Source organism: Crotalus tigris, unplaced genomic scaffold (assembly GCF_016545835.1).
Source record: "Crotalus tigris isolate CLP2741 ecotype Arizona unplaced genomic scaffold, ASM1654583v1 scf7180000018830.229766, whole genome shotgun sequence".
NCBI classification, from domain to species: domain Eukaryota; kingdom Metazoa; phylum Chordata; class Lepidosauria; order Squamata; family Viperidae; genus Crotalus; species Crotalus tigris.
The window spans coordinates 118,264-190,352 of record NW_024097220.1 but is presented as its reverse complement, the minus strand read 5'-3'; the positions used below and the strand labels follow the sequence as shown (position 1 = coordinate 190,352).

Below are 72,089 nucleotides of genomic sequence, written 5' to 3'. Positions count from 1 at the left end.
GTTGGAAGAGACCTTTGAGATCTTTAGTCCAACCCTCTGCTCTAGCAGGGGACATATATCATTCCAGACAATGGAATATCCAATCTCTTCTTAAAAGCCTCCAGTGATGGAGTATCCACAACTTCTGAGGGCAAGCCTTTTCACTGGTTAGTTGTTTTCACAAGTCCTTAGTTCTAGGCTGGTTTTCTTCTTGATTAGTTTCCATCTATTATTGCCTTCTGATGCTTTGGAAAATAGGTTGACCCTTTCTTCTCTGTGGCAGTCCATCAAATATTAGAACACTGCTATCATGTCACCACCCCTAGTTCCTTTCACTAAGCTAGATATACTCAATTCCTACAAACACTTGTCATATGTTTTAGCCTCCAGCCTCCTAATCATCTTTGTTTATCGTCCATTTAGACAAGATGTTCCCTCTGGTTTGGTTTATAGAACAGTGGCCATGAGCAGAGCCTTCTCAGAGACAGCACCCCAATTATAAAACTTTCTCCCAAGGAAAATATGAACAGTGAATCCCTCACCCATTTAGAGGCAACTCCAAACACACTGTTCAGCCAGACATATGTAGAACAACACCATATTTTATGATCAAACAGCACTAAGTAAATTACTACTAATATTTTTCTTTCTTAAAATACACACTTTTAATATTGTTTTAAGTAGTGCTGGTGATGCTTTACAATAGCTGTCTTTGAGAGTTTTCTTGTAAACCACCCTGGATTTCTCAGAAATATTTAATTTTGAATTAGATTTAATAAATTAGGCAGAAGAAACAAATGTTTAAATACATCTAAATCCTACAGACCTACTGCCTCCTAGGCGCATACTGCAGAGAAAATAAGACATTACATTTCTAGCCAGCATAGCCACAGGATGATGGGAACTGTGGTCCATGACACCCATCCAGCCTTTGGGTAAGGCTGGATTATATTATAAAAGAGCAGATGAGAGGAAGTAGAAGCAAGAGATACTTTCCACATCTCTGACAAATTAATTGGAGGGGGGAGTTGACTCGGTCTTTTAATTATAACTCACACCAATTCCTTTTAACTTCCCATTCAATCCAAAGAGTTCTATTATTGCCTGGATTTTAGGGAGGGAAGGCAGCAAGAATAGACCACAAAGCCAATCTGCAAGTTTGCTCTCTTGCCTGCCTGCACACTGCCTCCCTGACGCAGCACGTGTGTGTGTGAGAGAGAGAGAGACAGAGAGAGAGATCCCCTTTTTGTAAGTTTGCTTACTCTGCAATGCTTCCCGTTCCCCACACTTTCACTTCCCTGCTGGCTCAATCTCTCTGTTTGTCTCTCTGTCTCTCTGTCTCTGTCTCTCTGTGTCTCTCTGTCTCTGTCTCTCTCTGTCTCTGTCTATCTCTCTCTCTCTCTCTCTCTCTCTCTCTCTCTCTCTCTCTCTCTCTCTCACGCACACACACACACACACACACACACAAATCCTTCCTGCTTTTTCCTCCTTCTCAACCTTTCTCTCCAGCCACCACAGAGGTTCACATGTTGCCGACTGCTGGCAGGTCCAGGCTGTGGCTCTGCACGAGTGCTGCATCCCCCTCTCCAGCCCTACCACATGTTGGAGAAAGCAACTGGGAGCCAGCCAATGCTCAGCTTGTGCCACCGTACGCTCCCATCTCTACGCCTTTCATCCCATAGGCTGGGCATGCCCTGGGGTGCTAGGCTTACAGAACACCATTGGGATCTTGGGGCATGGGATGAAATGCACCTGTCTAAAAAATAAGTCCTTTATGACCCAAATTACACTATTTCCAGCACTTTCAGGAAGCTCTACGATAAAATCCATAGAGAATTCTCTCCAGGGTGCTGACGGACTTGCTACTGGTTGAAGCAATCCTGGGGATTTTCCTTGTCGCTGTTTAGCCACTGCACACATGGGGCAGCTGGCTACATAGCTTTCTATGTCCTTTTTCAAAACAGGCCACCAAAATTGCCTTTTATTGAGATGCAAGGTTTTTACAAATTCAAAATGACCAGCAGTTTTTGAGTCATGCTCAGCTTACATTATTTTAAGTCTTAAAGCTGCTGGGACATAGTTTCTTCCCAATCAATGTTAGTCCATCTTTTAACACACACAGGTTATTGTGGTTTCGAAACCACTCATCTGTCTCTAACGCCAGATTCTTATGATCAGTCCATAGTGCTTCCAGATTAGGAGAGCCCATCAAATGGCATAGGCCTCCTTCTCCCATGCTGCCTATCTCTGCTCAGTCTCTGACAGTTTCCTAGAGATGTAAGCACAGGGTTGCAATTGTCTTTCCTTATTTCTCTGCAATAACACAGTCCCCATAGCCACATCACTAGCATCCACTTGAATTATAAACGGTTGATCTGGGTCAGGGTGTTTCAACACTGGCTCCATAGAGAAAAGTCTTTTAAGTTTCTCAAAAGCCACTTGATACTCCCCTGTCCATTTCAATAGTTGGCTGGGCTTTGGCTTGTTTTCCCCCTCTGCTTTTTAACAAGTTTGTGATTGGGAGGGCAATTTGTGCAAAAGTTGGAATTGATTGTCGGTAAAAGTTTGTAAATCCTAGGAAACTTAAGAGTTGTTTCCTGGTTTTTGGAGGGGCCCAGTCCAAGGCTACTCTCACTTTCTCTGGGTCCATCTCTATTCCCTCATTGGATATACAGTAGCCCAGGTAATCAATACAATCTTTATGGAACTCACATTTTGACAGCTTGACATACAGCTTAGCAGAGTGCAACTTTTTAGTACCGCATGAACCAGTTTAATATGTTCATCTTTGGTTTTGGTGTAAATAAGGATATTGTTCAGGTAAGCCAAAACCCCTTTGTAAAAGTGATCATGTAGAACCTCATTAATTAGTTGCATGAAAACTGCATGAGCCCCTTGTAATCCAAATGGGAGAACTTTAAATTGGAAGCAACCAAGAGGGCAATTGAAATCAGTTTTTTATCCATCCCCTTTCTTTATCCGTATTCGATAATAAGCTTCCCTCAATTTGGAAAAAAAAAATGTTCCTTTTGATAAGTGTCCTAACATGGTAGTGGATATGTTTTCCATACACACAGCATTGAGACTTACATAATCCACACAGAGATGAAGAGATCCCTCTTTCTTTTCTCTGAATAATACAGGGTCTTCTACCAGGTTCTAGCTGGCTCTATAAAACCCAATTCCAAGTTCTTTTTGAAGAACTTCCCCAGTTCGTCTAATTCCTTGGGAGTCATAGAGTACATTTTTGGCTTTGGTAGTTTCGCCCCTGGGATGATAGCTATAGCACAATCTGTGGATTGGTGGGGGGGGAGAGTTTGTCTGCCCTCTGCTCACTAAAAGCTTCAGCCAAATCTCAGTATTCCATTGGGAGGGCTTTCAAGTCTGACTCACTGAGGGCGGAGGCAAAATCATGATGTAATTCACATCTCCCGCCATTTCTTTCAGAAGCAGGCGGGGTTCCCCCTTGTGGGAATTTTAATTGCCTTTCCCTCCAGTTGACTGTGGGGTTCCACTTTTTGTAGCCAAGCCAAACCCAGGACTACCAGCCATTCCATCTCTAGGGCCACAATAAAAGCTAAAGTCTGAGAGCTTCCGGTACGGGGCGACAGCGATGGCGGCTACCTTGTAGCCTTCCAGCTGGGAAGGTGTCAGAATCGCGGAGCGCAGCGCGTATCAGCTGGCCCGCGGTTCGGAATTCCCTTCCCGGGCAAAGGGAAGGGATAGAGAACGCAGGAGTAGAGGTAGAACCCCTGAATCCCCTCTGGATTCATTTCTAGAGGGGGTGAAAGGAGTGTTCCCTCGGAGCTCCTGCTGATCTCCGCCTCCCAGCTGTTTTTGCTTCTTGGAAGCAAAAGAAACCGCCGCCTCTATCTCCGTGAATATAGCGTCCTGGTGAGTAATTTTTAAAACGGACAGAGCGGTTTAAAGGATTCTTTTGTATAGTTTAGGATTTTTTTTTATTTAGTTAGTTTTGGTTATCTCTCCTTTGTTCTTTTCTTTGTTGATACGGAGAGAGGAAATAAGATGGCGTTTTGAAAGTGTCGGAGTTTTTTTTTCCCTTTGTTTTTCTTTTGTTTTTAAAGAACTGGACTTTAAGGATTTTGCTTTTCGTTTTCTTTTTGTTTCTGGTACTGGATTTTTCTTTTGATTTTTTTTTTCTTTCTTTTTTTTTCTTGGATTTTTAAGGATTATAGTGCTTTTGCTGTCTTTTTGAAAAATTCTTTTTTTCTTCCCCCTCCCCTTTCATTGGGGAGAAGGGAAGCGAGAACTGTGTCATATAAAATGGCTTCAAAGAGACAGCCGCCTTCTATAACATCTAAGGCGGTCTCTTCTCCTATAACTCCTACTGCACAATCACAACAACAATCTAAACATGTACCACCGATTCAGCCACCACCCTCCCCTCCTTTGCCAGGTCTGTCAGCACAAGAGGTTAAAGGCATAATGGGAGATGCTGTGTCTCAAATGAGAGATGAAATGAAGCAATTTGTCATACAGATTAAATCTGAAATTAAAGAAGAGATAAGTGGGATAAAGAACTTATTAGAAGACAATAATACCATTTTGCGGCAAGATATAGTTGCAGCTGTATCAGGCTTGGCTACGGTGGTGGTGAAGCTGGATTCGAGACTAGAGGAAGTGGAAGATAAAGTTGATTCTTTTGATGTGAAATTTCAAGATGTGGAAAGGAAGGTGGAGACCTCACAAGAAGATATTCTTATGTTTCAGTACAGACAGATGGAGTATGCCTTGAGGATTAGAGGTCTTAAGGAAGACATGAATCAAGACCTGATGGAGATGGTGCTTACTGACTTAGCTATTGCTCTGAATATGGATAAAGGAGAATTACGCAGAGAAGTGGAAAAAATTTATAGAGTCAATTCTTGGATTGCGAAGCAGAAGAATTTGCCTAGAGATGTGGTGATTTATTTTACAAAGAAGTCTCTGCGTAATGAAATTGTACAAGCCTTTTATAATAAGAGATTCCAGATTGCTTCCCAAGATATTATTATTTTAAAGGAAATCCCATCCAAAATCTTAAGAAACAGGAAAGATTTTTCTTTTCTAGTTAATGAGCTTAAAGTCAGATCGATGCCATTTAGATGGGAGATCCCGATGGGTATTGTTCTGAGCCATGCGGGGACGCGTTATAGATTGAATACGGTTGATAAAGCTAGAGAGTTTTATAATACGGTCCTGGGTGCAGGCTCAATTTCATCTGTTCAGAAATCTTTGAGTGGTAAAGAGTTGGGGCAGCAATCTGAGGCATTAGGTCTGGTCTCTGTTGGGATGCTGCAAGCTGAATGGCAATGTCAAACGGAGGTTAAAGAGCAGAGAATGACCCGTGCAGCTTATAGACGTAAGGAGAAGGAGCAACGCAAGAAAGAGGCCAAAGAATCTTCTTCTGAAAGTGCTTCATCGCCGGTGGGAGGAGCAAGACCCAAGAGTTCTGCTACACATGCAGCAATGGCAGATCTTGAAGGAGTCTTCTCCGGGCTCCTGGCCAAGGGAGATGGCAAAGTTTCTGACCTGGAATGTTAATGGATTGAATTCTCCTCAGAAAAGGGAAAAAATCTTTTACTATTTGAAGCAACATAATAACGATGTTATTTGTTTACAGGAAACTCATATTTTACTTAAGGATCAGAAATATTTAGTTAATGCTCGTCTGGGATCTCATTTTGTATCTTCTGCTCCTGGGAAAAAGGGGGGAGTTGTTATCTATGTGAAGCAAAATTTACCAGCTTGTCTGGTAGAATCAGATCCCCAAGGAAGATATGTGATGATTGAACTTGGCTTATATGGTAAGAAAGTACTTATATGCACCAAATCAGCAACAGGAACAATTTTATAGGTTGTTACATCAAAAAATAACTTTGTTGGACTATAGATCCGTGATACTAATGGGTGATTGGAACGGTGTCTTAGACATACAAAGGGATAAGAAAGGTTCTTCTCCTTTTTTTAAACAGGCAAAATTACCTAAAGCCTTTTTTGACATGAAAGAGGACTGGGAACTAAGGGATTATTGGCGGGAATGTAATCAAGAGGAGAGAGATTTCACTTTTTTTTCAGATAGACACCAATCCTTCTCAAGAATTGACTTTTTTTTTATTACAACGGACTTATATAATAGAGTAAAGAATGTAAAGATTTTTCCTAGGTCGTTGACGGATCATAGTCCAGTTTGGATGGAGCTGATTCAAGAAAAAGAGGAAAGAAGATCCTGGAGGGTGAATGAAAACCTATTCAGACAAGAAAAGAATGTTCAAAAGTTAAAGGAGTGTTTAAAGGATTATTTTGCTTTAAATATGTATAAGGGGACTTCAATGTCAATGGTATGGGATGCAGGTAAAGCATTTATGCGTGGGATCTTGATAAAAATGAATAACTGTCATAAGCAAAAGCAGATTCAGAAACGTAAAGAATTGGAAGATGAAATTAAATTAAAAGAAAAGTCTTTGATTTTAAATCCTTCTGATGAAAGCATCAAAGAATCTGTAAAGTTGTTAAGAACACAATTTAATATGTTGTTAGCAGATCAAGCTACAACTAACTTATTGTTTATGAAACAAAATACATTTTGTAATGCTAATAAGCCAGGGAGATGGTTGGCTTATCAGTTAAGAAAGAAACAGAGACAGAGAATAATAGATGAAATAAATTATAAGGGTAAATTAGTCTCCCAGAAGGAATTGATTAAGAAATCTTTTTTGGACTATTACCAAAAATTATATAAATCTACCGATGTGCAAATTTTAGATATAAACAAATATTTAAGTGAGGCTAGTTTCCCCAAACTGACAGAGGATCAGAAACAGGAAATTAATGGCTTAATTACTAAGGAGGAGATTGCGTTAGCAATTCAACAATTGAAACCAGGGAAAGCACCGGGTACGGATGGGTTAACTGCTGTTTATTATAAAGCCCTAATGGAGGAGATGATTCAACCATTAGGTGATCTTTTTAATGATATTTTACAGGGTCTAGAGATCCCTCCTTCATGGCATAGTGCTTTTATATCATTGATTCCAAAGGAGGATCAAGATCTTACCTTACCAAAGAATTATAGGCCTATATCTCTTTTAAATGTGGATTATAAGATATTTGTAAAAATTTTAGTAAATAGGCTTATGAGGGTTGTGCATAAAGATCAATCTGGGTTTATAACTGGAAGGTATATGAAAAATAATGTTAGACAAATTATCAATTTATTAGAATATTTAGATAAGAACAACCAAGTTCCTGCAGGGCTGATATTTTTAGATGCTGAAAAAGCTTTTGATCAACTGAATTGGCATTTTATGTTAAGAGTAATGGAAGAGATGAATTTTGGTGAAAAGATAGTACAAGCCCTTACGGTAATATATCAAAAACAAACGGCACAACTTATTGTTAATGGAGGTTTGTCAGAGGTTTTTACAATAGAGAAAGGTACTAGGCAGGGATGTCCACTATCACCGTTGTTGTTTGTTTTAACATTGGAAATATTGTTGATCAAAATTCGAGAGTCGCAGGAAATTAAAGGAATAGAAGTTAACAAAAAAGAATATAAGTTAAGAGCTTTTGCGGATGACTTGGTGGTTACTTTGTCGCAACCTACTTATTCTGTAGTAAAGTTATTACAATTGATTCATTATTATGGTTTGGTTTCGGGTTTTAAGATTAATGTTAATAAGACTAAAATTTTACCTAAAAATATGACTAGTCAGGAGAAGCAGACTTTGGTTAATTTGACGGGTTTTGAAATTGTTAATAAGGTAAAATATTTGGGGGTGATGTTATCTGTTTCTAATGCAAAACTATTTAAAAATAACTATGAAAGGTTGTGGGTTAGGGTACAGAAAGACTTGAAGAATTGGGAGAAGTTGCAATTATCCCTCATGGGAAGAATTGCAGTGATAAAAATGAATATTCTACCCAAGTTTCTCTTTTTGTTTCAAATGTTACCGATTTTGAAGAATGAGATTAATCTAAGTGAATGGCAGAAAGGCCTTAATAAATTCATTTGGGCAGGGAAAAAGCCAAGGGTTAAGTTTAAAATTATGCAAGACTTCCGTGAGAGGGGTGGACTCAAGGTACCGAATTTGAAATTATACTATGATGCGGTGGTTCTAACACTAATTAGTGATTGGGTAAATTTGACAAATCCTGAGATACTCCATCTAGAGGGATGGGATTTACTTTTTGGGTGGCATGCCTATTTAATATTTAATAAAAAAATGGACTGGGTCTTTAAAGCTCATATTTTAAGAATTTCTTTACTTAGGATTTGGAGAAAATATTATAAAAGTGATTTTAAAGTACCATTATGGGCTATACCTTGGCATGTGATAGAAGGAATAAAAAGAGGTGCTAAAATGGATATGGTATCTTATAGACAGCTACTTAGATGGGATGGATTAAACTGGCAGTTTAAGTCACGGGAAGAGTTAGCACAAGAAAATATTATTTATTCTTGGTTCCAATATAGGCAATTAGTAGATAGATGGAAGGTGGATTGTAAGGTGGGTTTCCTTAGAGAAGATGAAAATTTTATTAAGCAAGTGAAGGATCAAAGACAAACCCACATTAAGAGGATTTATGGGGTTTTAGTTGAATTGGACTCAGAAACGGAACTAATTAAAGATTGTATGATTAGATGGGCGCAGAACTTTGGTGAGCCAGTTCCATTGGATACCTGGGAAACCATCTGGGTCAGAAATGTCAAATTTACACAAGCACAGAACTTAAGGGAGAATTTTTATAAAATGTTTTATAGATGGCACCTTGATCCACAAAAAATGTCTCTTATGTACCCTGACTTACAACCTAAATGTTGGAGATGTGGTTGTATGGACGCTACTTATTATCATATTTGGTGGTCGTGCAGAGAGATAAAAGCATTTTGGATTAAGATATGGTGGAATATCCAGAGATTTTTAGAAGGAGGGTAAAATTTACTCCGCAATTATTTTTGTTGGGTATAGTTACTGATTGTGATACAAAGGAGGTTATATTGATGTTAAATTTGATCACAGCCGCAAGGCTGTTAGTAGGGCAATATTGGAAGAAGGAATCTTTGCCTACTTTGCAAGAGTGGTTTCTTAAAGTGTCTTATTTGGCGGAAATGGCAAAGATTTCGGCTTTTTTAAAGGAACAAACGCAGGAGAAATTTCTTGCTGTTTGGGATAAGTGGATAAAATTTATACAATTTAAACTGGATATAAAAAAATATTATATAGCCTTTTTATAATTTTTATTTTTATATATATACATATATATTTTAATGTTATATTTTCTTTTTTTATAAATATAATTTTTTAATTGTTTTTTAATTAAGCCTATATTCTGCTCTGGGAAGCTCAGGGGGAGGAAGGGGGGTGTCTGGGTGGGGGTTGGGGAAGGGGGGTTTTGTTGTGTTATGTTTAGTTTTTTCTTTGTATATGTTGTTTTTTGTTTTTGTATTGTTTTGTTTTTTTGTAAAACTTATAAAACTTTTTAATAAATAAAAAAAAAAATAAAAGCTAAAGTCTCTGTGTGATCTCCTAGGTCAATACGTAATGGTCTAGTGGAAAAATTGGCATGAACACCACCACCCCCGCCACCATTGAGCCATACAGTTGGCAGAAAGTAATTGGGGTTTTTAGTCTCCTGAGAGGTATATCTATCTTTCCCACTAGTTTTGGGCTAATCATGCAGCAGGTACACCCTGAGTCCAGTAGGGTGGCTAACTTTACTGTTTTTTCAGTGCCAGGTATAGAGAGTTCTAGGGGCATTGTTATAGGGTCAATTGGCCCACTCACCAATGGGTTGTCTTTGTAGTTGTCTTCTGCTGCTCCTGGGTCATCGTAGCATAGAGTTGGAGATTGACCCTCTTGGTTGTGATCCTAGGGGAACTGTACAACTTCCTTGGAACTCACTGCAGTCTCCCTGGGGTGCGGTGAAACTCTTGGAGGTCTCCCAGCTGGTAGATGATCCCCTCTCTTGGCCGGTGTCTTGCTGTGGCAATCCATGGCTCGATGCCCCTCTTTGCCACATTTAAAGCAGGTGGTGCTATGAGCTGAAGCAGACAAACTTTGTACAGTCTCCCCTCACTTCTCTGACTGCGGCTTGAAACTCGGTCTCACCGGGTGATGTAGGTGTTTGCACTGGTCGATTTCTACTTCCTCAGCTAGCAGGCACCAGTTATATAGCCACCCAGTGCTCCACAGGCCACACAGGCATTGTACAACTCTTCGTTGAGCCCATCCTGGAAACAACTTACCAGGATGTCTTCCAACCAGCGAAGGAGACTGGCCAGCTCTCTGAATTTTTCGGTGTATTCAGCAACTGGTCTCCTTCCCTATTTCATGGTTTTTATGCACTCCCTGGCTTTCTTGTCTGCCAGTTGGTCTTCAGATTGCCTGCAAAGAGCAGCCATAAAGCCGTTGAAATTCCTCAATTTGGGTGCGTTGCAATTATACAAGTTAATCATCCAGTCAGCTGTTCCACTTTCCAGGGCGAGGGTGACGACTCAGACCTTCTCAACATCGGTAGGCAGTGTTCTCCCATATATTTGCATTTAGGTGAACTCTTGTGCCAGGAAATACCCCAGGTGCTTTGGGTCTCCATCGAACTTCACCCCGATCGAGAATGGTTTCACTTTGGCTGGTTGAGGTGGTTCCTTGAGATGGATGGCCTCGCTGTGGTGCTGCCTCCTGGGCTCCAGCCACAGCTGTCTCTCAGACCTTGAATTCCTCTCCCTCCAATTCACCTTCCAATTCTTCCTCCAATTCAGGGTTTTTTTTTCAGTTGCACCTAAAATTCGTTGAGGGCTTTTTTCACATATTCCATCACAGTCTTCATCATCCCTGCCTTCGATTCCTCCTTTTCTCCTTCTTTATCGGGGAGGGGGGAGGCAGGTTCTAGATTTTTCTTCTTTGCTTTTTTCTTCTGTCCGCCTCAGGTAAAAGTGATTTTCGGGGCTTTCTCTTCTCATCCTTCCTTTTTACCGACCCCAAGTGACCATCTGGCTCGATATTCTTCACCAGAAGGTCCAGCTTCTTCCAGGTCCCTGGAGAGGCTTTCATTGGCTTTTAGGCAGAAGAGATCTTCGGACCATGGCTCTGCCTGGAATTCCTCCATTAGAAATCAGTTTGCGACTCCCCTGGTAGGGCAGCAGCTTCTCCAGGTTGAGTACTATGCAGATCTGGCCTTATGTATGGACCCACCTCAACTAACCACCCAAGAAAGCAGAACTCTTGAAACAGGCATTGTCTCAAAGAAAACTTTTATTAGGGGCTAGTGACAGTAGGGAAATCAAGTTGATATCTGAAGAAAATCCTACTTGAACAGTAAAATTAAACCAGCAATATTCTTCCTCCCACCAAAGTCATAATGTCCATTTGAAATCCAGCCAACCCACAGGTGGCACAATGAGTGGGTAACTGGTACAATTAGTGCGCATCTCAAGGTCTTCTCCAGCTTTTGTTTTTCTGTAACCATCTTCCTGATAAGGGAGACACATTGCTTTCTCAAGTGGAAGAAAGGAAAGCAGAAAGAGGTGGAAGAAGGAAAGCAGAAAGAGGTGGAAGAAGGAAAGCAGAAAGCGAAAGTTATCACAAGCAAAAGCAAACATCCCCCTCCTCCCAGCAAAATAGCAGGCCCCAAAGCAGAGCACTAGAATATATATGGAAGGGAGACAATGAGGTTTTGGGGGCCTGACAGGCAGTAAAATGGCAGCCCATTTTCTGACTTACCTACAAATTTGAATTAAAGATAGAATTGGGAATAAAAAGTGTTCTTGACCTGGGGACTGCCTGTAATGCTAATCTTGAGGTTTGTATGTGGCTTCTCAGTGGTCTTGCCTAGCCTGAACAGGGCTGGCTGTTGCCTCTCAACTTTAGGCCTTGTCCTACATTTGAGCACATACTTTGAAAAATTGCTTGAACTGAACTCAGACAATTAATTACTCATTTTTGTTGATATTTTTTCTCCACAGCATTCTGGTGTTAAGAATCAAGAAGTATAATTTGCATCATAGTGCTTAATACATGATAGAATGAGTCTCACAATTTCTGCCTGAAGCAACAACAAACTTTGACTCAACTGCAATTATTTCAGTTTTGTTCCTAAAGTTTCTTCTCTGTAGGTTGTTTGCCATTCCATTTTGTGAATTTTATGCCTGTAAGTTTCAGAATGTTACATTATATGTGCCAAATAGCCATAAACATTACAATTGTAATAAGCACAACAATTATTATCACAGTTGTCCTAAATTATATTTTTCAGTCATTTTATATTTTCATTTGAACTGCTGTTAGATATTCATATGCTACATTTAATTTTATAAGTAACATTCATCAACCAGGGGTTTTAAGAGGATTTCCTACTTTCCCCAGGTATGCAGATCCCTAGAAGTGCTATTATCTGTAAAAAAAAAATTTAAAAAGCTGACTATATGGACTCACCCAGATGATATACAATTTGCTTTAGAAGTTTAGCAAATGTTTTTTGGCTCTGGAAATGCAAATAATATTTAGTAGGTGTATATCTTTAATGATTTGTTCTTTTTATCAGTTCAGAACACGGAAAATCATTGTAACAGGAATATACACTTTTTTTTTCTTAAAGAATTTATGATGTTCTAATCAATTGTTTCTTTGTAATTATAACTTTCTGCTGTAATTTTGAACTCAAATACTCTGTGAATTCATGTGTACCTCAACTGCTTGGTTCTTAATATTATTGATATTCAGAAGAGATTAAAGTGAACATTTACTGGATTTCTCCATCTGCTTTTGGGATTCCTCTTCATTGGCATGGGATCCATATTTCAGTAATTAAAGACATGCTTTTTGTTATATCTTTGGTTCTTTAGGCATTGAATGAGGCAGAGTGTTAATAATAATAATAATAACCCCCAGTGAGGCACTACCTTGACGTGGTTGTGGGGCTTGTGTACTCTGAGGAAGATGAGAGCTATGCCAGAGGTTCAACCATACTGGACAGGTCTCATCAGAGGAGTCAGACAAAGAGTGTCTCTCCCATAAAAAATATGGTGAGACGTAAATTTCAGAATGCCATACCGGCTCGGATGTCACCCGGTTAACAAGGTCCGCGCTAGATATTGGAGTTCTTGGATATCTGGTGAAAAATGGGTTACAGGACTCAGGACTGTTGGCTGAGCAACCAGGGCCAGCAGCTGCAGAACTACTGTAAGAAAAGGTGTTTACCCATCGCAGATACACAGTGATTGAAAACAAAGAAATAATGATCTGTTACTACAGATCAAGTCCAACAAGAAGAGGATATCTAAAACAAATGCACCAGTTCTGGAAAGAACAACATCCAGAATCAGGAATAACAGAACAGAGACTAGCAGATCAACGCCGATTTATAATACGAAATAAAGTATTTACAGAAACAGAATTGGACGAACTGCAAAGGTTTACCCAGGGCAAAGAAATCAAAGCCTTACCAGAAGTAATTCAGAATGTAGAGGCAAACCAGGGGGAGTTGGCAGTGACGGAATCCAGCAGAGCTATACAACTGTTCTCATTTGGAAACCAGGCACCTCTTCCTCAGGAAGAACAAAACCCTCTAACTAAAGAAATAAAAGAATTGAAACAAAGAATAACTGAGCATCTAGAACAGCACAAAAACAACAGAATAAGGCTGCCTGCATTGAAGCTTGTTTCAAAGAAACAGCTAGCACAAGCATTAAAAGATGCAAATACTGCAATATCAAGTATAAGCACCAATTCACTGCAAGAAACAAAACAACTAATGTACAGCACAGCTGCAGTTATAACTGAATACCTGGGATGCAAAATCAACAAAGAAGAAAAACAAACAAACAGTGCACCACAAAAATGGAAGGTTAGACTAGAAAATAAGATCAGCAAGTTAAGATCACATGCAAGCAAGCTAGACCAGATGAAAGAAAAGAAGCTGAAGAACAAGAAGACCAAAGAATACCTAATCAAGAAATACCACTTAGAAACAAGGAAGATCAAGGAAGCACTGGAAATAATAAAGCAACAAATAACAGCTATAGCCAGGAAAATCAGTAGATAATGAAGCTCGAATTGCAAACTATAGGCAGAACCTCCAATTTCAATCCAATCAGAAACGTTTCTATCAATCCATCAATGGAGAAACTGCAAGGAATTAGTCAGTACCTGTCAAGGAAGAAACAGTGCAGTTCTGGAAGCAGATATGGGATAACCCAAAGAAATACAACAAGGATGCGGTTTGGTTAAAAGAGGTGGATGAAAATAAAACAGAAGTTGAAATGAAAGAACTAGTAATAACAACAAAAATGGTAGAAAAAAGAGCAAGGAAAATCAAAAATTGGTCAGCACCAGGTAAAGATGAACTGCATGGGTTTTGGTTGAAACATCTAACTGTTATACACCCACTCATTGCCAAGCAGTTCAACAATATACTACAAGGAGGAGATATTGAAAAGTGGCTAACAACTGGGAAAACCTACCTAATAATGAAAAATCCAGCAAAAGGGGCAACACCAGGTAACTACAGGCCAATTACCTGCTTACCAACAACTTTCAAATTACTAACTGGTGTAGTAGCTGATGCAGTGCAACAGCACCTAGTTGAAAACAATCTCTTTCCACCTGAGCAGAAAGGAAACCGCCCCAATAGCAGAGGAACAAAAGATCAACTCCTAATAAACAAAATGATCTTGGAAAACTGCAAGAAAAGGAAGACCAACCTGAATGTGGCATGGATTGACTACAAAAAGGCATTTGACTGTCTGCCACATGACTGGATAATCAAGTGCCTAGAAATAACAGGAGTCAGTAGAAACATCAGAAAATTTGTGCAAAGATCGATGGCACAATGGAAGACACAGTTGCAGCTCAATGGTGAGAGGCTGGGAGAGGTTAATATCAAGAGAGGAATATTTCAAGGAGATTCATTATCACCATTACTATTTGTTATTGCACTGTTTCCTCTGTCAACAATACTGAATAACTCAGGACATGGCTATCAAACATCAAAAACATCTACCAGACTATCCCATCTCCTTTACATGGATGAGCTGAAGCTGTATGGAAAAACATCATCTGAAATAGAATCGCTGCTCAACACTGTCCGTATATATAGCCAAGATATTGTTATGGAGTTTGGCTTGGACAAATGTGCCACACTTACTATCAAACAAGGAAAAATGGTGAAAACTGAAGGAATCAGGATGCCCCACGAAAATAACATTAAGAGTCTGGATGAGGAAGATTACTACAAATACTTGGGTATCCTTCAAGCTGACAACATCAAGCACACTGAAGTCAAGAAAAAGATTAGAGGTGAATACATCAAGAGAGTGAAGAAGATCTTAAAGTCCAAACTCAATGGAGGAAATACCATAAAGGCAATCAACACCTGGGCAATTCCAGTCGTTAGGTACACAGCTGGAATAGTGGACTGGACTCAAGCAGAACTAAAAGCAATGGATAGGCAGACCAGAAAATAATGACAATGAATCATGCCCTTCATCCACACAGTGACATTGATAGACTTTATCTACCAAGGCAAATAGGTGGGCGTGGAATGCTACAAGTACATCAGATGGTTGAAGAAGAAAAAATGGCTTTGGAAGAATATCTGAAGAACAATGATGAAGATGCACTGAAATTAGTATATCAGGAAGGCTTACTAACTACTGGAGAGACCAAACTGGCCTACAAGAAAGACCAAATGAAGAACAGAATAGACGCATGGGAAGACAAAGCACTACATGGCCAATACATGAAAAAAATAGCTGGGAAAGCAGATAATAATAAAACCTGGCAATGGCTAAAAGCAGGAAAATTGAAGAAAGAGACCGAGGGACTAATTCTGGCTGCACAAGACCAAGCCTTAAGGACAAATGCATATAAAGTCAAAATTGAGAAGACAGCAACAGACAGTAAGTGCCGCCTGTGCAAAGAAGCTGAAGAAACAGTGGACCACTTGGTAAGCTGTTGCAAGAAGATTGCACAAACTGATTACAAGCAGCGGCATGACAAAGTAGCAACAATGGTGCATTGGAAGATCTGCAAAAAATATCATTTGCCTGTAAGCAAAAACTGGTGGAATCATAAAATAGATAAAGTCATAGAAAATGATAAAATTAAACTGCTCTGGGACTTCAGAATTCAAACAGACAAGCACCTGCAACATAACACCCCAGACTTAACAATTGTCGATAAGAAAGACAAAAAAGTCTGGATAGTGGATGTGGCAGTGCCTGGAGATAGCATAATAGAAGAGAAAGAACTGGAGAAGATAACAAAATACAAAGACCTACAAATAGAAATAGAAAGACTGTGGCAAAAGCAAGCAAGGGTAGTACCAATAGTCATAGGCTCCTTAGGTGCAATCCCAAAACAACTGGAGCACCACTTGAACACCATTGGCATTGACAAATTCGCTATTAGTCAATTGCAAAAGGCAGCCTTATTAGGAACTGCTTCCATCCTGCGAAAATATCTGTAATACCATCAAACATCCACATCTGCCTATCCCAGGTCCTCGGTAAGGACTCGATATGTAGACAAAATGCCAAATCCAGTCTGAACATCTAGCTGATTGTGCGATGATCCATAATAAAGTTGGAAGGGATCTTGGAGGTCATCTAGTCCAACCCACTGCTCAGGCAGGAAACCCTATACCATTTCTGACAAATGGCTGTCCAGTTTCTTCTTAAAAACTTCCAATGTTGGCGCATTCACCACTTCTGGAGGCAGGTTGTTCCACTGGTTAATTGTTTAAACTGCCAGGAAGTTTCTCCTTAGTTCTAGGTTGCTTCTCTCTTTGGTTAGTTTCCACTCGTTGCTTCTTGTCCTGCCTTCAGGCAGTTTGGAAAATAGCTTGACTCCCTCTTCTTTGTGGCAGCCCCTGAGATATTGGAACACTGCTACCATGTCCCCTCTCCTCCTTCTCTTCATTAAACTAGACATACCCAATTCCAGCAACCGTTCCTTATGTTTTAACCTCCAGTCCCCTAATCATCTTTGTTGCTCTTCTCTGTACTCTTTCTAGAGTCTCAACATCTTTTTTACATCATAGTGACCAAAACTGGATGCAGTATTCCAAGTGTGGCCTTACCAAGGCATTGTAAAATGGTATTAACGTGATCTTGATTCTATCCCTCTGTTAATGCAGCCTAACACTGTGTTGGTTTTTTTGGCAGCTGCAGCACACTGCTGGCTCATATTTAAATGATTGTCCACTAGGACTCCGAGATCCCTCTCACAGTTACTACTATTGAGCAAGGTACCCCCTATACTATACCTGTACATTTGGTTTTTCTTGCCTAAATGTAGAACCTTACTTTTTTCACCATTGAATTTCATTTTGTTAGATAGAGCCCAATGTTCAAGTCTGTCCAGATCCTCCTGTATCCTAAGCCTGTCTTCTGGAGTGTTGGAGTGTTGGCTATTCCTGCCAGTTTGGTATTGTCTGCAAATTTGATGAGTTCCCCATCTATACCCTTGTCCAGATCATTGATGAAGATGTTGAAGAGCACTGGGCCCAGAACAGAGCTCTGGGGCACCCCACTACACACTTCCCTCCATGTAGATGCGGTTCCATTGAGGACCACATGCTGAGTACAGCCGGTCAGCCAGCTACGGATCCATCTGGTGGTGATGCTGTCTAACCCGCATTTTTCTATCTTATCAAGTTTTAGGTTGTGGTCTACTTTGTCAAATGCCTAACTGAAATCCACGTAAATTATATCCACAGCATTCCTCTGGTCCACTATATCCACAGCATTCCTCTGGTCCACTTGAAACAGCAAACAAGTTTATTAACTCAGAACAGAAGCAGCCCTAAAGGCTGCTGCACAACTATTTATACAGTTAGCCTTAGGTGGCAACCAATAGGTTTAAAGTAACAATTTCCCACCCCAAACCTCATTATCAGCTTGGAGACAGCCAGTCTGGCTTTCAGTAACAGCAACTGTTAAACAATACAGCAATGTAGGTCAGACATTAAGCAAGTGATTTAAAACAGTTGTGGCCAATATATTACACCCCTTCCCCCTAAATGGCTCAAACTCTCAATTGTTGGACATAGTCCTACAGATATTTAGGTAGCCTTCTTGACCATTCTGAACATATAGGGGTTGCAGGGGTCTCCCGGTCTACCCGATCACCTGCCCGGCTGGGTAGACCAGGACTCTGAAGTCCAGTGAAGTCAGGTTGACTCTGGTCCCTTTGGCTGGCCAGTCCCGGTCAGCCCAACCAAAGTCCAATTGTGCAGCAAAGTCTGCAGGGCTGTCCCTCAGCACAGTTTGCCGGTCCTGTTCAGCATATACTGTCTGTCTGTCCAGGGAAAGCTCTCCTATGGCCTTTTCCCTGTCTCCTTGAGTAAGAATTCTGCTGTTGCATGCAAGCTCCTCTGTTGGACTGCTGTCGCACAAGCCTTGTGTGCGGCCGTCTTGAGAGGCCCTCTGACTGGCTCGCTAGCCTCCGACGCAGCTGGTCAATGTGCCAGCGAATAACTCACCCATCTTCCAGGACCACCTCATAAGAGATTGGTCCTGATACCTTAACAACCACAGCTGCCACCCACAAAGCACCTTGCCAGTAATTCCGGGTCCAGACCCGGTCACCCACTTGCAAATTCTGAGGTGCCTTTGGCTGAGCAGAGTCCGAGGCAACCCGGTTGGGGTGCAGCCTGTCCAGCTTGGTGATCAAACATCGGCCCCATCTGAGCTCGGCAGGGCTTCTGCCCATGGCGGTATAGGTAGTTGTGTGTTGGCAGAGTAGAAAATCTGCCAGTCTGTGGTGCCAATCTCCTGTGACAATCTGTTTTAGTGATTCCTTGGTTGTGCAGACCAGGTGTTCCACTTGGCCGTTCGAGGCTGGATGAAAGGGAGCCGACATGGTGTGCCGTATTAGATTTGCCCTGAGGAAAGACTGGAATTCAGAAGCGGTAAACTGAGCCCCATTGTCTGAGACTAACACGTCTGGAAGTCCGTGTGTTGCAAAGATTCTGTGCAGTTCCTAGATGGTCCTGGCAGTAGTCATAGTAGGAAATGGTGCGATCTCTAACCATTTAGAATGCCTATCTACCACTATTAGAAACAGCTGTCCCTGAAAGGGCCTGGCAAAATTGATGTGGATTCTTGACCATAGTGTGTGTGTGTCCTCCCATCGGTGGACAGGGGCTTGCGGTATCTCCGATCTGGATTGCTGTCATATGTAGCAACCATGTACTTGGGCCTCGGTGGCTTTATCTAGCCCTGGCCACCAAAGGTAGTTCCTTGCAAGTGCCTTCATCCAGATTATTCCCAGATGACTCTCGTGCAGAGACTCTAGGACCCTGGGCTATGACCATACTTCCATAAAGGATGCACCCTTTATGAGCTGAAAGCTCATCTTTTCTCATGAAGAAACTCTGAAATTCTGGCCCTGGACATTTGTCCAGCCATCCTTTGTGTACCCAGTTTAGCACACGACTTAGTATTTTGTCAGCTGCTGTCTCAGCAGCTATGTCCCCAGCATGAAGGGGAGATTCTGGCAAATTCTGGATAGCCAGGATGCATGCAGCCGGAGCTGGATCTGGCTCCACATGTGGCAGGGGCAACCTGCTCAGGCCGTCTGCATGGCCCATTTCCTTGCCCGGTTTGTCAATCATCTTGTAGCAGTAGGCTGACAGGAAGATAGACCACTTCAGCATTCAAGGAGACAGAATCTGAGATGTCTGTTTGTTTGTGGTGAACACCCCTAGGAGTGGCTTGTGGTCCACGAAGACCGTGAACTGGCAGCCATACAAGTAGACATGGGACTTTTTAACTCTGGCCACAATGGCCAGAGCCTTCTTGTCAATTTGCATGTAGTTGTGCAGGGCCCTGGCTTAACACAGCCCCAACCCCATACGGGGATGCATCACACACAATGCAGACAGGCAGCTGCTCATTGAAATGAGTGAGAACTGAGTTTGATGATAGCAGTGATTTGACTGCTTGGAAGCTACTCTCATGGATACTGGTCCACGGCCACTGAGCTTGTCTATCCAAGAGTCAGTGTAATGGCTCTGCCACTGTGGCCTTGTTTGGGAGGAAGGCATAGTAAAAAATTCAAAAGGCCTAGGAAAGCCTGAAGCTCTCCCTTTGATTTTGGCCTTAGGGCCTGCTGGATTGTTTTTAATTTGAATTCTGCCAGATGAATGCCTTCAGCATTGATGCGGAAACCAAGAAGCTTGGTTGACTCTACCCAAATCTTGCATTTTTCTTTTTTTAGTTTAAGTCTCACATTGTAGAACCGCTGAAGGACAGCCTTAAGCCATTCAGCCAGAATCTCAACCGATTCCCCAGCAATGAGGACATCATTGAAGTAGGAGCAAACCCCTGGAAATCCCTTGAGCGTGCATTCCATCACTCCTTGGAACAGCCCTGGTGCTGCAGTCATCCCAAACTGTAGGCGCTTAACCTTAAACCCCCCCTATGGGTGACAATGGTCTGGGCTACCACTGTGGCCTCGTCCACAGGCAGTTGTTGATAGGCCTGTGCCAAATCTAATTTGGCGAACATGTGGCCTCCTTGCAATGACGCCAAAATATGGCTGACAGCTGGCACAGGGCATGCGTGCTGTTGAAGTGCCATGTTGAGGGTGCACTTATAGTCAGCGCATATTTGCACTTCCCCATTGGCCTTTAATGGTGTTACTGTGGGGGTCTGCAATACCCCTTATTCTACTAGCTTATCCAGCTCTGCATCGATTTTGGATTTTACCCCAAAAGGCACTCTACGAGGCTTGATCCGTATTGGAGTTACCATAGGATCAAGCTTGAGGGCGATCTGAGGCCCCTTGTACTCCCCTAGACTAGAACTGAAAATATCCGTGAACTCTTGGCAGACTGCAGACAGATCTGCCGCTTGTGTTCGGTGAATGCCGGTTACTTGAATGCTCAATGCTTCAAACCAATCGAGCCCTATAAGGCTTGTGCATTTGGCCTTCTACCACTATGACATCTAGTGGCCCCTTAACCCCTTGAATTCCATCAGAAGTGTGGCTTCACCTTTGACCACCACTCAGGAGTTTTGGAAGTCTGTGAGTAGTAGATTAGATGGCTGAAGCTTGGCCCATCTGTCGCTACGATGTCATAGTTGCCTGAATGTTCCTTGTAAAATGATGGACGTGGCTGAGCTCATGTCCAGTTCCATCTTGCATGGAACTCCCTGAAGCTTGACCTGTAGTCTAAGCTTCTGCTTTAGGGGGCGATGGGCACTAGTGCAGAATACGCTTCTTCGGCTGGAGCAGAACCCTACTCGGTGTTGACCTGGAGCCTCGGTACCTCTCCTGAATGCATCTTCTTTCGGACAGTCTCTCTGATAATCTCAGCAGATGGCGGCGATGTGGTCTGGTTTTCCACAGGCCCAGCACATTGCAATTCGGAATTGGCAATCCACGCATTGATGGCAGCCTCCGCAGCCCATGCATCTAAGGAATGGAACTGCCTTCTCAGCTGGTTGCAGTCCCTTCTCTGGGTGCTTTCATAGCTGGTTGACTTCATAGTCTGAGTCAATGTCTTCCATCCACTCGACGTCCTCATGGTGTATGGCTTTGATGCTTGGCGCACTTTTGGAGGGCCGCAGCACTTTAACGGCCCCTCTGTCAGCTTTGTCCGCCATGACCTCTTCAAGCCCTCCTGTAGCGAGAGAGTCTCCTTAGCGAACAGTTTTTGTTGGAGCTCTCAATTCCAGAGTCCGCAGACTAAGTGGTCACGAAGTCTCTCCTCCAAATCCGCAAAATTGCAGAGTCGGGATGCTTCACGAAGAGCGGCAGTGAAATCTGTTGCAGACTCACTGGGTTGTTGCTCCTGCTGCTCAAAATCATGCCTCCATGCTATAACGGATAACTTGGGCTCAAAGTGGTCTCGAAGCTCTTTTTTCAAGTCCACGTATGTGACTGACTCAAGCAGCACCGGGGCAACCAGGTTCTCTGCAATGTGAAAGGTGGCGGGGCCACACATGCAGAGGAGGGTTGCAGCCTTCAATCCATCTTTGGTGACCTGGTTGGCACGGAGGTAATTTTTGACGCATGAGATGTAGGACACCCATCTCTTCGGGTGAGTTACATTGAATTCTTCAAGCTTCCTGACCTTTGCCATGGTGGTTTGTTTCTTCGTTCAATGCCTTGCGCTGCTGGCTTCTGTGTAGGCCCTAGGACAGATCCTTAGGGCGTGGTGGTCTCCAGTGTGGCTTGCTGGCAGACCGAGGGGGGAGGATGTAGTTCCTGTCAGGCTCTGTGCTGACCTCACCTCCTAGTGACTTCAAGCTCTCTCAATGAAGCAGCACATCCCACCTTCCTCACCACTGTTGTATCTTTGGTTCTTTATTCATTGAACGAGGCAGAGTGTTGAAACAGCAAACAAGTTTATTAACTCAGAACAGAAGCAGCCCTAAAGGCTGCTGCACAAGTATTTATACAGTTAGCCTTAGGTGGCAAGGATAGGTTTAAAGTAACAGTTTCCCACCCCAAATCTCATTATCAGCTTGGAGACAGCCAGTCTGGCTTTCAGTAACAGCAACTGTTAAACAATACAACAATGTAGGTCAGACATTAAGCAAGTGATTTAAAACAGTTGTGGCCAATACATTACATCTACTTAACCAGATCCATATTTTTGGTTCTATGCGTAGGGGTACTATGGTTTCTAGACATTGCATTACAGTCTCTGCTATGAGTCCTGAAAATGGTGTTCCTCTGATTTGTTGGTATACTTGTTCACCATATTGAAAGTAGATAGTAAGGCCCATGAGGAGGTCCATGATTCTAGCTATTTCAGCCTTAGTATATTCCTTACCAGCAATCAACACCTAAAGAAGCAGAGCTTACACCTGAATCAATATTAGACCAAAAATCAAGCAGTAATAGCCCAAGGAACTACTTAAACACAATCAATCAATCAATCAATCAATCAATCAATGAGAATAGAGCTGAAAGGGACCTTGGAAGTCTTCTAGTCCAACCCCCTGCTCAAGCAAGAGACCTTATAACATTTCAAATAGGTGGTTGTCCAGTCTTTTCTTGTTGTGATGAAGCACCTACAACTTCTGAAGGCAAGCTGTTCCACTGCTTAATCGTCCTCATTGTTAGGAAGTTTCTTAATTCCAAGTTGCTTCTCTCCTTGATTAGTTTCCATCCATTGTTTCTTGTCTTGCTTTCTGGTGTTTTGGAAAATAAATTGATCCCCTCTTCTTTGTGCCAGCACCTCAGATAATGGAATACTGCTATCATGTCACTCCTAGTCCTTTTTTTTCTCTAGACTAGCCATACCCAGTTCCTGCAACAGTTCTCAAGACCCTTAAGAGTCTTATTTGCTTCTTTTTGCATTTTTTCCAAAGTCTCAACATGTTTTGGTAATGTGGTGATCAAAACTGGATGCAGTATTCCAGGTGTGGTCTTACTAAGGATTTATAAAGTGGTACTAACACTTGACATGATTTTGATTCTATGCCTCTGTTTATACAACCAAGGATTGTATTAGCTTTTTTGACTGCTGCCGCACACTACTGGCTCATGTGTGCGGTGGCAGCAGCAGAGTGGTAATGGCAGTCGGGGCGGGTGGGGCCGCCTCGCCTCAGCCTTTTGTGTGGTGGTGGTGGCAGCAGAGTGGTAATGGTTGGAGGAGGGTGGGGCCGCCTCGCCTCAGCCTTTTGTGTGGTGGTGGCGGCAGCAGAGCGGTAATGGTTGGAGGAGGGTGGGGCCGCCTCGCCTCAGCCTCGTGTGGGGTGACAGCAGCAGAGTGGTAATGGCGGTCGGGGCTGGGTGGAGCCGTAATGGCAGTCGGGGGGGTGGAGCTTCCTCGTCTCAGCCTCGTTCGTAATGGGGTGAGGGGTGGCCTGCTTGCTTAAGCTGCCTTGCCTTGACTGGCTGCCCAGCCTCATGGCAATGGTGGCAATGGTGGGGAGGCGGCAGCCTGGTGTTTGAAGCTTCCTCAGCTGGCGGCTGGCCTCAGCAGGCCCCAATGAGGCAGCATTCACACTCACCAGCTGCCCAACCTCGTGGCAATGGTGGGGGGGCAGCCTGGTGTCTGAAGCTGCCTCAGCTGGCCGCTGGCCTCAGCAGGCCCCAACAAGGCAGCGTTCACACTCACCAGCTGCCCAGCCTCATGGCAATGGTGCGGGGGGGGGCGGCCTGGTGTCTGAAGCTGCCTCAGCTGACAACTGGCCTCAGAAGGCCCCAATGAGGCAGCATTCACACTCTCCGGCTACCCAGCCTCGTGGCAGCAGTGGGGGGAGGCGTGCACCAGAGTGTGAAAAATGGTCTTGTCACTTTTTAAAGTGCCATTGTCACTTCAAACAGTCACTAAGTGAACTGTTGTAAGGTGAGGACTACTGTACTTTATCACTTTTTTTCCTTTTTTGGGGGGGTCATCAAGTTTACATCAAGATTTGGCACCTTGCTAGGTGACTGGAAAAGCCCTGTTAGAGTACCCAGATTGCAGCTGCTTTCTTGCTGGTATGTGGAATGGCATGGCACCCACAGGTTTTACAAAGTTAAGTGAGGAAGTTGGTTACAGCTTATTAGGAAAGATAAAATAGACAACCAAGAATGCTTTATTGACCATTCTTCGTTCAGATTTTATATCAATTGCATCTGCTAATACAGGCGTTCTGCTTCAGATTTGTCTGCTATTTTCAGTATCTGGTAAAATGAATGAATACTTTTCCAACAACCTGTAAAATCCAAGGCACTGCTTTCACTGTTTAATTCTCCCCTCCTAGATTGTTGATTCAGGGAATATCTATTTCTTTATTGTTAACTCTTAGTGTTAGTTATTTAGGGATAGATTTGTATTGGTTGCTTCATTTTTTTTAATTTTGTGTTTTTGTAGACTCCAAGTCTTGTACACTCACCCCAAAATGACTACAGCCAAAAAATAAAAAACAGATAGTGGAAGATCATTCCAAGAGGCCTGGACACAGTCATTTGGAATGATTGAATGCAGTGGGAAAGCATTATGTATTCTATGCAATGGAAGTGTTGTGTGTCGCACATCAAATGTCAGATGGAACTTTGAAACCAACCACAGAAATGTTGCTCAACTTGGTGATACTGAAAGAAAAGAGTTTCTTGGAGGGAAATTGAGGAGCTATCATTCCCAGCATCTTAGTTTTTCCAACTATCTTTCCAGAACAAATCATCTGACAGCTGCCAGTTTTAAAATTTCACTATTATGCGTAGCAAAACATGGTAAACCCCTCTCTGATGGGGATATTATCAAAACAGCCATGTTGTCTGGGAATGATTCTCCTTTTCATGATTTCCCAAACAAGGATAAAACTATTCAACGCATCTCTGAGATACCACTGAGCAGAAATACTGTTAAAGATAGAATCCAGTGCATGGCAAATTATGTTAGTCAGCAGCTTACCACTGACTTACAAAAGGCAGCCTGTTACTCTGTATGCTTGTACGAAAGCATAGATATCAATAATTATGCAAGGCTGGCAGAAATTTTGTGTTATGCTGTTGGTAACATCATGAGAGAAGCGCTGCTGAAACTGATATCTTTGTCTGAAAGAACACAAGGTGTAGATATCTACAATGCTGTGAACGAAGCTTTTTTGTCACAAGATATAAGACCAGAAAAGGTGGTTTCAATTACAAGTGATGGAGCACCTTCTATGGTGGGGGCAACATCTGGTTTCATACAGCTGTTTCTTCAAGAAACAAAACATACAGTAATTCAATTCCATTGTATTATATACCAGGAAGCTCTTTGTGCCAGGGAAAGCAACAAAAAAATTGACAATGTCCTCAAAGATGTCACAAAAATAGTGAATTACATCATAGCTCATGCTCTGAATTGTCAGCAGTTTCAAGTACTTCTTGAGGAGGTTCAGGCACAGTATGATTGTTTATTTATGTACAATAATGTCCGGTGGCTGAGCAGAAGACGAGTCCTGGAGAGATTTGTAGCCTTGGATGAAATTAGACTGTTTATGCATGAAAAAGGGCAAGAATATCCACAGCTCACTGATATGGCCTGGCTTACCAACCTCATGTTTTTTACAGATTTTACACACCACTTCAGTCTACTGAATAAACAATTACAAGGTGCAGGGAAAACAGCAGAAAGGATGTTTTGTGATATTAAAACATTTGAGAGAAAACTGCAGGTTTTTGAAAGAGATCTTGAAAGTGGGCAACTGAAATATTTTCCTAGTCTAAAAGTTCTACAACATTTGCAGACAATCCTACAAGCCATCAGGAAATCTACAAGGAATTTTCTAGCATTGTAGCAGCTGCAAAGGTGAATTTTAGTAACAGATTTTCACAGTTCCATAAGATGGAGACAACCCTGTGTTTTCTTACTTCTCCAGATAAAGCCAAATTTGAAGAACTTGATCTTTCCTGCTTAGAGTGGTTAGATTTAGGAAATCTGGAAATGGAGCTACTGGAATTTCAAGAAAACGCTATCTGGAAAAATAAATTCTGTGACCTGTGTGAAATACTAGAGAAGATGGAAGGGATGACAAAGGACAGCACAGTTAGTTCTGAGAATGAAATCCTCAAAGTGCGGAATTTTCTGCTAGATAATTTTAAATCCATGAAAGCACTTGGGATTGCTTTCCTTATTTTGTTTGGATCATCTTACGCTTGTGAACAGCTGTTTTCAGCTTTGAATTATATCAAATCTGACACCAGAAGCAGACTAACAGATGACTTGAGTGCTGCATGTGTTGCTCTCAAACTTATAAACTATGAGCCAAGGGTAGATAAATTATCAGCAGACATACAACAGCAAAAATCACATTAATTCTTTAAAAGCAAGCCAAATGCAAACTTTTACTTTTCAATAAAAAGTTGTTTGTATCATTGAAAGCTCTGTTATTGTGTTTTTGGGAGGTGGAATGAGTGGGGGATTTTTACATTTTGCCTCGTTTTGTTCTTTTAAAAAGAACATGCGCTAATGCGCCCCTGCATAGCCAGAAGCCTTGCGCCATCACTGTTCTCCTGCCGCACTCCCCCAGCCCCTCTTTCCCTTCCTTTGAAACAAACAACCCCCCCCAATCCTCCCATTCCTTCCTTCTGAATTAAAACAAGAGAAAGCCAAGTTTTTTCTTTTGTGGTCTTTACATATTTAACCTGCAGCTAGAAGGAATTGGGGAAGAAAACCATCGCGAGACACTGTTCTGTTTTAACTTTTTTTCCTTGTCGCTTTTTGGAGTTTTCATCCTGCTTTTGTGAGAGGGAAGCATTTGGGAGGGGGTGTAGCTGCCCTTCTCCTCCAAGCCATCAGCTGAGCAAGACGCCCGCCTGCCCGCGCTCTTCCCCCTGTCCGAGGCTTTCATTGAGGATTGGCGGGGGGACTGTTTGATTTTTATTCCCCTCCCATCTGATGGGTGGTTGCAGCAGGTTTTGGCCTCTTCAGTTATGCTTTGAGGTTACCCACAAAGCACGTTTGTTTTGGGGGGGGGATCCCCACTCCAGTTTCTAAGCTTGCTTAAACCCTCTTCTATTTCCCTCCTCCTCACTTCCCTTTGTCTGCAATCAGCCTCTGCCTTGCCTTGCCCCATGGCAATGGCACCCCTACCCTGCCCACTCCCTTGCCTCACTTCACCCTGCAGACGAGCCTCCTACCAACTACCCCACCTGCCAGAGAACCCCTGGATCTCCCCCAACCCTACCCGGTCGCCACAGTCATCCCCCCCAGGAGTGACATCGAGGTGCACATCTGCCCTGGCCACACTCACTCATGCTGCCATGACTATCATAGCCATGCCCACTCAGTGACCACACCCACCCAGCCCCAGCAATGCATAAGTGGGTTTTGGGTTGCAGTTTGGGCACTTGGTCTCTAAACGGTTCACCACCACTGACCTAATCTGTACTTGTACGTTTGGTTTTTCCTGCCCAAGTGTAAAACCTTGCTTTTCTCCACATTAAATTTCATGTTGTTGGATAGGGCCCATTGTTCAAGTTTGTCAAGATCTTTTTGAAACCTGAGCTTGTCTTCTGGGGTCTTGGCTATTCCTGTCATTGGCAAATTTTACAGTATGTTCCCCTTCTATTCCATCAGCTAAGTCATTTAGGAAGATATTGAAGAGTATTGAGTTTAAGACAGAACCTTGTGGTATCCCACTGTTTACTTCCCTCCATGTAGATGTAGTACCATTAAGGATGACTCATTGAGTACAGTTTGTCAGCCAGTTACAAATCCATCTAGTGGTGATGTTGTCTATCCCATATTTTTTTACTTTACCAAGAAGTAGGTTGTGGTCTACTTTGCCAAATGCCTTGCTGAAGTTTAAATATACTATGTCCACAGCATTTCACTAGTCTACTAATTTAGTCACTTTGTCAAAGAATGAAATACGATTGGTTTGGCATGATTTGTTTTTAACAAACCTTTGCTGACTATTCGTTATGACTTTATTTTTTTTCTAGATGTTCACAGATCTGTTTTTGGATTGTCTTTTCCAGTATCTTTCCATGTATTGATGTTAGGCTGATTGGTGTGTTGTTTCCTGGGTCTGGTTCCCTCCCCCCCCTTTTTTTTTTTGAAGATGGGAACTACATCAGCTTTTTTCCAATCCTCTGGTAGTTCTCTGGTGCTTCAGGATTTTTGAAAGATATAGTGCAATGGTTCTGAGATAACATCTGCCTGCTCCTTCAGAACTCTGGAATGTAATCTGTCTGGTCCCAGTGATTTATATTCATCAAGATTGGACAAGTGTAGTATTACCATTTTCTTGCTTATTTTAATTTTTGTTTCTAGTCTTTCTTTCACAGTTATGTTTTTGGTAGGTTGGGCTATAATTTCTTTTTTCATGAAGATGATTCAAAGAACGAGTTAAGCAGCTCTGCTTTCTCTCTACTGCCTGTTACTTCCTTGTCATCTTTCTTTAGTGGACCAACTGTTTCCTTGACTTTTTTCTTGTTATTTATATGTTGAAAGAAACTTTTTATTATTATCCTTGACTTTTGTTGCAAGTCTTTATTCATTCTGAGCCTTTGCTTTCTTGACTTCATCTTTTCAGATTTTGGCTATCTGCTGATATTCTGCCTTGGTTATGTGTCCCTCTTTCCATTTTTTGTACTTATCCTTTTTGTCTTTCAGTTTCTCAGAGAAATCTTTGTGCAGCCATGCTGATTTCTTCTTGGATTTCTTGTTTTTCTTTTTCAGCGGTATTGTGTTGAACTGAGCTTTATGATTATATTTTTCAGAGTTTTCGCGAGTTGTTTTCCCCTTTAGGATTTTCATCCATGGAATCTTTCTTAGGTTCTCTCTGAGTTTGTTAAAATATATTCTTTTAAAGTTTAAGGCATTGGTTGGATTATATTACATTGCTTGTATTTGCATTATATTGAATTCCAATATGATATCAATTATATTTAATCTTTAATTATCAAATATAGAAAACCCCAATTCTGCCTTCTCTGGATTCTGCCATAAGAGGGAGAGAAGGGGGAGAACAAAGGGGCTTTATGGCCCTCACTTCCTTCAGTATACTTCTAAGGAACTGAATGTGTTTATTGCAACCTCAAAGAGTTTGAATGTAGTTAGCACCAAAGAACCTTACCATAACAAAGGAGGTTATTTACCTTTCATGTAGTTTATCTGAAGTCTCCATCCAGACAGAAGAAAGAAAAAAAGGGGTGGAATTGTGATGCCTGAAACTATCACTGGAAGGGGGGGGTGATTGGGTGGGACTACTGGGGAATCCCTTAAAACCTTGAATTGGAGAGCTTGGACCCCAAGTCCTGTCTAGCACGCCTGTCCCACTTCTTCTTAATAAAGGATTCCTGTTGGAAGAATTATTCCAAGAGTTCTGTCTTCTTAAGATGCAAAGTGGGGTGGGTCCTTACATTAGACAGGACTTGCAAAATTAATCCACCTGGAAGGGAGACCCTTGCCGGGGAATTTTGCAAAAATTTACCATGTCAGACAATGGAGCAAGAGAGGGTGGAAACTCCCTGGAAAGAGAGCCGCTGACCAAATTGGAACCTTGCCAGATGTTGGGATCCGAGAGGTCAGATTCCTCAGGAGAAGAAGTGGTGGAGACACGGGACCACAAGCCTCGCTGGTCAATGGGCGTTGGAAAGAAAAGTGAGTGGGGAAAGGAATCAAGAAAGGTGACTCTGAGACGGGGGACCAAGCAACCAGAATGGAAGCAGGAGATGGAGAAATCCCTGCACGCAAATGAAGAGGGAGGAAGCTGGGCACCGTACTCAGACTGGATCCTAGAGAAAGCTATTGACCTGATGAAGAGAACTCTCAGCTCCCTAGGAGAGGAGAATCCTGAGCCCTACGGCCGGCCCAGCTCCTGAAGCCGCAAAGGGAGAGACACCGAGGGGGACATGGAACCTGCAATCCCGGGGACATCTACTGATCCAGTAGCCCCCAACCCCTACCGGACCACAGATGGCAATCTGGACGGAAGACACTACCACCAACAACGGAGGCACCGATCCATTCCAAGACGTCCACCGTTGGAGGTGAAATTCAAAGGGGAGCCGACACGCTTGGGGTTTTTCCTAACCCAAGTCCTCAGCTACATGGAGGAATACGGGCAGGACATTCCCAGCGACAAAGCCCGCATCCGGATCGTGCAATCTGCCCTGGATGGACCAGCTGCAGATTGGGTGGTGACCTTGCATGACTCCAATGCCCCAGAACTCAGTAACTTCAACCGTTTCATGTCCTCTTTGAGAAGACGATTTGAAGACCCCCTGGCTGATCGCAAAGCCCGTGAAAGGATAAAAACAATGAGGCAAGGCAAACGCCCGGTGGCTGAATATACACAAGAATTCCAGGCCATTGCCAGCAAACTGATTTGGCCAGAAGACATCCTCCTTAGCGATTTCAAAGACGGACTAAATTATGATCTATATGACACTTGCCTGCCCCGAGGGGACCCACACAAACTTGAGGAATGATACATCTTGGCAGAGGAAGCAGAGATCGACATATTGAAGAGGCACCGCCGAGGAAAACAATGGAGCCTCCCCCTGCCTGAGCTGACACACGAACCGGTGAAATCATCGGCTACAGCCAAGAAGCAAATGAGGTGTTTCAAGTGCGGAAAAGAAGGGCATCGAGCTGTAGAATGCCGCTCAAAGGCCCCCCAGCACAACCCAGACAGATCCCCAATCAACAAATCCGGAAAGTCTTCAGCTAAGCCAAAAGAAACGGCCATGAGAATGATGGAAATTGCAGAACCCCCCACTTCTGCTCACCAAGGGGAAAGAACTCCAGCCTACACCACAGGGCTGGTGGATGCCTCAGATGACAGCTCGGAGGGCGAACCCCTGGTAAGTGGATGCATCACACCCATCTTCAAAACAGTGACTATATTAATCCCCCCCATGCCCGAAGCTGTGAAGGTGAAAGCCTTAATAGACTCTGGCTGCACCCGCTGCCTCATTAGCCCAACACTAGTGGGGAATCTGGGCATCCCATCCAGGAGACTGGAACAACCAATCTCATTTGGCCAGTTAGATGGATCCATAGCAGGGGGGGTGCCAGCTACCCTAGCCACTCTACCAATACACCTCTCCCTGGGCAAACATGAAGAGGCCATAATGTTTGTGGTGACCCCAGGTATGGAATGCCCAATAATTCTAGGGATGGAATGGTTGAAAAAATGGAACCCCTGGGTAAATTGGAGGATGACAGAAATCAAATTCCCGAAGGGGGACCCTATGGACTTAAAACCCCAAGGGAGGCTACCAGAATCAAGAATAGAAAAAGCATCCATAGGAGAGGAAAAAAGATTAACAGAAATACCAGAGGAATATAGAGACCTTGCTGAAGTTTTCAGTGAGAAGAGGGTGAATGAGCTCGCCCCCCCCACCGACCCACAGACTGTACCATTGAATTCAAGCCTGGGGCAAAACTCCCAAAGCCCAGATTATACTCCATGAGCCCAAAGGAGAAGGAGGAAATGGAAAGATTCATAAAAAAAAACTTAGAGAGAGGTTTCATTGAGCCAGCCAAGCCTAAAGTGGCTGCCCCGGTCCTTTTTAGAGAGAAGAAGGATGGCTCTTTACGGTTATGCGTGGATTATAGGGCCCTGAATACAATCAGTGAAAGCAACCTATACCCTCTGCCCCTCATGAAAGACATGCTGTCACACCTATCGAAAGGGAAAAATTTTTCTAAACTAGACCTAAGGGAAGCTTACTATCACGTGAGAATTAAGGAAGGGGACGAATGGAAGACTGCATTTAACTGCCCCATGGGGTGCTATCAATTCAAAGTCTTGCCATTTGGATTACAAGGGGGCCCTGCAGTCTTTATGCAATTAATCAATGACGTTCTAAGGGAGCGCCTGTTTAAGGGGGTCCTTGTTTACTTGGACGACATTCTTATCTTCACCGATACAAAAGAGGAACATGTCAACCTTGTCAGAGCGGTTTTAAAGAAGCTGCGAGCCGCCCACCTATATGCCAAACTCTCAAAATGCGAATTCCACCAGGAAAGGATAGACTACCTAGGTTATCGCATATCCCCCCAGGGCATTGAAATGGACCCAGAGAAGGTCAAAGCAGTATTAGATTGGGCACCACCCCGCACAAGAAAGCAACTACAAAGTTTCCTGTTGCAAATTTTTACCGCCAATTCATCCCCTCATTTGCCCAGATAGCCTTGCCCCTCACTAACTTACTAAAAACGAAGGGAGCATCCTCAGTAAAACCTAGCCAGCCACTAACATGGACAATGGAGTGCCAAGCAGCGTTTGAGAGACTAAAGAGACTTTTTTCTGCCGAACCAGTACTAAGGCACCCAGACATGGACAAGCCCTTCGTAATACAGGCAGATGCAAGTGATGTGGCAGTGGGGGCTGTTCTATTACAAGAAAACAATGAAGGGGTATTGCAACCCTGTGCATATACATCCAAGAAACTCATGGAAACAGAACAGCGCTGGCCCGTATGGGAGAAGGAGGCTTATGGGATATGTTGGGCATTACTCACGTGGCGACAGTTCCTGGAAGGCAACAAAATCCCCTTCCAGGTGTGGACTGATCACAAAAATTTAGAAGCCCTGAAAACGCCCAGGAAACTCAATCCCAAACAAGCCCGCTGGTCCCAGCATTTTCACCAATTCCAATTTAAGCTCAAACATTTACCAGGGAGAAAGAACTTCCTGGCAGATGCTCTATCTCGCATGCCCCAATATAACAGCGCACGAACCACAGACTCTAGACCAATAATGGCAGAGTCACAACTGGCAGCACCAGTAACCACAAGAACCCAAGCCAAATTAAAACCACAACTGGACAGCCAAACTGGAATTGAATTCAGAAAAAGTTTGGAAACAGATGATTGGTTCCAGAAAAACAAAAATGTGTGCACAATGAGAGACGGGTTGCCTTGGATAGGGGAAAAGTTATATATACCAACAACTCAAAGAGTAATTTTCATGCACCTTTGCCATGACACAAAATCAGCAGGGCATTTTGGATTTGTAAAAACTTTACATTTAATTAAACGGCAATTTTGGTGGCCATCCATGAAAAAGGACATAGAAAGTTATATTGCCAGCTGCCCAACATGTGCATCTGCAAAGAGGTTGCAAGGGAAATCGCCAGGTCTATTACAACCAGTGGCAAATCCCTCAGCCCCCTGGAGGGAAATAGCCATGGATTTTATAGTGGAATTGCCAGAAAGCAATGGGAATACTGTTATCTGGACAGTCACGGACTTGTTTTCCAAACAAGTGCACTTTATCCCTTGCCAAAAGATTCCCACTGCAAAGGTCTTAGCAAAACTTTTCATCCAGCACATTTACAGATTGCACGGGGCACCCTAACGCATCATCTCTGATAGGGGAGTGCAATTTACATCTGCATTTTAGAAGGAATTTTTATCCCTCTTAGGGACCACTCAGGGACTGACATCTAGCCATCACCCTCAGACAGATGGACAAACGGAACGGTGTCATTCAGTACTTGAGCAATATTTGAGATGTTTTTTAAATTTCCAACAAAGTGATTGGACGGAGTTACTTCCTTTTGCACAAGTTGCCTACAATAATGCAGTCCACTCCAGCACAGGCCACACTCCTTTTCAAATAGCCAACGGTCAAAGTTTCAACCCTATGCCAGAGTTAACCCCAAATGAACCAACGATCCCTTCACTGAAAGAATGGATGGAAAAACTACAAAACACCTGGCCAATAGTTAGAAAAGCACTAGATGAAGCTAGGCAGGCATACAAAGCACAAGCCTATAAAAAAAGGGTTGAGCCTACACCATTCATTATAGGAGAAATGGTGTACTTATCTACAAAATACCTAAAGTCCCTACAGCCCTGTAAAAAACTTGGACCAAAATACATAGGACCTTTTCCAATTAAAAGAATCATAAATCCAGTAACAGTAGAATTAGAATTACCCAAAAATCTCAGGCAAATACACCCAATTTTTCATTGCATCTTGCTGAAAAGAGAGCATCAGTCACCTCTACGGCCAAAAATCCCCCCCCCCACCACCTCCAATCATGGTGGAGGGCGAACAACACTTCGAAATAAAAGAGATCCTTGACTCTAGGAGATATCATGGAGCAACTCAGTACCTAGTTGCCTGGAAACACCTCCCTCCCTCATAAAACGAGTGGGTCCATAAACGTCATGTCAGAGGCCCGAAGCTATTGAAGAAGTTTCACACAGAGTATCCTAACAAGGCTGACTAATTTTTATACCTGTTTTGTTTTCTTTCAGGTGGATCTCTCTTATTTTTAAGAGGGGCCGGAAGTCAGAATCCAATTATATTTCATCTTTAATTATCAAATATAGAAAACCCCAATTCTGCCTTCTCTGGATTCTGCCATAAGAGGGAGAGAAGGGGGAGAACAAAGGGGCTTTATGGCCCTCACTTCCTTCAGTATACTTCTAAGGAACTGAATGTGTTTATTGCAACCTCAAAGAGTTTGAATGTAGTTAGCACCAAAGAACCTTACCATAACAAAGGAGGTTATTTACCTTTCATGTAGTTTATCTGAAGTCTCCATCCAGACGGAAGAAAGAAAAAAAGGGGTGGAATTGTGATGCCTGAAACTATCACTGGAAGGGGGGGTGATTGGGTGGGACTACTGGGGAACCCCTTAAAACCTTGAATTGGAGAGCTTGGACCCCAAGTCCTGTCTAGCACGCCTGCAACCACTTCTTCTTAATAAAGGATTCCTGTTGGAAGAATTATTCCAAGAGTTCTGTCTTCTTAAGATGCAAAGTGGGGTGGGTCCTTACAATCAAGGTAGTTATAGTCTCCCATTATTACTGTGATATATTTCCTACAAAATTTGTTAACTGGTTAGGAAAGAGTTCATCTATTTCTTCGGCTTGGTTGGGTAGCCCATTTTTTCCCCTTTTATATTCACCCATATGGATTATAGGTGGTTTTCATCCTTGGTTTTGTGTATTTCTGTAGAGATGTAGTGATCTTTTATGTATAATGCAGTTCTACCTCCTCTTTTGTTAGGTGTGTTTCTTTCTCTTTTTTTTAATAATTTTTTTTATTTTCCATTTATCCAGCATAATTATACAACAAAATTCACTTTACATAATAAAATAAATTCATAATCATAACCATAACCATAGGTGCCGCTTGCTCATTCCTCCCAAGCTGCATCCACCCTCTCTAATACCTTCCCTACTTCCCTCCTCTTTCTCTCCTCCCCTCACTGCTCTCTTCCCCTCCCCTTCTCCTCTTACCATCCTACTTCCTCCCTTCACCTTCCTCCCCTCTCATCCCTCTCAAATACAGGAATGCAGCCTAGGGGAAATGCCCAAGCAGCACCTCTCCATAAATTACCATATCTATATTTTCCTATTCTACCTATTTACCCACCCACTCACCCACCCATCCACCCTCAACCCCCCCTCATTTCCCAGAGCAGAGTACAGGGTTATTAATAACAAAATTAACAATATACAATAAAAAAAGAAAAAAGAAAAGGAAAGAGAAAAAAAATCATACTTAGCCCTTAACTCCCCTTAAATTACATCATCATAAACAAATCTCTTATAAAACATTTACTATAAAATTTATTCATAAAATAAATGAAACTTTATAGTCCCATACTTCTTCTGAATATAATCTATCCATCTCCTCCATACAATAATATATCTTTCTTGTGTATGATCCTTTAAATAAGCAGAACTTTTTGCCATTTCTGCAAAATTAGAAACTTTAAATATCCATTCTTCTAAAGTAGGCAACGAATCTTTCTTCCAATATGAACCTACTAGTAACCTTGCTGCAGTTAATAAATTCAACATTAAAATAGTTTCTTTATCATCTAAATCCACAAAAATACCCAATAAGAATAATTGAGGAGTGAACTTTATCTTCCTTTTAAAAATCTTTTGAATGTTCCACCAAATCATAATCCAAAAATCTTTTTACAATTCCACCAAACGTGAAAATAAGTCGCATCCATGTTGCCACATCTCCAACATTTGGGTTGTAAATTAAAGTACATACAAGATAATTTTTTAGGATTTAGATGCCACCTATAAAACATTTTATAAAAATTTTCCCTCAAGTTTTGAGCTTGTGTAAATTTAATATTTCTGATCCAAAGTATCTCCCATAAATCCAATGGGATCAGTTCCTGGAAATTCTGAGCCCATTTAATCATACAGTCTTTAATCAATTCTGTTTCTGAATCTAATTCTATTCAAGCATTATAGATTCTTTTTATATGAGCCTGACTCTGATCTTTAATCTGAATTACCAAATTTTCATCTTCTAATGTTATTCCCTCTTTCTTATCTACAGTCCACCTATCCACTATTTGTAAGTATTGAAACCATGACTGTAAAATATTTTCTTGCCTTAATACATCTAAAGATTTTAAATGCCAGTCCAAACCTGACCAAATTAATAATTCTTTATACGAGAATTTTGTCAAAATTCATCCCCTTAGAAATTCCCTCAATTGCGTGCCCAGGAATCCCCCAGATAGGTATTTTGTAATTTAATCTATAATAATACTTTTTCCAAACTTGAAGTAAAGCATTCCTCAAAATATGTGATTTAAAAACCCGGTCAACTTTCTTGTTAAAAATTAACTATGCATGCCAACCATACATTAAGTCCCAGCCTTCAAGAGAAAGAATATCCTTATTTGTTAAATTAAGCCAATCACTTATCCAAGTTAAGGTGGCTGCGTCATAATATAATTTCAAATTAGGTGATTTAAGTCCTCCTCTTTCTCGGGCATCTTGCAAAATCTTAAACTTAAACCTTGGTTTCTTCCCAGCCCAAATGAATTTATTGATACCCTTCTGCCATTCCTCCAAATTTACATCTTTTTTAAAAATAGGTATCATCTGAAACAAGAAAAGAAACTTTGGTAGAACATTCATTTTTACAGCTGAAATTCTCCCCAACAATGACAATTGCAATTTTTTCCAGTCATTTAAATCCTTTTGTACTTTTGCCCATAATAATTCAAATTATTCTTATACAATTTTCCATTTGAAGCCGTTAAATATACTCCCAAATATTTAACCTTTTTCACCATCTGAAAACCTGTAGATTTAACTAAACTTTCCTTATTGTTAATTGACATATTCTTAGATAATATCTTAGTCATGAGTTTCATCCCAAGTTTCAATAATGGCAATTATATCATATCTGTCTTTCATGTACTAATACTTCAAATTCATTTTAAACTGTGAGTGTTAGTATATAGGCATTTGAGTCCTCTATATTTCTTGGGTATGTTTCTTATATCTCCTACTTTGAATCTGGGTTTTCCATCCTTTCATTATGTTTTTCTTTTTTATTTCTTTTTTCTCTCTACCTCCTTATGTGATTGGTTATCTACTGGTTTTTGTTTGGAATTAGGTTCTAAAAGTTGTAAAGATTGGGCCCCCTTCCCCCTCAATTCTAGCTTAAAGCCCTTTTGATAAGATGAGCCCGTTGTTTTCTGAATATATTCTTTCCAGTTCTTGTGAGTGCAGTCTATCCTTTGCCAGTTGCCCTTCCTCTAGATCAGTGCTTTTCAATTCATGGTATGGGTACCATTTGTGGTACTTTGGCACCTGGCAGATGGTACACATACGAAGGGTTGAAAATCACTGTTAAAAAAGTGTAAAAAAGTGTAAAAGTGTAGTGGGGGATGAGCTTAAGTGATGGCAGCACTGCACAGGAAAGTGGGAGAGTCTGCTGGAGCTGCAGTGTTGCCGGGGCTCTGTTGAGCACCTAGGATCGGCAAGCAGTTCCAGCTAATTGGCGCTTCCTTGAGCAGTATGCAGCCTGGGGGAGAGGAGACAGCTGGAACTGCACCAAAGAGAAAAGGAGGAGGAGGGAGAAGAGAGGAGAGGATATAAAAGGAGGAGGTTTTAGAGGGAAAGGGAGAGGAAAAAAAGTTGACAGGGAAAGAGAAGGGGATGGAGAAAGAGAGACAGACAAGAGGAGAGGTTTCTTTAAGACAAGCAGAGGGAGAGAAGGGGATAGAACAGTGCAAAGATTAATGTCAGAGAAATAGGCACAGGTTTCCCATTAAAAGTGTGGTAAGTGGGTGTACAGTTAGTCCTCAGTTTATGACCACAATTAAGCCTAAAATTTATGTTGCTAAGTGAGAAATTTGTTAAACGAGTTTTGTCCCATTTTACAACTTTTCTTGCCACATTTGTTGAGTGAATCATTGCAATTGTTAAATTAGTAACACAGTTGTTAAGTGAATCTGGTTTCCCATTGACTTTGCTTGTCAGAAGGTTGCAAAAGGGGATCACATGACCCTGGGACACTGTGACTATCATAAATATGAATCAGTTGCCAAGCATCCAAATATAAATCATGTGACCCTGGGGATGATGCAATAGTCATAAGTGTGAAAAATGGTCATAAGTTATTTTTTTCAGTGCTACTGTAACTTCAAACAGTCACTGAATGGACTGTTGTAAGCCGGGGACTACCTGTACTTTATCACTTTTTTTCCTTTTTTGAGGGGGGGGTCATCAAAGTTTTTGACACCTTGCTAGGCGACTGGTGGTACTCGAATATTGCCAGATCCTAAATGTGGTACAAAGGTTGAAAAGCACTGCTCTAGGTAATGCAGACCATGGTCTAGAAAGCCAAAATTCTGTTGATGACACCAGTTTTTAAGCCAGTGGTTCGTTTCTAAAATTCTTTGCTGCCTCATTGGATGTTGGCCTTTTGTTCCAACACTGACAGGGCAGACCACTTATATATAAACAGTGCAAACCTCACTCTCTTCTAGCACTTATGATCTTACCTAATTGTGTAATGAAATGTCTGCACAAAAATAACCAAGCTCAGAGAGCACCAAAGACCCCACAATTTATCCCTGAGCTACAAATATTATCTTCTATTGTCACATGGATACTTGTATATACCTGTATCATGTCTGTATTTCTATTCCTTTTAATAAGCCCAGATAAGGAATTTGTTACAACTACTATTTATGTGAGTTGTTCTCTTCTGCAACTTTCCCATTTTTGAAAAACCAGCATAGCTTCATTGACTAGTGCAATTTGGCATTATAAATCACTATGTTCAGTTCAAAAGTTTAATTTCAAACAAAAGCTGTAATGTAAATTGGAAAAAGGTAATACAGCCTCCATATTTACAGACTGGATTTTAAAAACATACCTTTGGCTTCCATTTTAGCTTTTTGGAGATCTTCCTCTTTTTCCTCTTCAATTATACATTCTTTTTCTATACATTCCACCTGTGTTGCAGGCAGCACATTCTCAGTTTTAGTAATCCACTCCTTTAAAAAAATCACCAACTGATTACTGTGATTTCTTAAAAGGTATCTTCCAGGCATGTTACCTGGTAATAGAAAGTCAAGTTTTCTTTGGAACCAATATTTGATTTCTAGTATGATGTCAGAATCCAATTAGATTTCATTTCTAGTTATCGACTATGAAAAACCCCATTTCTGCCCTCTCTGGATTCTGTCATACTATGAAGGGGAAGGGGGGATGAGCAAAGGGGTTTTATGGCTCTCACTTCCTTCATTAAAACTTCAAAGGGACTGAATGTGGATTCTCACCAAGAGGACTGACCATAACAATATGACAATAACCTTTCATCTACTACTCTCTGAAGTCTCCCTTTGGCTGGCAGTAAGGGAAAAGGGGGGGGGGAATGCAGCACCTGGAGTCTGGGAAAAGAGAGGAGGGTCGTCGCCCAGAAGAACTGTGGAGTGGGGAGGCTGCTTGAAAACACTTAAAACATTGAAGCGAGGGAGAGAATTCCTCAGATTCTGTCTAGCACATCTACAATCATTTTATCTTAATAAATATGCCTGTTGGAAAAGATATTCCAAGAGTTATGAATTATTAAGATGTAAAGTGAGGTGGGTCCTTACATTAGACAGGATCTGCAAAATTAGTCCACCTGGAAGGGAGAACCCTGCTGGGGGACATTGCAAAAAATACCATGTCAGACGACGAAGCAGGGAAGGGAGAAAAAACCCCAGAGACAGAGCCGCTGCCCCAACTGGAAACCTGTCAGATGTCGGGATCTGAGAAGTCAGATTCCTCAGGAGAAGAGGTGGTGGAGACGCGCAACCACAAACCTCAGTGGTCAATGGGCATTGGAAAGAAAGGCGAGTGGGAAAAGAAATCAAGAAAGGTGACCCTGAGACGGGGCCCCACCCAACCAGAATGGAAGCAGGAGATGGGGAAATCCCTGTATGCAAGCAAAGAGGAAGGGAGCTGGGCACCGCACAAAAGCTGGATCCTAGAGAAAGCTATCAACTTGATGAAGAGAACCCTCAGCTCCCTAGGAGAGGAGAATTCTGAGCCCTACCTCCACACCAGCTCTGGAGCCACAACTGGAGAGACACCGAGGGGGAAGTGGAAACTGCAGCCCTGGGGACATCCACTGATCCAGTAGTCCCCACTCCCTGGCGACTCACAGATGGTGATCTGGATGGAAGGCAATACCACCAACAGCGAAGGCACCGATCCATTCAAAGACTTCTGCCACTGGACATGAGATTCAAAGGGGAGCCAACACGCTTGGGATTTTTCCTGACCCAAGTCCTCAGCTACATGGAGGAATATGGGTGGCACATCCCCAGTGACAAAGCCCATATCAGGATCATGCAATCTGCTGTGGACGGGCCGGCCACAGATTGGATGGTGAACTTGCACGACTCCAATGCCCCAGAGCTCAACGACTTCAACCGTTTCATGTCCTCTCTGAGAAGGCAATTTGAGGACACCCTAGCTGATTGCAAAGCCCATGAAAGGATCAAAACAATGAGGCAAGGCAAATGCCCAGTAGCCGAATATACACAAGAATTCCGGGCCATTGCCAGCAAACTGAACTGGCCAGAAGACATCCTCCTTAGCCATTACAAAGATGGATTAAATTACAACCTATATGATGTTTGCCTGCCCTGAGGAGACTCACACCAACTTGATAAATGGTACGTCCTGGCAGAGGAAGCAGAGATCAACCTACTGAAAAAGAACCACCAAGAAAAACAATGGAGCTACTCACTGCCTGAGTCAACACATGAACCAGTGAAGCCATCGCCTACAGCCAAGAAGCAAATGGGGTGTTTCAAGTGCGGGAGAGAGGGGCATCAGGCTGTAGAATGCCACTCAAAAGCCCCCCAGCACAACCCAGACAGATCACTGGCCCGCAAATCCGGGAAGACTCCAGTTAAGCCAAAAGAACTTGCTATGAGAATGATGGAGGCTGTGGAATCCCCCACCTCTGCTCATCAGGGGGAAAGAACTCCCGCCTACACCGCAGGGCCGGTGGACACCTCAGCCGACAGCTCAGAGGGCAAACCCCTGGTAAGTGGACCAATTGCACCCTTCCTCAAGACAGTAACTATATTAATTCCCCCCATGCCCGAAGCTGTCAAGATGAAAGCCTTAATAGACTCTGGCTGCACCCGCTCCCTCATTAGCTCGACACTAGTGGGAAACCTGGGCATTCTGTCGAGAAGACTGGAACAACCAATTTCATTTGGCCAGTTAGATGGGTCCATAGCCGGGGGGGGGGGGTGCCAGCTACCCTAGCCACTTTACCAATCCACCTCTCCCTGGGCAAATATGAGGAAGACATAACATTTGTAGTGATCCCAGGCATGGAATGCCCGATGATCCTAGGGATGGAATGGTTAAAGAAATGGAAACCCTGAGTGAATTGAAGGATGGCAGAAATCAATTTCCCGAAAGGGGATCCTATGGACTTAAAACCCCAAGGGTATCCACCAAAATTAAGAATGGAAACAGCATCCATGGGAGAAGAAAAGGGGCTACCAGAAATACCAGAGGAATACAGAGATTTTGCTGAAGTTTTCAGCGAGGAGAGGGCAGATAAGCTTCCCCCCCCCACCAACCCATGGACTGTGCCATAGAATTCAAGCCCAGAGCAAAACTCCCAAAGCCCAGATTATACTCCATGAGCCCAAAGGAAAAGGAGGAAATGGAACGATTCATAAAGAAAAACCGAGAAAGGGGGTTCATCAAAACTGCCAAGCCAAAAGTGGCTGTTCCGGTCCTCTTTAGAGAGAAGAAGGACTGCTCTTTACACTTATGCGTGGATTATAGGCTCCTGAATACAATCAGTGAAAGCAACGTATACCCACTACCCCTCATGAAAGACATGTTATCACACTTCTCGAAAGGAAATTTTTTTACTAAACTAGATTGAAGGGAAGCATACTATCGCGTGAGAATTAAGGAAGGGGATGAATGGAAGACCGCATTTAACTGTCCAGTGGGGTGCTATCAATTCAAAGTCTTGCCATTTGGATTACAAGGAGGGCCCAGAGTATTTATGCAATTAATCAATGACGTACTAAGGGAGCACCTATATAAGGGGGTCCTGGTTTACTTAGACGACATTCTTATCTTCACCAATCAAAAGAGGAACATGTCAACCTGGTAAGAGTGGTTTTAAAGAAACTGCGAGCCACCCACCTATATGCCAAATTATCAAAATGCAAATTCCACCAGGAAAGGATAGACTATCTAGGTTATCACATATCCCCACAGGGCATTGAAATGGACCCAGAAAAGGTCAGAGCAGTATTAGAATGGGCACCATCTCACACAAGAAAGCAACTATAAAGTTTCCTGAGCTTCACAAACTTTTACCACCAATTCATCCCTTCATTTGCCCAGATAGCCCTGCCCCTCACTAACTTACTAAAAATGAAGGGAGCATCCTCAGTAAAACCTAGTCAGCCACTAAAATGGAAAATGGAATGTCAAGCGGTGTTTGAGAGATTGAAGAGACTCTTTTCTGCCGAACCAGTAATGAGGCACCCAGACATGGACAAGCCCTTCGTAATACAGGTGGATGCAAGTGATGTGGCAGTGGGGGCTGTACTATTACAAGAAAACGATGAAGGGGTATTGCAACCTATGCATATACATCCAAGAAACTCATCGAAACAGAACAGCGCTGGCCCGGGTGGGAGAAAGAGGCATACGGGATACATTGGTCATTACTCATGTGGCTCCAGTTCCTTGAAGGCAACAAAATCCCTTTCCAGGTTTGGGCAGACCACACAAATTTGGAAGCCTTGAAAACACCCAGGAAGCTCAACCCCAAGCAAGCTCTCTGGTCCCAGCATTTTCATCAATTCCACTTTACGCTCAAGCATTTGCCGGGGGGAAAGATCTCTCATGCCCCAATATAATAGCACGCAAGCTACTGACTCTAAACCAATGATGGTAGAATCACATTTGGCAGCGCCAGTAACCACCAGAGCCTAAACTAAATTAAAACCACAGCTGGGCAGCCAACCCGGAATTGAATTCCGGAAAAGTTTGGATGCAGATGAATGGTTCCAGAAAAATAAACATGTGTGCACAATGAAAGATGGACTTCCTTGGATGGGGGAAAAGTTATATATACCAACAACCCAAAGAGTCACATTCATGCAGCTTTGCCACGACACAAAATCAGCAGGGCATTTTGGATTTGTATAAACATTACACTTAATTAAACAGCAATTTTGGTGGCCATACATGAAAAAGGACATAGAAAGTGTGCAACTGCAAAGAGGTTGCAAGGGAAATCGCCCAGACTGTTACAAACAGTGGTAAATCCCTCAGCCCCCTGGAGGGAAATAGCAATGGATTTTATAGTGGAATTACCAGAAAGCAATGGGAATACTGTTGTCTGGACGGTCACAGACTTGTTTTCCAAACAGGTGCACTTTATCCCTTGCCAAAAGATTCCCACCGCAAAAGCCTTAGCAAAACTTTTCGTCCACCATATTTACAGATTGCATGGGGTATCCTAACACATCATATCTGATAGGAAAGTGCAATTTACATCTGCATTTTCGAAGGAATTTTTATCCCTCTTAGGGACCACTCAGAGACTGACATCTAGCCATCATCCACAGGGAAATGGACAAGCAGAACATTCTAACTCAGTACTTGAGCAATATTTAAGATGCTTTATTAATTTTCAACAGTCTGATTGGACGGACCTACTCCCTTTCGCAGAGGTGGCCTACAATAATGCAGTCCACTCCAGCACAGGTTATACTCCTTTTCAAATAGCTACCGGTCAAAGTTTCAACCCCATGCCAGAACTAACCGCAAACAAACCGGTGATCCCATCACTGAAAGATGGATGGAACAATTACAAAACACCTGGCCAATAGTTAGAAAAGCACTAGATGAAGCTAGGCAGGCATACAAAGCACAAGCTGATAAAAAAGGGTTGAGCCTACACCGTTCATTATAGGAGAAATGGTGTACTTATCTACAAAATACCTAAAATGCCTACAATCCTGTAAAAAAGTTGGACCAAAATATATAGGGCCTTTTCCAATTAAAAGAATCATAAACCCAGTAACAGTAGAATTAGAATTACCCAAAAATCTCAGGCAAATACACCCAATTTTTCATTGCAGCTTGCTGAAAAGAGAGCATCAGTCACCTTTACGGCCAAAAATCCCCCCCCCACCTCCAGTCAGGGTGGAAGGCGAACAACACTTTAAGATAAAGGAAATCCTAGATTCTAGGAGATATCATGGAGCAACTCAATACCTAGTAGCATGGGAACACCTCCCTGCCTCACAAAACAAGTGAGTCCATAAATGTCATGTCAGAGCCCCAAAGCTATTAAAGAAGTTTTATATAGAGTATCCTAACAAGCCAGACTAACTTTTATACCTGTTTTGTTTTCTTTTCAGGTTGATCTCTCTTATTTTTAAGGGGGCAGGATGTCAGAATCCAATTATATTTCATTTCTAGTTATCGACTATGGAAAACCCCATTTCTGCCCTTTATGGATTCTGTTATACTATGAAGGGAAAGGGGAATGAGCAAAGGGATTTTATGGCTCTCACTTCCTTCATTAAAACTTCAAAGGGACTGAATGTGGATTCTCACCAAGAGGACTGACCATGACAATATGGCCATAACCTTTCAACTACTACTCTCTGAAGTCTCCCTTTGGTGGCAGTAAGGGAAAAGGGGGGGGGGAACAATGCAGCACCTGGAGTCTGGGAAAAGAGAGGAGGAGGATCGTTGCCCGGAAGAACTGTGGAGTGGGGGGGGCTGTTTGAAAACACTTAAAACATTGAAGGGAGGGAGAGAATTCCTCAGATCCTGTCTAGCACACCTACAATCATTTTATCTTATCCAACATGTCTGTTGGAAAAGATATTCCAAGAGTTCTGTATTCTTAAGATATAAAGTGAGGTGGGTCCTTACAGATGCCATGCCAATGTCTATGTAGATGGAAGTGATTTGTCTTTCTTTGTCTTCTTCCAAGATGTATTTTTGACTTCTTGATTGAACTTACATCCTTTGTATGCCCAGTCTATCAGTCTATCACTCAAGGTCTAACCAGATCTGATTCAGCTTATTTTTTTTAGACCAGTCAAATCTATAAGGTGCTGCTACTACATGGAATATTCAGGTAGCATAGCATTCCCTAATCTTTGATTATTTTTGTATGTATGTATTTTTATCCTGCCTTCATTGTTTTTATAAATAACCTAACATACTCCTTCCTCCTCCTATTTTCCCCACAACAATAACCCTGTGAGGTGGGTTGGGCTGAGAGACAGTGACTTGCCCAAAACCACCAGTTGGCTTTAGCATTTGACTACAATTCTTAACAATTGTGATCATTGGACCTAAGGCAGATTATGGGAATTGTAGTCTAAAATGTTTGAATAATCACAGTCTGCTAGCTATGGTAAAGGTAATGAGATCTCCTTGGTCAGAGGAAATAGCAACAGATTGGAAAGCGACATATTAAATACATCATACTTATATTAAACAAAATATTAATATTATATATAATTATATTAAATAAAAATAACTTGCATTTATGGTACAATTAAAAGTGTAACAAAAAGAAAAACGTTTATCACTGTTAGAAATAAACTTTCAGAAAATACAGACATTTATTCTGACTGATAACACTGAAACACATATACAGATCAGGGATGGGTAAATTTTGGCTTCTTTCAAATTCTCATTTTTGTGAATATGACCAAACATAGGTGCCTATAAATTTCTTTTATCAGATTAAGAAATTTATGAGAAGAAATATACCAAATTTCCCTGACTTTTCCATGCTTTTGGTTCCAGATATTTTTACACATTTTATGTAACAATGGTAGTTAAGCCTATGATGGGCAACATCGACACCAATTCTTAATGCATGAATTCATCGGTTTATTCAAAGGGATGGAGCGTTATTTCATATTGATAATGTCCTTTCCTGAACATAGTGATTCTGGCTGTCAGTGATTGAATAGGAAAAGTAATGAATTAATTCACTACCATAAAATACATGGTATATTTAATTTTTAATATATATTTATATGCATTGTTTTATTGGATTATCATATGCTACCCAGAGTTACCTTAGGTGAGCTGGATAGCCATATAAATCTAATTAATAAATGTTAAATCAAAATAAAAAGAGTTAATTTCTTGTCCACAACAGCTTGCTAATACTGCCAGCAGTTTTTAGGATGAGAAGTTGGATTATCTTTAAGTAAAATTAATAATAAATTTAAGAATCTCCTTTAACCGTGAACCTTTTCCCCACTCTCAAGTTTTTAAGGGACATTTTGATATCTTGTCACTGAAATTGTTATTCTGTGTATTTCTACTTTCTCTTAAAAATTATGAAAATTTTCCCCTTCATCCTCTCTTTGTTGGTGCAACTGTTATGAAACAGTTTGGAACAACAACTGCATGCAATCTAGTAGCTGAAGTGGAATAAATTCAGATCAAGCCATCCAACCAAAATAAACAAAAGTCTGTTCTGAATTAACTTGCTTTACCATATGATCTCTGAGACCATTCTGATGCACACCCTCTATTTTTTATCTATTGAGATATATCATTTGGCCCAGTAAATGGTGCATATTATTAAGAATATGATATAGTTTAATAAATATTTTTGGTATGAGGTCACCAGGGCTAGAAAACAATGGTGGCGCATAATCAATTTACTTTTATCTATTTTACATATTTTAATTCTACTTGTCATAAATTGGTGATATTTGTTTTGATTAGGTCATGATTTAATTGCTTTGTTTGATATTATGAACTACCTAGAATGCTTCAAGAAAGGAACAATCAATAAATAGTTGTAAAAATAAATAATCTCTGGCCATTGCAAGATATGTGCAAAATAGCTTGGAGATACCTAATGAATCAACAAGTTTAAATAGACTTATAAAAAGTTGGTTGTCAGGGCAATCAAAAATTAGGAAGAGGACTTCAATATTCTATGATAACTCACCTGGAAGTTTCCATTATGATCCCTGAACAAATCAGAATATATATTTTTAGGGTCTGGTATGGCTGGCATCAGTGTTTTTCTAATTCTGTAACCATTTAAGGATAAAGCTTGATTAAGAAAACTGATTAGAGAAAATGTAAATAATACATTCCAAAAATAGACTTCTTGTGATTAATTTACAACCATTAATATTTATGTTAATTTCCTGCAGAAATTATTTTTAATTAAAAAACCTCCACACATATTTCTACAGTTTTACAGTAAGAAGAAAAGGAAGTACAACTTTCAGATGAAAAAGTGAAAACATAAAAAAGTGAAGATTCAAAGTCTAAAGCTAGTATTTTTAATAAGATTTAGAATATCTAGCCATTCACTGAATAATTTAAAGGTCTGGGGCAGAGTTGGTTGATAAATTCAGAACTGATGTTGTTAGCATAGCTGTGGCAATCATATTTGAAACTGAACAGGACATAAATGAATTTCTATAAATGAATGAATCTCTTTAGAGATACTTAATCATAGTAAGCATGCTATTGTAGAAGATTGCAACATGTTTACCATGATAAAGTACTGTATTACCAATAAAAGAGACAGTATCCCACTGATAATCTAAACAAAGATTATTTTCAATTCTTCAGTTTAGCTTCAAGAAAAAAGTTTAATCTGAGTTTAAAGTATAACAGTAAAACTTCTCTATATGTTATTCTTGTTTAAAATAAACTTCTCTTTCACTTCTGTTTTAGTTCTTTGGAAACTTTAAGTATCTATCACTGGAGGTGAGCCAATGGGGGTTTATAATGAAAGAAAATACAGTATTTTAATTTTATCCAGTAAGAATGAATGAAAATCACAGCAGGTATTAATTAGCTACAAGGATTTATATAAATTCCCTGCTTTTGTCAGTACATAAATTGTGAACAAATCTGTCTATGCTTGATTTGCAAATATTGTAGGACCTTCTTTGAACTTTCTTTAGAAGTCTCCTCTCCCCCCCCCCCCCCAATTTCTTGCTGCTGGCACTTTTCCAGCCAACTTCCTCTTTTTGCACTATGTTGAAAATAATTCCTCTTTCAATAATCACTTTATTTCATCAATGTTTTTAAGCAAACTGGCCTAATTACTGGTTCCTAGCCTAATATGGATCTTGGGACATGTTTATCCTTCAAACGTTTCTCAACCCAAAATATGCATACAACAATGGGTATCTTAGTGGAATAATGCATTCAGTTTAAAAGTGACATTTAATACAAAAGGAAGAATCAAGGTGGTGCAACATACCATAATCATAAAAAACTTTGCTCCCAATTGATCTCAATAATTGCTTAGGTTTTATAATCATAATAAAGGGCACTGTTGCAAAGAGTTGACAAAGAGTTATAAAAATAAGCATCACATACTTCTTCAGCCTGCAGATATAAAGCAGAAGGGCTGTCATGATTAGGAGGCCAGCCATCACCAAGCTTGATTGGAGAATAATATTTAAATCTGGATTGAACTCATCAGTTTCACAGGAATCTTAAAGATCACAAACAGATGCAGAGACAGGCACACAGAGACAAAAAGTTGGAAGTATTCTTTAAGGGGTTAACAAAAGAAACATCAGTTCTGATTAGGTATATTTTTTGTAAATATTGTCTTCTAAAAAGGAATAAAGTCTGAAAAGGCTCTATGGAGGATCTTCAATATACACCAGTCTTAATATTGCTATGTTAAAGTTTCATGGTAATATATTTTGTATTTCACTAGAAATATTCTGATAAAAATACCTGATAGAAAAGCCACCTGAGGTGACTGTAATGATACCTCATCACAGCTGTTACTACATTTAGCAAGGTCTCAACCTGAAAGCATTTGATCTTACTTAATATTTGAATTGTTTTTTCTCCAAATAACACAAGTATATATTCAACCCCATTTTATTACTAGTTTGCAGTTTGTAGTTGGGTACTGAGACTTGCAAAGTGATTTTCCAAACTGAGAACAGGAGGCAACTCATTCTTTATAGAATATGGTTCAGAGTAAATCTTACATGTGTTTCAACAATTAATTTTGTTTAAAAGAGAGAGAGAGAGATCCATCCTCTTTCTCTCTGGAGTAAGGCCCTCTGCCACACAGAAAAGCCAATTAAGATAGAACAAGTAAGAAGACTAAGAAGCAGCAGATACACAGTCTATCCTCAAAATTTGTAATACATCTCAATTGTCCAGCAGTCCAGATTGGTATTTACATGAATTGAAAGCTTGAAGAAAGCAATGGACACTCTAAAAGGCTACAGCAACATCCTCTCCCTAACCCTCCCTAACCTTAAGTCTATTTTAGTACTACAAAGGGATTAAATTGGAAAAGACTAGCTTCTCCCTTTTCTCCATCTGGCTCTTATATACAGTACTAGCTCAGCCTTTAATCCAGAGGTCTCCAAACTTGACCATTTTAAGACGTGTGGACTTCAACTCTCAGAATTCTCCAGCTAGTCATGGGAATAAGTCTACAAGTTGCCAAATTTGGAAAGTCCTGCTCTAATCCATAGTTAAATTAGAAAATCAGGTTTTATTCTGGATTGTCCTCACATTCAATATCAGCATGAACAGACTGGGAAAGAGGCAAAAGAGCATTATTCTTCTATCTAAGATCAAACCATCTGGGACATCCTGATTCTCTACTGGGTTAACTAGTGAGGCATATAATGAGATTTTTGGGTAATTCTAATTCTACTGTTACTGGATTTATGATTCTTTTAATTGGAAAAGGTCCTATATATTTTGGTCCAAGTTTTTTACAGGGCTGTAGGGACTTTAGGTATTTTGTAGATAAGTACACCATTTCTCCTATAATGAATGGTGTAGGCTCAACCCTTTTTTTATCGGCTTGTGTTTTATATGCCTGCCTAGCTTCATCTAGTGCTTTTCTGACTATTGGCCAGGTGTTTTGTAATTTCTCCATCCATTCTTTCAGCGAGGGGATCGTTGGTTCGTTTGGGGTTAATTCTGGCATGGGGTTGAAACTTTGACCGGTGGCTATTTGAAAAGGAGTGTAACCTGTGCTGGAGTGGACTGCATTATTGTAGGCAACTTCTGCAAAAGGGAGTAAGTCCGCCCACTCGGTCTGCTGGAAACTAAGAAAACATCTTAAATATTGCTTAAGTACGGAGTTCATTTTTTCAGCCCCCCCATTTCCTTGAGGGTGGTGGCTAGATGTCAGTCCCTGAGTGGTTCCTAAGAGGGATAAAAATTCCTTCCAAAATGCAGACGTAAATTGCACCCCCCTGTCAGAGATGATGCGTTGGGGTGCCCCATGCAATCTGTAAATGTGTTGGATGAAAAGTTTTGCTAAGGCTTTTGCAGTGGGAATCTTTTGGCAAGGGATAAAGTGCACCTGTTTGGAAAACAAGTCCGTGACCGTCCAGACCACAGTATTCCCATTGCTTTCTGGCAATTCCACTATAAAATCCATGGCTATTTCTCTCCAGGGGGCTGAGGGACTTGCCACTGTTTGCAATAGTCCTGGCACTTTCCCTTGCAACCTCTTTGCCGTGGCACATTTTGGACAACTGGCTATATAACTTTCAATGTCCTTTTTCATGGATGGCCACCAAAATTGCCGTTTAATTAAATGTAAAGTTTTTACAAATCCAAAATGCCCTGCTGATTTTGTGTCATGGCAAAGGTGCATGAAAGTTACTCTTTGAGTTGTTGGTATATATAACTTTTCCCCTACCCAAGGCAACCCGTCTCTCATTGTGCACACATTTTTGTTTTTCTGGAACCATTCATCTGTTTCCAAACTTTTTCTGAATTCAATCCCAGTTTGGCTGTCCAGTTGTGGTTTTATTTTGGCTTGGGTTCTTGTGGTTACTGGCGCTGCCAGTTGTGACTCTGCCATTATTGGTCTAGAGTCTGTGGTTCGTGTGCTGTTATATTGGGGCATGCGAGATAGTGCATCTGCCAGGAAGTTCTTTCTTCCTGGTAAATGTTTGAGCTTAAATTGGAATTGGTGAAAATGCTGGGACCAGCGGGCTTGTTTGGGATTGAGTTTCCTGGAAGTTTTCAGGGCTTCTAAATTTTTGTGATCAGTCCATACCTGGAAGGGGATTTTGTTGCCTTCCAGGAACTGTCGCCACGTGAGTAATGCCCAACGCATCCCATAAGCCTCCTTCTCCCATACGGGCCAGCGCTGTTCTGTTTCCGTGAGTGTCTTGGATGTATATGCACAGGGTTGCAATACTGCATCATCATTTTCTTGTAATAGCACAGCCCCCACTGCCACATCACTTGCATCTGCCTGTATTACGAAGGGCTTGTCCATTCTGGGTGCCTTAGTATTGGTTCGGCAGAAAAAAGTCTCTTTAGTCTCTCAAACTGCTTGGCACTCCATTGTCCATGTTAGTGGCTGGCTAGGTTTTACTGAGGATGCTCCCTTCGTTTTTAGTAAGTTAGTGAGGGGCAAGGCTATCTGGGCAAATGAGGGGATGAATTGGCGGTAAAAGTTTGCAAAGCCCAGGAAACTTTGTAGTTGCTTTCTTGTGCAGGGTGGTGCCCAATCTAATACTGCTCTGACCTTCTCTGGGTCCATTTCAATGCCCTGGAGGGATATGTAATAACCTAGGTAGTCTATCCTTTCCTGGTGGAATTCGCATTTTGAGAGTTTGGCATATAGGTGAGCGGCTCGCAGCTTCTTTAAAACCGCTCTGACAAGTTTGACGTGTTCTTCTTTTGTTTCAGTAAAGATAAGAATGTCGTCCAAGTAAACAAGGACCCCCTTAAACAGGTGCTCCCTTAGAACGTCATTGATTAATTGCATAAAGACTGCAGGGCCCCCTTGTAATCCAAATGGCAAGACTTTGAATTGATAGCACCCCATGGGGCAGTTAAATGCAGTCTTCCATTCGTCCCCTTCCTTGATTCTCACTCGATAGTAAGCTTCCCTTAAGTCTAGTTTAGAAAAAATTTTCCCTTTCGATAGGTGTGACAGCATGTCTTTCATGAGGGGCAGCGGGTATAGGTTGCTTTCACTGATTGTATTCAGGGCCCTATAATCCACGCATAAACGTAAAGAGCCATCCTTCTTCTCTCTAAAAAGGACCGGGGCAGCCACTTTAGGCTTGGCTGGCTCAATGAAACCTCTCTCCAGGTTTTTTTTTATAAATCTTTCCATTTCCTCCTTCTCCTTTGGGCTCATGGAGTATAATCTGGGCTTCGGGAGTTTTGCCCCAGGCTTGAATTCAATGGTACAGTCTGTGGGTCGGTGGGGGGGAAGCTCATTCGCCCTCTCCTCACTGAAGACTTCAGCAAGGTCCCTATATTCCTCTGGTATTTCTGTTAATCTTTTTTCCTCTCCTATGGATGCTTTTTCTATTCTTGATTCTGGTAGCCTCCCTTGGGGTTTTAAGTCCATAGGGTCCCCCTTCGGGAATTTGATTTCTGTCGTCCTCCAATTTACCCAGGGGTTCCATTTTTTCAACCATTCCATCCCTAGAATCATTGGGCATTCCATACCTGGGTCACCACAAACGTTAAGTCCTCTTCATGGTTGCCCAGGGTGGCTAGGGTAGCTGGCACCCCCCCTGCTATGGATCCATCTAGCTGGCCAAATGAGATTGGTTGTTCCAGTCTCCTGGATGGGATGCCCAGATTCCCCACTAGTGTTGGGCTAATGAGGCAGCGGGTACAGCCAGAGTCTATTAAGGCTTTCACCTTCACAGCTTCGGGCATGGGGGGGATTAATATAGTCACTGTTTTGAAGATGGGTGTGATGCATCCACTTACCAGGGGTTCGCCCTCCGAGCTGTCATCTGAGGCATCCACCGGCCCTGTGGTGTAGGCTGGAGTCCTTTCCCCTTGGTGAGCAGAGGTGGGGGTTTCTGCAATTTCCATCATTCTCATGGCCGTTTCTTTTGGCTTAGCTGAATACTTTCCGGGTTTGTTGATTGGGGATCTGTCTGGGTTGTGCTGGGGGGCCTTTGAGCGGCATTCTACAGCTCGATGCCCTTCTCTTCCGCACTTGAAACACCCCATTTGCTTCTTGGCTGTATCCGATGATTTCACCGGTTGGTGTGTCAGCTCAGGCGGGGGGCGGCTCCATTGTTTTCCTCGGCGGTGCCTCTTCAATATGTCGATCTCTGCTTCCTCTGCCAAGACGTACCATTCCTCAGTCGATGTGGGTCCCCTCGGGGCAGGCAAGCATCATATAGATCATAGTTTAGTCCGTCTTTGAAATGGCCAGGAGGATGTCTTCTGGCCAATTCAGTTTGCTGCAATGGCCCGGAATTCTTGTGTATACTCAGCCACTGGGCGTTTGCCCTGCCTCATCGTTGTTATTCTTTCACGGGCTTTGCGATCAGCCAGGGGGTCTTCAAATCGTCTTCTCAAAGAGGACATGAAACGGTTGAAGTTACTGAGTTCTGGGGCATTGGAGTCATGCAAGTTCACTACCCAATCCGCAGCTGGTCCATCCAGGGCAGATTGCACGATCCGGATGCGGGCTTTGTCGCTGGGAATATCCTGCCCATATTCCTCCATGTAGCTGAGGACTTGGGTTAGGAAAAACCCCAAGCGTGTTGGCTCCCCTTTGAATTTCACTTCCAACGGTGGACGTCTTGGAATGGATCGGTGCCTCTGTTGTGGGTGGTAGTGCCTTCCGTCCAGATTGCCATCTGTGGTCCGGTAGGGGGTGGGAGCTCCTGGATCAGTAGATGTCCCTGGGGTTGCAGGTTCCATGTCCCCCTCGGTGTCTCTCCCTTTGCGGCTCCAGGAACTGGGGCGGCCGTAGGGTTCAGTATTCTCCTCTCCTAGGGAGCTGAGAGTTCTCTTCATCAGGTCAATAGCTTTCTCTAGGATCCAGTCTGAGTACGGTGCCCAGCTTCCTCCCTCTTCACTTGCGTGCAGGGATTTCTCCATCTCCTGCTTCCATTCTGGTTGCTTGGTCCCCCGTCTCAGGGTCACCTTTCTTGATTCCTTTCCCCACTCACTTTTCTTTCCAACGCCCATCGACCAGCGAGGCTTGTGGTCCTGTGTCTCCACCACTTCTTCTCCTGAGGAATCTGGCCTCTCGGATCCCAACATCTGGCAAGGTTCCAACTGGGTCAGCGGCTCTCTTTCCAGGGAGTTTTCCCCCTCTCTTGCTCCATTGTCTGACATGGTAAATTTTTGCAAAATCCCCCGGCAAGGGTCTTCCTTCCAGGTGGATTAATTTTGCAAGTCCTGTCTAATGTAAGGACCCACCCCACTTTGCATCTTAAGAAGACAGAACTCTTGGAATAATTCTTCCAACAGGAATCCTTTATTAAGAGAAAATGGTTGCAGGCATGCTAGACAGGACTTGGGGTTCAAGCTCTTCCCATTCAAGGTTTTAAGGGGTTCCCCAGTAGTCCCACCCAATCAACCCCCCTTCCAGTGATAGTTTCAAGTATCACAATTCCACCCCCTTTCTTCTTTCTTCCGTCTGAATGGAGACTTCAGGTAACTACATGAAAGGCAAGTACCCTGCTTTGTTATGATAAGGTTCTCTAGTGCTAATGCTTTGATGTTACAATAAACACACATTCAGCATTCAGCTCTTTGAAGTGTACTGAAGGAAGTGAGGGCCATAAAGCCCCTTTGTTCTCCCCCTTCTCTCCCTCTTATGGCAGAATCCAAAGAAGGCAGAATTGGGAGTTTCTATATTTGATAATTAAAGATGAAATATGATTGGATTCTGACAATAATAATATAACCTGCCAAACCCAGATTTAGTGCTATTACTGCTGCTCTAAAGGCTGCATCAGGGGGAGATGATCTAAATCAGTGGTTCTCAACCTTTTTAATGCCATGACCCCCAACCAGTTGTAAGCTGAGGACTATTCAACCGGTCATAAGTCGAAGACTACTCAACTGGTGCAGCACCGTTTGCAGAATGGGACTTTTGGTGGGCTCAGCAGGGCAGAGACAGCCTGGACAATTCCTATTGGCTTTTGAAAGCCAATAGAATTAGATTCTATTCAAGAGAGTCTATTCTATTGGCTTTCAAAAGCCAATAGAATAAAAGGGAGTAGCACAGCTAAGGAAAAGGGGGAAAAAATGGTGGACTGCATTGTTTGGCGACCCCCGTGAAATGGTCGTTCGACCCCAAATGGGGTCCTGACCCACAGGTTGAGAACCACTGATCTAAATGGAATGATAAGTGGGAATGACTTTCAGATACATGTATAATTCCTGCAGACAAGAAAAGGGTCAGACTGAGCCAACACAAGGAACATGATTTTGTTAATGTAACCTTACATACAGGTGCGTCAAACTGCCACCCATGGGCCAGTTTCATTATACTGAAGCCGCACCCAATGCAAAAAGTCGTGATACATCGCAACACGTCACGTGGCAAATTTGACACCCATGCCTTACAATAATGTTGAGAGTAGTACTTCTGTGTGTGCTTGTTGTCCAGAGTACCTCACAAGGCTGAGACTATGACCCTGGTAATTATACATATGTATACATGAATAAATATTAAACATCAGAGAATCAATGATGATGATGGTGGTGGTGATGATGATGGTAATGATGATGATGATGATAGGGAAATAACATTTAGCAGTTTTTACCTATAGAGCTGCCATTTTTCCAATGTATTTTTGGTCCCCATTCACTCGGATAAGAAGAACTACTGCATCTGAATCTCGCTCTAAACTGGAAGGAATAGCACTTCGCTGGATCCAAACTTTGTATTTCAAACTTGCAGCTTTCATTTTTCCTAAACTGAACGGCAAGAGTGGCAGTCATTATTAATTTTGATCACTATGAGCATTTCCTCTTCCAGTATATCCTAGTAGATATAAGGAAAACCAAGATTAGATAGCAAAGGTTTTTGAAATACACAAATCTATTAGAAAGATCAACTCTTTCTGTCAGATACCAATAATGTAAAATGTTAAATTCATCAGTCTCATTTATAATCCAATCACCTGCACCACAATTCAGAACATAATGAGAACCATGGACCATAAAGCAATTAAGCACAAATCATTTTTTTTAAAGTTCCCATCTTTCTATTTTTACATTGGCAATTAAGAAGAAATATCTGAGTGTTTGCAAGCCTATGTTTTTTGTGATTACTGTAATCACCAGGAAAATAATCATTATGAGATTCATCACATTAGTGTGAAACCTCATAGAATCTTGGAACATATAAGCTGGAAGGAACCATGTAATCTTCTAGTCACACACTCATTCAGCCATTTGAATTCCAATCTATTTGAAATTCTTCAGAAAGCGGGTGTCCACCAGTATCCTAGGCAAACTATTCTGCTTGTACAGAAACTTTACTGTTGTGTCCTTTACTGTATTGTGTGTCACTTCAATGCCGCGAACCCCAATACATAAAATTTACCATCATGAAATTCCTTCTAATGTTCATCCTTAATGCATCTTTGCATTTTATTTCAATCTGTTGTTCCACATCCCACTCTATTTTAACAGAGAACAGTTCTATATCTGTTGTATATGACAGACTTTTAAATATAGTTAACTGTCTTTTCAACATTTCCATCCCCTTTACTTTTGAATCATGTAACAAAAAAATCCATCGGACACATACCCAATCTTCAGCAAAGTCACTTTTGTACTGATATTCCAATATAAAACAATGTAGAGAGAAAGGTGGCTTATATTCTATGATCACTTTGTCGTGTTCCCAGAGGAAGGTTAAATTTTGAGGAGATTTGGGCTTCACTGGGAAAAATGGAAATAAATCAGTACAGATTGAAACTTTTCTAGATGCCCACAAATATGCTTTTCATTTTTTAATACTTATTACATTGCAAGAATCCAAATGTTTAATAATGTTTGTAAAAGTCCTTTTTGATTATGCATTAACATTTTTATGTACAGGAATTATAATGATCTTTTAAATATGTAAGGCGCCAGGTTTTACTATAAAATTTTAAAATCCAGAATGTTGCAGGTGATCTGATAGGGCAGTACTACGTCTACTGGGAATAAAGGGTAGGAGCAAAACTAGGTTAGTAATATTTGTAGCTCATTAACTTTTTTAAATTGATGGCTTCTATGTGTTTGCATGCTCTTGGTTATATTTAAAATTACTTTTTTTAGGAAGCCCTGATGCTGAAGCAGGATGTTATGCAACTGCTGAGAAATTAGCATTTTCTCAGGTATTGTAAGGAAATATATAATGAAGAAACCAAATTTTCTTCTCTGTAGGGTATGGATAGGCAGCAGGTTAAACTGCCTGGAGTCTAAAGGGAATCAGGGAAAAGATTCATTATTAGATTTCTCTCCCATTTTTTCCTTCAAAATTGTATTTCAGGTGGCTGGTAATCCTTTCTTCCTATTTTGTCTCACTTAGGAATATCTTTCTGCAGTCAAGAATTAAACTTAAATTTTCTTCTAGTTCATAACTCAAGAGCTCTACATTACTAGGAACTTGAGCTGCTTCTTTGGCTTACAGCCCTTGAAAATTTTAGCTACTGGGAAAAGATATTATCCAGATTTCAGTTTACTTATTGTGAAAGAATAGATCTAGCAATTTCTCAGGCCAAGATTTATCATTTTTGACAGTCCTTTTGCAAGGTAGCTCAGTCACGAGAATAGATTTCTCTATATTAAATATGTAATCTGCAATTTGCAGTAGAAAATTCAGCACTCTTTTCAAGATAAAGGAAAGAACTAAAATGACACTAGTGTTAGAGTCTCTAATCTTTCTGTAGTCAGAAAGCAAACTATTCTAGACTTATCCCAAGTTAAGTTGAGAGAAAATCCAGCTGAAACTCTACAAAGCTGCTAATAGTGAGATGGAACAATGTCTAACTTGGAATAAGACAGTTTCCTATGGCTCCAATTTAAAATAGGGAGATATTGTCTTAACAAAATTGCCAAATCAGCATGTTTATGGCAAAGATTGTTAAAAATAACCTTTGTATATTAAATACTTAATTCTTTAGAGCAGGGGTCTTCCAACCTCCAATCCCTACTGGTCCACAGCCCATTGGGAACTGGACCACACAAGTGGTGGATGAGCACACAGAGCTCTATTTGTGTATGCATGGGATTAGGTTGCACACACAAAACCAATCCCTCTCCCCCCTATTGCCATCGCTGCTCACCACTGCCCCTGCTCGTCCACAGAGCCAGAAAGATTGAGGACCACCGTGTTATAGAGAATAAAAGTGATTTTAATAAATTTTCTCACATTTCCTGTTGAGTAACAAAGACTCATTAAAATCTCAATCAACTGAAATGTTCAACTCAGTGAAGAGCTGAGAAAATTTTAAGACAAGAAGTCTAGAATTAATCCAGCAATTAAGTCACATTCTTATGACTGCTTACCATGTTTTTGCTATGAAATATGATATCAAATCACAAATGCAATTACAATTATATTAAATACCAAGTACCCCATAATTATATTTGTCAGTTGAATAGATTCCTAATATATAAAAATATAGACTTACAGAATTTTATGCTTTCTAGTTTAAAATCCTGGTAAAGTTCTTGTGTCCCATTTGCATCTCTGATTGAAATATCAAATTCACGTCCTTCAATTTTAAAAACACAACCAATTATGTATCCATGATCATGAACATACTGGACACACTGCTTCCAATTCTGTTCCTCAAATCTAAAATTGAAACAGCAATATTAAATAGTGATATGATTGCAGTTTATGTGTGACCACAAGAAAGAGGGGATTCTGATCATGGTTGTCCTCTGGTATCATACAAAATTATCTTTTGAGAATCATAAAAATGAATATTTTTAGAATATTCCTATTTTGAAAATACCCTGTTTCCTATCCTACAAAATATTCCTACTATTTTGCAGAAAATGGATTACTTTACTGTCCTAGGAATACACATAAGAAATTCCATGCTATCTGAAAGAATTAGCTGTCTCCCACCCTGAAAAATTATGACTTTCTAATAAAAGTTCTCTGTTTTTGTAGGCCAAAAAGGCTTTGTAAGTTTTGTAGGCCAAGTGAATACTAAGCAATTCATTGGGAATTTGTTTGTGTGTTTGTGTCTATATCTATATCTATATCTCTGTTTCTCTCTGTCTCTGTCTCTCTCTCTCTCTCTCTCTCTCTCTCTCTCTCTCTCTCTGTGTGTGTGTGTTTTGTGTGTGTGTGTGTATGTGTTTGTGTGTGTGTGTAGAAGGTGTTGCATATTTACTCCTTCTACTTAAAGGAACTAATATTAAAATCTTCGTTCAGTTTGGTATGTTCAAAACATAAAAATCAGCAATTTAATCAACAAAAAATCAGTTTCTACAATGAAATAATATAGATTCAACAATGTTAACTTGAAAAAAAGAAAAGAAAAGACAGGGGAAAAATAAACCCAACTCCTAGTGCTAATGTCAGTCTTTCTACAATATGAAAAGTCAATGCAGACTGGCTTAAATGTTTGAGAAGGATGGACAGACACTTCTTAGATTCACAAAAGACTCCATCTGTTTTCTCTTTTAAAAAATGGCAATAGCAGCAAAACATAAAATGCCAGGGAGGCACAATGATAGTAAAGTGTTTTGCAGATATTCTGGTTGTTACAGCTAGTACTATTAGTTTTCTCTGCCAATGAGATCTTTACTGCTCAGCAGCATTATATAAGAATGTTTCAGAAGTTAAGTTTGAATGTGGTAACTTTTGAACCACATACTGCATGATGCATAATGTCTCCGGTGTAGTGGGAAAAACCCACACAACCACAGGACTGCAATCACCACAGATTCCTTTTACTACACACCATACTTATACCCAAACTCCTAACATTTGTCCTTAGAATAAGATACTACAGAGAGGAGTGGAAGTGAGAAAAAAATCCAATATTGTGTTTCCAACTGTCAGGGCAGTTTACATATCTGTATTACAATAAACACATGAAGGCAAAATCAGTGGGATTAACAGCTACTTCATCCATTTTCTAAGATGACAAGAATTCAGTGGTAACTGAATTTCAATTTAAGTGCAAAAACAATACATAAAGTGCAACTACCGGAGTGTTTAACCCATTGCGACCTCCTCGGACCTTGGGAACACCCTTGGCTTTCCTGTTCAATTACCGGAGTTGAGGTGCCCCCTCTTTACTGCCCTGGTAGTCCCAGTGACCTTGGTTCTATTGCCTGGCCTGCTTGCTCGCCCACCGGGCTTGGCAGACCAGGACTTCGCTCCTCCCTGTACCCGGTTGACCTGCCTGAGTGTAGGCTGGCTGGACTCTCTGAGTCCCACTCATATTTCATGGACTTGTGGTATTCTCCAGGTCCACAGTGGACCTTCCTTGGGAACACAGTCCCTCACTCCCAAGCCCAGCAGAAGGGTTGTCCGGGATAGCTGTGGTGCCCCAATACCCTATGGTCCCCCATTCTGTGCCAGAGGTACCAGAGTCAGGATTTGCCTCTCTGTCTACCCCCTTTCCCAGTGACTTTCTTCTGGGAACAATTGCAAAATTGGGCCAGTTTCCTTGGGTTGATGCCAGTTCTCTTGTAGTCTTTGATTTGTTTGGATACACCCGGTTAGTCTCCCTGTCTCGAGTGCTGTAGTGTGTATGTGAATAGTGTGGGTACCCCTTGTGTGACTCCCTGGCTGGAGTAAGTAATGGTGTGGGCATTGTTCCTTGTCCCCATGAATTCCTGTTGGGCACACTTGCGGAACCTTGAGAGGGGCCTTCTCCGGCCTCCTCAGCTGCCCTTGACTGCTGACAGCAACCTTCAACATGCACATTATAACCCTCCTCCCCCCACCCAAAGAAGAAGCAGGAGCAGAAGAGGAAGAGTCCAGTCGTGTATGCAGCGGATCTATGTGCCGCCGGAGAATGTGGCCATCGTCTAAAGACACCTCATAGGACAAAGGTCCAGAGACCTTGCAGACCACAGCTGGAATCCAAAGATGACTGGGCCCGTAGTTCCAGGTCCAAACTGGAGCGTCCACTTGCAAACACCTAGGTGCCCGTGGCTGTGAGCCTGAAGGCACCACCCGATCAGGGTGCAATTTGTCAAGTTTAGTTATTAGTATGCGACCCCAGCGGAGTTCAGCTGGGCTCTTTCCAGTGGATGTACAAGGTGTGGTGCAGTGTGCAAGAAGAAAGTCTGCTAACCTGTGATGGCAGTCACCGTAAGTCAGTTTCTTGAGGGCATCATTGGTGCACCATACGCTCAGCCATACCGTTGGTGGATGGGTAGAAAGGAGCTGAAGTCGTGTGATGGATCATGTTGGCTTGAAGAAAAGCCTGGAACTCAGAAAAAGTGAATTGAGGACCGTTATCTGAAACCAGAACATCTGGAAGGCCGTGTGCTGCAAAAATGCCTCTCAACACCTGGATTGTCCTGGCAGTAGTAGTGGAGGAAACAGGAACAACCTCCAGCCACTTTGAATGGCTATCAACAAGGACCAAGAACAATTGCCCCTGAAAGGGCCCAGCGTAATCTATATGCACTCTGGAACAAGGTGATTGGGTTTCCTCCCACCTATGCACAGGGGCCTGAGGCATTTCTGGCCATGAGTGCTGGCACAAGTGACACCCGTGAACCTGAGCCTCTATAGCCTTGTCAAGCCCGGGCCACCACAGATGGCTGCATGCAAGTGCTTTCATCCTGACAATGCCAGGATGACCCTCATGTAGAGAGACCAAGATTCTCGGTCTCAAGGAGGCAGGGATAACTACCCTGCTGCCCCACAACAGGCAATGCTTAAAGGTGGATAACTCATGCTTCTTGAGCCAGAAGCTTTGGAACTCAGTACCTGGACTTCTGTCAGGCCATCCAGACAAAACCCATGAAAGCACACATGTAAGTGTGAGATCTGTGGCAGTTTCTGCAGCCACATCCCTGGCATTGAGGGGAGATTCAGGCAACTCCTGAATGGAGAGAATATTGATGGCAGGAGCAGGGTCTGCTTCTACCAGCTTCAGAGGTAGTCTACTTAGGTCATCAGCGTGGCCCATTTCCTTACCAGGTTTGTGAATTAATGAATAATCATATGCTGATAAAAAAATAGACCACCTCAGCATTCTAGGGGAAATAATATGAGGGGTTTGTTTGTTGGTTGTAAACAACCCTAGCAGAGGCTTATGGTCTGTGTAGACCGTGAAATGTCAGCCATATAAAAAATCATGGAATTTCTTAATTCCAGCTACTATGGCCAATGCTTCCCTGTCTATTTGAGCGTAATTACACTCAGCAGAAGATAGAGTCCTGAAGTAATATGCTACAGGAACCTGGGTCCCATCAGCCCTCAAATGGCTGAGTACAGCTCCCACCCCATAAGGGGATGCATCGCAGGCAATGCAGACAGGCAACTGCTTATTGAAAAGTGCAAGCACAGCATTAGACGTGAGCAAAGCCTTGACCTCATTGAAGCTTTTTGTGGACCTTTGTCTACTGCCAAGATGCCTGCTTGTCTAAAAGCCTATGTAAAGGTTCAGCTACTGCAGCTTTGTGGGGAAGAAATGCATTGTAAAAATTCAAAAGACCCAGAAAAGCTTGCAGCTCACTTTTAGACTTGGGGCTAGGAGCCTGCTGTATAGCCTTCAATTTAGATTCAGCAGGATGAATACCTTGAGCATCTATCCTGAACCCTAAGAAGTCAGTAGAAGTGACTCCTATCTTACACTTGTCTTTTTTTAGTTTTAGGCCTGCTCTTCGGAAACGAAGCAAAACAGCCCTTAACCTCTCTGTTAAATTCTGAGTAGATTCTCCAGCAATAAGGACATCATCAAAATAGTGGCAAACTCCAGGGATACCCCTAAGTGTACTCTCCATGACACTTTGGAATATGCCAGGGGCTACATTTACCCCAAATTGCAGTCTCTTGACCTTGAATACACCCCTATGCATTACAATGGTCTGTGCTTCAGCAGCTGCTTCAGCAACAGGTAACTGTTAATATGCCTGTGCTAGATCAAGCTTTGCAAAAATTCACCCCCCCTTGAGGGAGGCCAAAAGGTGGCTGACAACTGGCACTGGGTACGCATGCTGTTGCAGCGCCTTGTTTAGTGTGCACTTGTAGTCTGCACGTATGCGTATATCCCCATTAGCCTTGAGAGGCGTGACTATGGGGGTTTCCCATGGACTGGAATCTAAAATGCTCTAAAATGCCTTGCTGGATCAATTTATCCAGCTCAGCATCGATTTTACCCTTTAGTGCAAAAGGTACTCTCCTAGCTTTAACCCTAATGGGTGTGATGGTAGGGTCAAGCCTCAATGAAACTGGAGGCACTTTGTAGGACCCAAGCTGTGGACTAAACACATCTGCAAACTTCTCGCAGACTTCTGCTAGGCCCAACATTTGCAAATATTGCAGCCCAGTAACCTGGATTCCCAAGGCCTCAAACTAATCGAGTCCTATAAGACTCGTTCGTTCATCCCCAACAACCAACACATCCAATGGACCTTCAAAATCCTTGTGCTGCACTGTAAGGGTGGCCTCCCCCTTTACACACACCTTGGAATTTTGAAAATCTGTTAAGATTATGTTGGATGGCCTAAGTTTGGCCTGGAACCCACTGCTGTTGCAAATCTTCCTAAATGTATGAATGGAAATGATTGAAAGAGCAGACCCAGTGTCCAGCTTCATGACCAAAGGGACTCCTTGCAACCTCACCTTAAGTGACAGCTTTTTTTAAGTGGTTTGTGTGTGCCTGTTCTGCAAATATTTCTGCACGACGCGCAGAAACCCACCCTGTTTTGGCTGGGGACCCTGGTACCTTTCAGACGCAATTCTTCTCGAGGTTGTACCTTCTGGCGGCCCAGACAGATGGATGCTATGTGGCCTTACCTGCCACACACTCTGCAGATGGTGGAACGGAACCTGCAGTTGGCCCTCTTATGTCGACCTCCACACCCGAAGCATTTGGACACAGCTGGAGCTTTTTCTTTGCTTTCCTTCTCTTTCCTTTCCGTGGACTGGTAAAGGCGATCCACCTCTTCTTCAGGATCTTCCTCAGAGCCTTCCTGGACACCCTCATGGTGCACAGAGACTGCTTCTGGGTTGTTCCTGATGGGCCGCATATTCTTGACCACCCCACCTGCTGCCTCCTCAGTCGTCACATCTCTCAAAGCATCTTGGAATGAAATATCTTCTTTTGCAAAGAATCTCTGTTTTAAGTCTCTGTTCCTTAACCCGCATACAAAACAGTCTCTCAGCCTTTCTTCCAAATCTTTGAATTTGCAGGGTTTGGCTGCTCTTCTCAAGGCTGCAATGAATTCCTTGGCTGTTTCACTTGCCCTCTGGTCCCTCTGTTCAAATGTGTGTCTCCATGCAATGACAGTCATCTTGGGCTGGAAATGTTCTTTCAATAGCTTCTTTAAGTCTGTGTACGTTACAGACTCTAGAGGAGCAGGGGCCGCCAAATTTTCCGCAATTTCAAAGGCGTCCTGACCACAGACACACAACAGACTTGCAGCCTTCAAGCCATCTTTTCTGACTTGGTTCACCCTAAAGTAATTTTCTACTCTAGCAACATAGGACTCCCATCTCTCTGGGTGGGCAACATCGAATTCGGACAAACGACCTATCTTCGCCATTCTCACTTCTAGGCCTGGGAAGGAGTCTATCAGCTGAGCTTACCACCAGCGACGCTGTACTGGCAGGCCAGACGCTGAGTTTAACACCATCTTTCCTTCCTCAAGGACTCCTCGGGTAAGTCTTACAGCTTTTCTTCTTTAAGCTTGCAAGTCATCCCATCTTCGTCGCCAGTGTTAAGTCCTTGAGTTAATGGCAAATGAAGAGCATGCATTCTGTAACCAACAGCTCTTTATTTCTCTTCTGCTCACTCCAACAATGAACTCAGAGACTCGCAGGCCTCTTATCTCATGACCAGATCCCCGGGCAAAATGCTTACAGGGAATGGCGCACTTTCGTGCTTCGCGCATGCACACAAGTCTGGCGCAGCTCAGTTTGGTCCCGGGCAGCTTGCAAATGCCCGGGACCATAGCAATGTCCCGAGCCTGCTTTTGCAGGCTCAGGACACAACAACCTGCATTCTTCTGGATACCTTGTGAAAAACCAATGCAATCACTAGGTTGCGTTAAAGATATAATAATAGCCCCAGCGAATAAACTTGATTATTTTTTCCACTGCTTCTCAGCAGCATTTACAGTTTCCTTAACTTAATCTAAATAACTCTGTACTTTCATTCCTCCAATAGAATGCTATATAGGTAGTGTTCAAATTACAACCACAACTGAGACCAGAATTTCTGTTGCTAAGCAAAGTGGTTGTTAAGTGAGTTGCACCTGATTTTATAACCTTTTTGTCATGGTTGTTAAGAAAATCAATGCAATTGTTATGTGAAGCATGAGGTTGTTAAGTGAATCAAGCTTTTTCCACTGACTTTGCTTGTTAGAAGCCAACTGGAAAGGTCTCAAATGGCAATCACATGATCCCGGGATGCTGCAATAGTCATAAATACAAGCTGCTTGCCAAGTGCTCAAGGTTTGATCAAATAATTGTGGAGATGCTGTGACAGTTGTAAATACAAAGACCAGTTGTAAGTTACTTTTTTCATGGTTGTTGTAACTTTGAATGATCGCTAAAAGAGTGGTTGTAAGTCAAGGACTACCTGTATGCAAATCTTCATTCTTTTTTCCCCATAGGATGGGTGTTTGCAAGAAAAATCAGCACTGATTTTTCATCTCAGACTTCTGAATGCCCCACTCGTAGCTTTTGTTTTCAACATCTACTGTATTTGCCCACCATTGGTACAAAATATCACACTCTCATTAGGTTGTAGGTTAGTTCCAGAAAAATATATCTTCAGATAATTCTGAACAGAGTGTTAGAACTGTGTATTAAAGAAGTTTCAATGAGATCAGTGGTAATTGGTCTCCTCATACTTAGGTTTTAGGTTAGTGGAAGTATCAAAAATATAGAATGTTTAGCCAATGAGATAAAAAATTGTATCTGGATTTTTCAAAGTAGAATTAACAATGGATATTTGTGGAAGTCAGATTGGTATTCGCCAATTAGGGTCACAATTCAGAGATGATTTTTTTTAAAAAAAGGCACGTCTTTATTTATTTATTTCATTTAGTTTCACTTACATCAAAATCAGCCTTCTGTGGTCCTAGCCCAAAACTATGTCACTGAAATTCAATTAATGATGTGTTTGCTGCTCATTTTTTTGTTTTAAGTAAAATGTACAGTAAATCTCTGATAGTCTCTTCATATCAATGTCATTGTTTAAAAGCTCTCAAGGATTTAAAAGAATGAAAAAGGGAGGCCTACTGTAGTAGTAAAAATATTCTTCTAGACAAAACAAAGAATGAGGAAAAATGATGAAGAACACCATTTATGTTGTTTGTAAAACTGTGTTACTTATTCAAAGGAACTTTTAGCATTAAGACTTAATTGTTCAAAGGAAGTCATATTTATTTATTTATTTATTAAATTTGTATGCCTCCCATATAACTGAATACAGTCTTTCAATAATACTTACCTATAAAACACCGTAAATTTCCCTCCAGTAAACCTGTTTTTAGGATCCCACAAGATCTTCATCTGCTCATTATTGATATTTTTTATTATATAATTTATACACAATTTGTCTTCATTGTATGAAGAATCTGGTCAATCATAATGAAAAATAAAACATGACATTTGTATAATGAAATCTGTCTGAAGATTTTGTTTAGAGATTATCTTGCCTGACATGCTTCAATAGTGAAACATTTGTGTATTTTTAGAACTCAATATTTACAGTCATGAAAAGCCAAAATGTAGAGTCAGGCTACAAAAAGCTGTTTATGGATTCAACCAAATTTGCAAATCATCTTTCAAATTACAGCCCTTATGTCTTCTAACAATGTTATAACCAAGCAACTTTGAACAAGTACTACCATACCGCACAAAAAAGATAGTGATTGGAAAATAATTAACAAATAAGGAATGAGTGCGTTGCTGATGGGGAATTCTGGGAGTTGAAGTCCAAACATCTTAAAATGTCTGAAGCTGAGAAATACTGATTTACACTGATCATTTGTTTGCAGTAAATGAACACATATAATTTACAAAAAGTCATTCCTTCTGCAGCCACTAATGCTACCCAACATTCTCATTGGAGAGATAAAAAGAGATGTGGTAAAAAAATATTATTGTTTAAACTGAGTTTATTTATGCATTTATTTGGCTCAGACAGTTTACCTGTTCTCCATCAGCTTCACTTCTCACTCTACATTATTTAGTTCTCACTGGAAAATAGTTGGGTAACTGTGTATTTCTATGGACAACTTAGGATTCAAGGCAAGGTTGTTATAATTTCCATTTGTGGCAATTTATATATTTAATTTATCCTCAGTTATGATGTGTAATCATACATAAAAAGATTTCCAAAAATTTCACTATAGAATCCTTGATGCTCTCCGATAATGGTTATCCTACCATGTACTTTTTAAAAGAAATTTTTACTGACTAATTATTTTACAGAGCAAAAACAATATAAACTTAGAGAGAGAAAAAGAGAAAAGTGAAAAATAAATTTGAAAGTAATAAAAGAAAGAAAAAAGAAAAGATATAAAAAATAGCTTCAGATCTTCTATACAGCAGTTATAAATGCATTTATCTTTTATAGACCTTTGTTACCCTTCAAACTGACCATTTTTGTGAGTGGAGTTAATTTATTCCTGACCTATTGAAGACATAGATGAGAATACAATAAAGTCTTTGCATCTGTGGAACTTTTGAATAGCTATATTTTCCATTTGTCTTCCTATGCCTCCTTATTTATTTATTTATTTATTTATTTATTTATTTATTTATTCGATTTCTATGGCCACCCATCTGAGCCAATGACTCTGGGTGGCTTACAGTTCATAAAATATATTACAATTCAAAATAAAAAAACATTTTAAAACAATAAAAACATCACACAGCAAGATATTTGACTTGTTAGCAAAATAGCTAGGGAATAGCTCCATTGTCATGTCCAACGTCCCAAGCTTGAAAACATAGCCAGGCTCTTAAGGCCTTATGAAAAGCGTTGGGGACAGAAGGGAAGATAGTCCTTAGAGCAATGGCCACTGCAAAAAAAGCTTGCCTTCTGGCTTCCAGCAGTCGGCATTTTTTGGCTGACAAGATCTGCACCATGCCCCTTTTGCTTGACTTTGTTGGATGAGTAGAGACTTTTGGAAAAGGCAATCACTCAAGTACCTGGTCCCAAGTCATACAGTATTTTATAGGTAACCGCCAATGCCTCAAATTGGACCCAAAAACACCCTGTAACTAGTGCAGATGGAAGAAACTTGTCTTGGGAGGGTGTCAATTATTCCTCAATTTCAGTTTCTTTGAAGGAGAAAAACACTTTGACATGTTTCAGGTCCATTTCATAGAAACTGCTCAGAATTTGATCAAACCATAGAACATGGTTTGAGTGACTTAGTCCTTATTTATAGTTTTCTGAGATCAAATATTTTGAAGACAATTATAAGTAGTCTTCAGAGTACTGCCAGTCTCCATCACTTTCCACTATTCAAAAACAATCAGAAGAAGGCAGCAAAATAAATTTAAAATCAACCTGAATTTAAGACAAAACATTCTCTTCCTTGGGACAAAGCATTTGAAAAGTCAGAAAAAGATTTTTATGGAGTATAGTGCAGAACCGAAAAGACTGTCAGTACATATTTGGGGACAAATTTTGGTGTTGGTGAAGAGTCCTGAGAATATTGTAGATGGCCAGGAAAACAAACCAATGGATCATCCAACAAATAAACCAGAGTTCTAACTTGAGGCACAAATATCAAATTATCCTACTCCAGACACATTATGCAAAAACCAGCTCTCTAGAAACATTTCTAATGCTAGGAAGGGGGAAAGAAAGAGAAGACGACAACCCACAGCAAGGTGAATGGACTCAGTTACAATAGAGATGAATGCACAGTTGGAAGACTTGGAAGAATAGATTAGGAGCAGATTGTCAGGAAGAAAATCTATCTATGTGGTCACTAGGAGTCAAAAATAACTTGATGGCAAATAATGAATCAATAAATCTTTAAAATACTACCTGTTTCTTCTGAGATGTCTTCCTCATCAGAATATTCACTGGGGGGACATAAATCTTCAAAATAAATAAGTAAGAGTGATTGAAAAAAGAAAAATCCTATGCAACTATAAATGGTTCATTATTCCTAACACATGCTAATAGATTATTCTTCCTGTCTATAATAATTTTTGCTTTGTAAAGTGGATTTTATAATAAGGTAACAAGAGAATGTTGATGTAACTTCAAATTTCTTGAGATATTTCAGGAAATCAATGAAACCAGTCATTACAATTTTAAATCTGTCTTTTAATTATAAGCAATCCATTAATTCAAATTTAATTATAGTACAGTAGATTGATTGAATTATCGTACTAATTTAAATCCATTGATTTTAGCAGGTTTATTCTGTATAAAGACAAAAATATTTATGTATTTATTTTTAATTAATTTATAGGCTGTCATAATTATTAAGTGTATAATAATATAATAGATACAAATAAAACACAATTAGGCAATAACACTAAAATATTAATAATCCATGTTGGAGAGATAACGGACATGTTTATGCAATCTGTGAAAGATAAATCGGCCAAAATTAAAATCAACATAAAATATTAATAATAAATTAATAAACAAAATCTGCTGAAAAAAAACAAAACATTATTAAATAAATGCAAACAAAATTATATTGGAATTAAACTGCTTTAGTAAAAGTTCATTAAATCCTATTCAAAACATTTTTAAATTATATCTTCTTTATGTATTACCACTGTCCAAAAAGAAGAGAGAAGTTCCCTGAAAATGGGCTCCAGCACGGCCAAAAGCTCAGAAGACAAAACCTTTGGTCCCAGTGACCAACCCAGATTGGATACTGTCCAAAAAGTTGTAGTATATACTATATTGTTGTTGCTTGTTTTCTTTAGCTTATGCTAAACATTATAATATTTATCTGTATTATTTACCTTGAAACCTAAATTCTGTTAAATTTCATTTTTTGTAAACAATCTAAAATCATTGTACATCAACATTAAAGTAGCCTGGAAAACAGTGTAATGTATTGATTTAGCTCTGACTTTTATCCCAGTTCTTATATACATTTTAAAAAGTAAAATACATCATTTCTGTTACAAATGCATATGTTTAAATTGCAACTTACTTTGGGCCGATAACTGGAAAATTAGCAAGTAGATCCAAAGTAGTACAGCAACATAATCTTGAATAGTCCATCCCATAATGTTAATTGAAACCGTAATCAAATTTCATCAGTGTAAATTGCAGCAATATTTCTCTACAACTATTTTTTGCTCGATACCTTTATATCAATCAATCAAACTAGAGGAAATGACTACAGGAAATCATTATAATAGTTGTGGAGTGAAGTTCTTAAAAGAATTGTGCACCTCACCTTCTGTTTTAAAGAGTGACAAAGGGCTTCAAACATTTTTCATAACCAGAATCCCTATCTTTGTCAATTCAGAGTTGATTGGCACTAAGGTGTCTATCTGAACTGACATCTAAAAGGCTTCTTTGAACTACTGTTGTTACACTTTTGTCTCATTTTTGCTGTTCTTTGGCAGCATTTTGCATTTAAAATTGAGACTGTACAAGCTTAAGAGTTCTATTAACATTTTAAATGTTATCGAAACAGAGGTCTGTAATGAAGTTTAGACTAAACTCAAATCATCCTTGCAGAATATCTACCTTAGTTAATGGTAAACGTTGCCTTGTGCTTAACCTGAGATGATTTTTGAACTTTTAAACTTGTTGGCCATTTTTATCAAATTGATTTTAGATTTAACATAATCATAGACTTCATCAGTTAGATTACAGATGCCAAGTTTCAAGCCTTATAGCTAAGTCATATCTCTTTTACTGTATAAGCAAAAAATTGTTTAACCCTATAATAAACGAATCTGTTTTTGTGGTTCAGCTTAAAAAACACCAGTAAGCACTTCTGTTTCTTACCATATCTTCCCCAGAAATCAATGCAAAACAGGCTATTATGTGCTGCAAATTGAAAAGAAACCTTCCACAATATGTATTTGTAAGTATAAGTAGGTATGCTCAGGATGAAAAATCTTTCTGATGCAAACTTATCTCAAAGCCTTTATGCTTATCATTCATCAGATAACTTTAACATTATATGGTTATTTGCCTATTAGTCAAATTTGTTAAAACAGAGTAGTCTCATATCTATAAAAATAAGAAAAAGCTATACTGCCTTCTCAAGACACATTAGAAATAAGATTACTTATATTAGTTTAGCTATGTTATTTCTAAAATGAATATGGCAATCACCTTATAGATTAATTCTTTGTACAATTATTGTGTTTTGTGATTTCTACTGGATCACTCAACAGCTATAAACAAGAGCAAACAAAGTGACTATAGAAATACTCATCATAATTATTCCCTCCCTGAAATCCCCAGAGATAAGAAATTGCTTGCCACTTTTTCCATACTTCAAGAGAAAAAC

At 41.1% G+C, this 72,089-nt stretch overlaps 1 protein-coding gene across 1 annotated transcript; it reads right to left on the bottom strand.

Annotated features, from left to right (window-relative positions):
* Window positions 1-20,647: 20,647 nt before the first annotated feature.
* CRLF2 (cytokine receptor like factor 2) lies at window positions 20,648-61,849 on the bottom strand. Its single transcript, XM_039356814.1, has 8 exons — window positions 61,804-61,849; window positions 59,099-59,182; window positions 57,226-57,359; window positions 56,234-56,387; window positions 49,059-49,176; window positions 47,662-47,746; window positions 39,544-39,664; window positions 20,648-20,817 (listed from the first exon to the last, which is right to left on the bottom strand). Exons 1-8 carry the CDS (start codon window positions 61,847-61,849, stop codon window positions 20,648-20,650), a joined length of 912 nt encoding a protein of 303 aa, XP_039212748.1.
* Between the last annotated feature and the right edge of the window lie 10,240 nt (window positions 61,850-72,089).

Coding starts and splice junctions, on each gene's coding strand:
- CRLF2 (XM_039356814.1), bottom strand. CDS start 61,849: ATGATCCATCACACGACTTCAGCTCCTTTCTACCCATCCACCAACG. Junction 47,747..49,058: donor TATATCTGCAGGCTGAAGAA/GTATGTGATGCT, acceptor AAATGGTTACAG/AATTAGAAAAACACTGATGC. Junction 20,818..39,543: donor AGCTAAAATGGAAGCCAAAG/GTATGTTTTTAA, acceptor ATCTGTCTGCAG/TCTGCCAAGAGTTCACGGAT.